Source organism: Melozone crissalis, unplaced genomic scaffold (assembly GCF_028551555.1).
Source record: "Melozone crissalis strain CALT ecotype California unplaced genomic scaffold, PUWL_Pcris_2 ptg000003l_1, whole genome shotgun sequence".
NCBI lineage: Eukaryota > Metazoa > Chordata > Aves > Passeriformes > Passerellidae > Melozone > Melozone crissalis.
Window position 1 is genome coordinate 3751853 of NW_026535781.1, and position 71513 is coordinate 3823365.

Here is a 71513-nt window from a genome sequence, read left to right on the forward strand (position 1 = left end):
AATTTAAAATAAATTTCATTTTTAAACATAAGTTAATGTTTGTGTATTTGTACATTAGTAGTGCGGGTGTAACTATCTGCAATAAATGCAATGTTTCAACTGAAGTAAGTGTAGATTTGTGCTCCCCAAAGCCATGGGCAGATGTAAATGCTGGAGGATTCTGGCCATGCAGATCTCCGGCCATGCCCAGCACATGCCCCACCTGCACTCAGGCTGGGCAGGGGAAGCGCAGATTTGGGCTGGCAGCAGAGCCCCACGTTGGCTCAGAACTCACTGCAGAGGCTGCTGAGAAAACTCCGGGGCTCCATGAGCACAGAATCCAAGCAGGAGCCACCCAGGAGGACAAATCCCTCATCCCACGGGCAGCTCTTTAGAAAAGTGCTCCAAGTGTCCCCCTGAAGCTCATCCCAGAGAGCAGAAGCCAGCAGGGATCCTGAGCCAGCTCTGCTGCCTTTGGCAGCACTTTGGCAAATGAGCTGCAGCAAGGGGGAGGCAGCAGTGACTGTGATTGCTGCAGGCTGGGGATGAAGGAAGGTCCATGGACACAAGCCCCAAAATCCAGAAGGAGGCTGGAGAGTTGGGAATCAACTTGGCATTTCAGTGCCAAGCTCTCACAGGCACTGAAATGATGGAATCCCTGTGTGTGAAGTTACCTGGAAGAACTGACAGGGAGTTGCTGCTAGGATCAGCAGCAGCAGAAAGCAAAAATGTACAAACACTAGGAGATCATCTAATATCCCCCACAAGCAATGGCTTCAAAAATGATCTCATATATTCATCATATTATATTATATTATATTATATTATATTATATTATATTATATTACATTACATTACATTATATTATATTATATTAATAAAAATATTTAATACATAATATGCATGAAATTTATGCACATGTACTTTTGGACAATTTTATTTTTTGATATATATTTTCATTTAAGATACATATTTGAAATAGCCTTTCAGCTTGGGAGAGTGAAGATTTACAACAGTGCAAAACCATCTGCCCACAGAGCAGTCAGCCCCCGGGTGCGTGCATGCACACCCACCCATTGTGCCTGCCCTTCTCAGCATCTTGGGGCTGCTGTTTGCACAGAACTGGGATGAATTTAACTCGACAGACCCACGAGTGGGGTGTCCAGCTTGTCATGAACACTCATGTGGCATTGAACAACACAGAGCTCTCAAACCACATTATCACAGGTCATTTCATTCCTGCTGGGCACTGTGGAACTCTAAAAATGACACAGAAAAGGGGTGGAAAACATTGGCATCATGCTACTGCTGGTATCCTCCTGGAGGAAAATCTGTTGGGTTTCTTAAGGTGGTAGCTTTCCAAAACCTAGGAAAACTGCTGAGCACTGGTAGCCCAATTGTGAATGGTTTTCTTGGCTTGGCAAAGGCTGGGGTGTTAACAATGGACTCCGTCCTTAGTTCAAATCACCTGCCCTCACCTGCAGAGAAAAGTACTATCACCACCACCAGCAGCAGCTACATCAGTCAATTTTCTCAAAAAGCTGTGTTAAACTTGGGAGAGGAAAGGAAAACACATCAGACACTGTGGATTATTGACAAGACTCTGAGGAGCAGTTCCAAAGCAAAGGGCAGCAGCTTCTCTCTGGGGCACTCCTTGTGCCCCAAGGCAGCCGGGCTGCCCTGGCTGCCCAGGACCCTGCGCCCCGCGGGCTCTGCAGAGCTGCACAGCGGAGAGGCAGCTTCGGGCACCTCAGCCCCTGGGCAGGAGGGGCTGCTTGCTCTGCAGGGCTGCCTGTGGGCAAAAGCAGGGTGCTGGCCTTCTGCTCTTGGCCCTAGCGCGGCCTTGCAGGGCTAATCCTGTTCCCTGTCTCAAATGTGCTAATGATAGACCTGGTTGTTTGCAGCTCTGCACAGGCATGATTTGCACCACAAAATACTGAAGGACCAAGGCCTGAACAACAGACCCTGACTGAAGCCTCAACAACAGGACCTGAGCCAAAGCTGCCCTCTAGATGACCTTCCCAACCCAATGTTCTATGTACCTGCTCCTTAACCAAGTGTTATTATCAAAAGGATTGTTGCATCCATTCACTGGTGAAACACGTCTTCACCTTTCTGCATGAGGAAAGTGGACAAGGTCACACATGGCCTTGGTTCCTCCTTGAGCCCTGGGCAGGCTCGGGGAGAAAACCAAGAGGAGAATGACACCAGCTGTGCCACCAGCAGAAGCTCTGGCACATTGCTCGCCCAGCACTATCGGAGCCGGGCTACTCTCACAGCGCTCTTGGGAGCCTCGTGGCCGCCAAAGGTGGAGGCACCGCAGGATTTCCCGGTTCCCGGCCGTGGCTCTGCAGGGCTGGGCTGGGACAGCTTCCCCCAGCTGATGTGCAGCTCTGGATGAAGGGGAAACCATTGGGCTACCTGGTGATGGATCTTCCTGAATCACCAGAGGCACCCTTTTGTAATAATGCTGAGGTGCATTGCTTAGCTTATCCTTTCCTGACTCTTTTTTACACTTTTGCATTACAGTAAATCACACTGTTCGTTCAGCTGGTGTGTCTGCATCTCTGACCCTCCCCACCATCAAAACAAACACACAGCCAGTTTAGCACAAGACCTGCCTCTCTGCCAGCCCATCTCTTGGCAAACACCCCTGATGGCCATCTCCACAAATGAAATTCCCACTTTGCAACTTCCTTTTCTGCAGGCAGGTGAGAAAAGGAGCCACTCCCAGCTCTGGACACCTCCAGAAACCACCTGCTTTCAGCAGTCACAACCCTGAAATATCAACCTCCTTCCTTAACCTGCCATTGGGAGCTCCCACCAAGAGGCCTTTTGTCCAAGGATACCCACAGAAGAGCTGGAGAAGGGAGCAGTTTGAAACACAACTGCTTCAGAGTTTAAACCTACCTTTATCAAATGAGCACACACCAATCTGTCCCAAAGGGAAAGCAGGCAGGAATGAGAAGCTCCTCTCCCACAACCACAAACTCTCTGCTTCCTTCTGTTCCAGCTGGAGAGTGGAGGCCATGGGCTGCACCTCACTTTGGGAAGGAGCCCTGGGAATTGGCCTGGTCTGGGAGGGCAACAAAAAGAATTCCATAAAAAGTAGGAAAAGATTCTCTTGCAGGAATAGATGATGACAATATTTCTGCAGAAAAGCAAAAAAAGAATAATTGAAGCATTTCAAGAAGTGCCCAGACTGAAATTTGTTTGCCAATACGACAACCCCAAAGTCTCTGTGGTGTGTCAGCAAGCTCAGGAATGAACCTGCAAGGCTTGGATAAACACCACTGGTGTCCGCCCCCCAGAGCACAAGCAGCTCCCCAACAAGACTTCAAGACTAAGGGACAAAGCTTCCCCCTTCAGCTCTCCACAGCAGCTCTAGGGAGTCTCTCCCCACTGCAAGATCTCCTTTGTCAGTCTACAGTGACAGGAGTCGGCTGTAGGGGACATTTGCATGGGAACTCTCCCCAGATTGGGGGGAAGAAAAAGAAGAGGTGATTCCTGAGGAAAGAAAAAGGCAACGCTGCTTGGGAAGACACCAGTGTGAGTTTGCTACAACTCTAGGCCCAAAATCCCCTGAAGAAAGCACCATCCATCCATGGGGCAGCACTTTGGCTTTGATATCAATGCTGACAAAATTGCTTCCCATTCCTGCTGCCGTAGCTGACTCCAATTCATGAGCAATGTGCCAACTCTGCCAAAGACAGGCAGACATGGTGAGATAAAACCAGCTAGTCTGCTGAAAAGGAGTCCAAATTCATGTTTTCTAACTCCCCCTTTTCATCCTTTCCGCAGCCAAGACAGAGCAATGTCCTTCCTCTCTGTCCCCGATGGTTACCCAGGCATGGGATGCAGCGTGGGGACAGAGCCTGTCACTGCTCCCAGTGCCCTGCCCTGCCCTTCCATGCCTGCCTTGCCCTTCCCTGTCCTGCTGGATCCTGCTGTGCTGTGCCGTGCCGAGCTGAGCCCGGTCAGCGGTCACGCATTTCGGGAATGACCCTCCCCTGTGCCGGCCGCCGGCGTAAAGAACACACCACTTTTTAACTTTGACTAGTTAGAGAGTCTTTGTCCCTGATTTTCAGTTTTAACCATTCAGGGAGCTTTTGTTTTCCCTGACAGTACAGTTGCTGCCAAGGGAAACACACCCAAAGACCAATAGTGACCCAGCCTTCCCTTTGCTTCCCGTTTCCTTCCCTCACTGCTACACAGCGCTCTCATACCAGGACCTCAGTGCTGCCTCACCTGAGCATTTAGAGCTGCCTCCAGGCCCTTCCAGGCTAAGTGCAGGTGCTCAGGGCTCTGAGGGTTCCTAGCTGCTTGGGAGAAGGTGTTTGCTTCATCTGGACTTCTTGGGGTTTCATTGGAGAGCCACGAACAGGCAAATTTCATCTCCACTGTGAGCTCTTCATTCTGCTTGTTCCCATGAAGCTTAAATGCCAACCTGAGCTCATCGTTCCTCTGGTTCCCGTAGACCATCACAGCCCTTCCATGGCCTCTCCAGAGAGTGGCAGCTGCACATCTTCAGAGCAGCAGTTGCCAGCCCGCATCCTATCAGGGAGGGAAAGAGTTTCTGCCCTTGCTTTCCAAGCAGGTCCTGGTTAATGACCCTTTAAAGTGTTTTCCTGCAGTGCTCTATCATGGGTAGATCTCAAGTGAGAATCAGGTAGAAAGGGTCAAGTCACCTAGGAAGGGGGACCTTGAAAACAGAAAGATTCTCTGCCTGATTTTCCTGTACTTGCTGCAGATTTGGATGGGGTTCTGGGCATTGTGCAGACAGCCTCTCTGTAGGGGTACAAGGGCAAGGTGGAAGATATTGCATAACAAGTGGTCAGTGTAAGGTGCACTCTCCTCTTTCTTTGAATGAAGCCAAACTAGGACTCTGATAGGATATTGCAGATGTTTAAGACTGTCTGCCCTGCAAATCAAGCCATGCCATTTGACACTGGCAGGGGGCTGTGTAGAAATCACGAATGGGCCGGGACTGCTGAGGAACGCGCCTCGAGCTGTTTGTTTTCCAGCATCAGTCTCATTACATGGTTATGACAATGGGAAGATGCCAGCAGCTCACATCCCAGGCAGCAGACAAAGAACTTAATGTTACAACTTACTTTATAAATTTTTTGACCAATCACACAAAGGAAAAGCTTATTGACAGTAGTTCTATCCAATCACTATAAGCACATGTTCCATTGGTTAAAACAATGCTTGCTTATTTCGAATACAATACCTACGTGTAAGCCTTAAAACACAACGCACTGAGCTCCATTATTAAGCTTCAACCTTCCTAATATCTTGCTAGATAAACTTTTCTGTAGCTTAGAGAGTTATTCTAGACCAGCGTTAATGCACAGACCATTGTTCTAGTCTTTGCTTTTCTGCAGTTTAAATAATTTTTCTGCTGACCTATCTCATGGCTGCTGCTTGGCTCTAATCACAGTTCTACTGTATCCGAGACCTGCCTTTTGCAGCTTTCCCAAAACCCTCTAATTTTGTGGATTCCCTCAGAGGACTCAGTGTCAGAGCCTCTGGAGAAGCGTGGAGGGCAGGGCTCAGGCAGGTTCTGCCAGTGCAGGATTTGAACTAAAGGCACCAGGAAGCACCAAGCCTGCAGAGAGGAACTCAACCCTTCTCATCTCCCTCACTGCCAGAGGCAGGCTCAGAGCAGCCATCTCACCCCTCTCTAAACCAGTGGGGGCTCTGTCCTTACCAGGCTCCTCGGGCTCCTGGGAATTGTTCCCTCAGCTCTCAGGGCCAGGCAAAGCTCCCTCTGCTGCAGCTCAGTCCACAGGCTCCCCTCCTGAGGACTCAGGGGCAACATTAATATTCCCCTTGAAAGAGAAACAGAAAGGAAGAAACCCTTCTCGCCACTTACACAAAACACCTGGTCCAACAACTCCATGGCTCACACACTTAATCCCTTGTTCCTAACAAGAACTCTGGGCCCCAAAGCCCTTCAACAGTCAGAAAAATTTGACTTCTCAAACACAGTCCAAAAGCTGTCAAAGCTGACAGTGACAGTGTTGAACATGTGGGTGACACTGAACACATGGAATGGCTGCTAAGGAAATCAATTGCTGCTCTGTTCTGTAAGGTTGCATGTCTGACAGCACTAACATCAGTCATCATGTCACTAATTGCAATGGAAGTAGCACTGTCTTCTTTCTTCAGCCAACACCCCAATCGGTATAATGGTTTCAATGCCTCGCCCGAGGCAAGTTGATGTAGAAATAAATTCGATGTACCTAATTTTGCAGGGCCCTAGGGTCTGACATTGCTATTACAGTTTTCTTTATAATGATGGGCAAATCTTTTTTCTCTGTGTTTTCTCTTGATGGCTTTTTTAACAATAGGTGCTATCACAGTGAGGTACATGATGCTACATGGGCCACCTTTAATTTTTGAGGGAATGTCCTGCCAGGCTCTATCTCCAGAAATGAGCCAATATTTTCTTGCTAATTGTCATGGGGACTCATCTAGGTCATCTACTCGTCAGCAGTTTCACCCTTAGGGGGCACTGGGGTAGTACAATTGCACCACAAACTTGAGTGTCTGTCCTCAGGATGATGGGGAGTAACATTTTACTGTGGACCTCCCTGGTACTGAAACTCATCACAAAATTCCATCACCAATGAACCAAGAATTCCAATTCTTGAGGTTCAGAAGGTGCTTTAAGAAGATCCGGGGCCCAGTGATGCCAGCTGGTTATGGGATTGGTCTCGTTGGCAGCCTCACACCAATATATGTCACGATTGGGTATTGGCTACTCCTTGGCTGGCACAGGCACACCGACCAAAAGGGTTGCAAAGGATTTATCTGGGCTCAAATTGGTCAAACACATGGTGTCTGAGCCTGCTGACTTGGCTAAAGCAAGGCAAACATACATTTTTGGTTGATCTACAGGCATGTATGCATGCAAAAGCAAGCAAGCAAAACCAACAAGCGCCTGTATATCATTTGATCAAGCTCCATGTTCCTGCTCAGCTGTTTTTTGGCAAAAGCTTCCCCATCTATTTCAGTTCTCAAGCAAATCTTTTAGCACTTGTTCAGGGACTGGCCAACTATAGGGCACTAAACTGTCCCTCTAACCTTCAATTTTTACAAATTTGGATATCGTAGAATTCTTTTGAACACAATGGACACCACGCTTTTGCTGAAAGAGCTCTATGATACAAACCATTTTCACAGTCCAAAAATCAACATCAAACTCAAGATTTGTAGCTTTCACAGGTTGAACAGGGAACAGGTGGCATGCACCGTCGCTTCTCCATGCGGCTCACGTCTGCATGCTCATTTCCCTGCTGGTGGAATTGTCGCTGCGCTCTTGTGTATGAGACGGTTTCACATCCTTCACAGGGACCATCTTAGGTCCGGCACCTGTGCAAATGCAACATACCCTTTGCCCCAAGTGATTAGCGGAAATGGTCCTTCAATTTGTCCTAACTCAAGGTTTCTGATCAAAACCGAAGGATTTTCTTTCAATTTTTCCTGTGTGCTGTTTGAAAAGTGCCTAAAAATTGGAGGATTAGGTCCTGCAAACGAGCTATTCAAAATATAAAAACATATAAAGCTTTGCTCAACCTCATCTGGGTGGTTGCTTGAGCCACTCCCCCTTTTGTTGATCTAGAATGAGGTTTAGAGTTTGGTGCGTCCTTTAAACAATTGCCTGACCTGTGTGGGAATAGGGAATTCCAAAATGTGGCGAACACCCCAGTCCATCAAAAATGTGGCCAATTTTTGAGCTGTGTATGTGGCGCCATTTGTCAGTTTTCATCTCGTGGGGGGTCAGTTTGGCGAGCTCTGGGCCCAGTGACACTGACAAGGACAAAAGCAAAAGACGAGAGGTGCTCTCTCTTCCTGGGACCAAAGTCCCACAGCTTTAATGGAGAACAACTCCAGGAGAGAAAGGGAGTGTCCAGGAGAGGAAAGAAGATGTCCAGAGGAGGATAGAGAGCGTCCACCTCATGGCAGGGGATTTTAAACCCTGGGGGAGGAGGGTGGGTAGAAAGGAACTACCATAATTCAACAAATTAAATCACCACACTGAAGTTTTCTGCATAAATTACTGCACTTGTTGCAAACAAAATCCTAAAATCTCCCCAAACACAACCGTGCAGTCCCAAATGACCACAATGTGGGAGAAAAACTACTCAACCCTCCTGTATACCCAAGCACCAGGTGTCACAGAGGCACCAACCCCTGCAACTAGAAAGTCCACATACACAGGCTCACTGGGAAAGGAGTATATCTTTATGAGGGGACAGAGTGCTCACTTTTCTCAACACAACACACACCATCCACCACATCAGCATCCACCCACATCACCTTCCTCAAACATTCACACACTGAAAACACAACCACAATTACAAAACACAGGAAAAACAGCAGCAATGAAACAGGATTTGCTCAATTCACCCCCAGAATTGCTAGCAGGTCCTGATTAACACAGCAAATCCTTTCTGCCAGCAGCCAGACCCAAACCCAAACTGCACAGGTGTACGTTGTGCACAGGACATCTCTGTGAGACTTGTGAACAGCCCTTCCCCTGCATACCCCTTAGGGGTTACTTTATACAGAGTTAAACATCCCCTTTCTCCACAGTCCCAGCAGTCTTGTCTGTCCCCCATGAGGAACAGCCAAGAGCGGAGGTGCCTCCAGGAAAGGAATGTCCTGGCAGCGCCCAGAGACGTCCAGAGCCCGGTTGTTCTCGCTGGAGCAGAGAAGCGTTCCTGCCGCGGTCACCAAATGAGGTGTGGAATAGAACTCGCCACAGTTAAAGGTAGAAGGTGGTGTGTTTATTGCTGCCAGGCACAGGAGGAGTTGTCTCCTAAAGACATGTGTGAAGAATCACTGCCGCTCTACTTATCTAAAAAAGTCCTACATATTCATATAATTCCCAAAACGACTAATACATATTAATTAGGTAACCCCACCTACCCCCTTTGTATTAAAATGTATTATAATTGAGTCCAAAGTTCCCTCATATTTGCGAGTTCTTTCACATCACATGGGTGGGTGGGTTTTAAAGCAGGGAATGGTCTCCTTCTGAAGAAGCCAAGACGTCTTCCTCAATTTGACCTCTTTCCTTATGACCTGTTGGCAGGCTTTCGCACCCCTTGGCTAAAGCTGAAATTTCGGGGCCCAGGTGCAGGCTACGGTCCTCTTCTTTGTCACAAAGAAATCCGCATCCCATCCCGCTTCTTTAAACATAGTAAAGAGAGGCAAGTGATATATTACCCTAGCCTTAACTACCTTATCTGCTAGAAATTAACTATTCCTTATTATTTCTACTCTTCTTGCTATACTCTTTCTGCCTAACTAAATCTTGCTAAAATTTTAACTCTTCCAGTTCTTTTAAATCCTGGATTCATTGGTCTCATCTCACACACCAGCCATGTGTGAGCGGATGCTGTAACTGGGAAATTCTACTCCTGAGCAGGAGATACAAGGCCTGGTTCTGAGCTGGAAGAGTGAGAAGGATGACATGCACAGCGTTTTGATCCAGGGGATGTCCTGAAAGTGCACTGCCTACCTGCCCCTGCTGCCGAGTACCACGCTCCACCTCCTTCTCCTGCTCAGCGGATTTTTAGGAATCCAGGGGTTGCTGTGTATTATTTGCTATTGAAACTAATAGCATGAATTTGCTTTGCAATCCCCGTTTTGTCCTTGGTTATTTTGTGCATGGGTCTCCTCTTGAACCTGTGACAAAGGCCAGCAGGAACCTACAGGACACTCCTATACTCATGTCAGTAAATGCTGAGAAGTGCTTTAAGGATCAATAAGTCAAAAGTATCAATGAGTAAATCAAATAATTTGGCGGACTATTTAGTCTGTGAGTTTCAGCAAAGTATTGAATATGTCTTAGATCCAAGGATACAAACTAGTAAGTGAGATTGCTGGGTGTGCACGTATTAGGGAAGTGATTCCCCACACACCCAGTGCTGAGATCAAGTATTGCCTCTCTTCTAACCCTGAGCTGGCAGCAGGGATCAGATCCTCCTTGGTAACACTCATTTTGAAGACTTCTGTTGAGCAGGTAAGAATGGTCAAAATTAAATCTTTTCCAGCTGTTTCCCTTTGGTTTACCTGTTTGTGGCAAGAGAAGGAGCCCGCAGCGCAGTGGGCACCGTGCCCTGCCCAGCCGGGGCTCTCTGGCACAGAGCAGCAGCAGCGCCAGCACCGTTCAACCCACTCCTGCCTTGGCTTCCCCTGGCACACAGAAGCCTCTGGAAATCAGCACGGCCAGTGGCGTTCCCGGCTTGGAGCAGCTGCTGCTGGCAGGCAGATGCTGCCAGTTCGACTGCTGCCAAAGGGGAAGAAAGGCAGAGATGTACCCACACCGGAACCCTGGGCATGTCCAATAAAGGTGCAAATATGTGGGGAGATTTGTTAGGAAGGATTTCAGCTGTGATGCCAACAGTAGCTTCTCTCCTGGTTCTGTGTGTTCTGGATGAGTAATGCAATGGTTGGCTCTGACAATTAAGAAGCAGATGTTATGTGGATGTTCAAATGTGTAGTGATGATACTGTAATATATCCTCCCATAGTCCTCTTTCCCGTCCCCCTTGTAATAGCCTTGGTAGTCAGGGCATTTGGGGAGGGCTGGCTTGTGACCAGGAGGCAGCACACCAACACCTGACCTCCAGTCAAGATGCAAGAAAGTAATCTCCACCAATGGAACATGTGGAGAGGTTAGTTCAAGAATGGCTTAAAGAAAAAGGCCATGAAACATACAATTGAGAGAAAAGTAAGAGGTAAAAGTAAAAGCAGTTTCTAACAGCTCTCAGCCTTCTGATTTGTGTAAACAATTAGACTCTCTCAGGCATCATTCTATAAACAATGGAGTTCTCAGCTTGTCTTCCCATGGCAAGCAGAACACCGTCCTTGGGAAGGCCTGTTATCCTGGGAACAGATGCAGAGGTTTTGGGAACACTAGTTTCTGTTGTAGTTTCGGGTTTCTGTTTTGGTTTCTGCTTATGATAAACAATTGTAGGTATTCTAAAACAAAAGGTGTGGTTACAGTTTTCTCTGTTAGCCTATCATGGAGTTGGATTACAGAATATTCATGAAGTTCGTTAGTATTGTTATATAAGGTGATTGATTGATCAATAAAGTTGAGTTTCGATGCATAACTATGGTCGATTCTCCCTTCTTCTCCAACAAATGGTCGACCCCGGACGTGATAGTCGAATTCGGACGTGCCGAATTACGAGGAGCGCTCTTGGGGATAACGGAATACCACGGGAGGTGAGGAAGGTGTCCAGGTTCCGAGGTGCAGCAGCGGAACGGCAATAAGCACGATAAAAAAACGGACGGAGTCTGCCGACGGAGCGGACGGAGTCTGTCGATTCGTGCCGGCCCTAGGCGACCGTAAAAGACGGGTCCTAGCTTGGTACGTGTGGCCGAGGTCGGGAGGTGCTGCAAAGAGCGCTCAATTTTATTTAGAGATGGACCGACAAGCCGCATATGATCTTTTTATAACTTTTCTGCAAAAGAGGCAGATTAAGGGAATTGATTTACAGAAAGAGTTACCAGGGCTCTTAGCATACGGTGTAGAGAGGGGAATCTTTCTTAATCCTCATACTATCCATGAATTATCTGAGTGGGGTAAATTTGGTGATTTATTGTGGCAGGCTACTTTGGATGATGATAAAACTGCCAGGAGGTTGGGTAAATTATGGCGGGTCATTAACACTGAGCTCTTACAATTTCAAGCTGAAAAAAGGGCTGCCCGCCAGGCTACTGCCGCTCATGATCGTAATGCAGAATACGATCGAGATAGGGAGTTTGATAAGGACTCCCGCACTCCTCTTGGCCCTGCATCGAGGACGGTTTTATTACCAGCCTCGCCGCCTCCTTCTGCGAGCCAAGCTGCGAGCCAGGTTTCGGGCCAGGCTCCGGTGAGTCACGCTTTGCAGAGCGCTGTATTATCTGTTTCGCCGCCTCCTTTAACAAGTCAGCCTCCCCCAATAAGTCAAGCTTCGCAAAACGCTTTATTACCCTTAACGAGCCAAGCTCAGCAGGCTGCTCAGCAGGGTGCTTTATTGCCCGCGTTGCCGCAGGCTACACAGAGCGCCTCTGCCTCTCCTGTGTCTGCTATATCACAGCAGCCGGGGCCACAAATGCATACTCCGTTCCCAAAAAGCAATCAGTCGGTCCCTGGGTCGGAAAACGACTTGGCGGTGACGATTGCTCGGGATAGAAGAGATGCATGGGCAGCCTTGGCCAAAGATGCCATGGACAAGGGAGACCGGGAGTTAATGAGCATGGCTAACGAGTTGGCTTGTCCAGTTGTCTTTACCCCCCAGGCGGGGGGGGGCCTTCAGGCGACGATCAGTGCTCTTGACTGGAAAATGTTATCTCAGTTACGAGCGACTGTCAGCCAGTTTGGTTTTAAAAGTGAGCCAGCTAGGCAAATGCTAGACTATATTTTTGACACTAGCATTCTCCTTGTTAATGATTGCCGTGGTATAGTAAAATTAATTTTTACCCAACATCAACAATTGTTATTTAATGCCCACTGGCAAGGACTCGTAAATGAGTGCGTAGCTGTTCAAAGACAGCCAGGTGACCCTCTGCGTGGTGTCACTGTTGATGAACTTATGGGTCTGGGACGTTTCCTTCGTACTGATGCACAAGCTTTAATAGGTCAAGAAAAGTGCCGGGAAGCAATGAGGTTAGTCAGACTCGCAATAGATAGAGTAAAGGAACCAGGAGGCATACCTGTATATATGGGAATTAAGCAAGGTAGAGACGAATCATTTGGTGCTTTCATAGATAGAGTTGCAGCCGCGATCGAGAGAGCAGGTGTCGCAGAATTTATGCGCGGGGCTCTTCTCAAACAGTGTTCAATTCAAAATTGTAATTCGGCTACTAGAAATGTACTTAATACCTTAGGTGCAAATTGGACTATAGAGGAGGCATTGGAAAGAATGGCACTTATACCAACTGAACAACAGGCTCTTGTAGTAGATGCCATAAAACAGTTAGGAGTAGGTTTACAAGAACAGGCAAAATCCGCTCAGAATCAGGTGTTGGCCGCTCTTGCACCCCTTCAAACATCGGCTGCACTTACAGCATCAAATAAAGAGGACCACTTGCGCCGGGAATGCCAAGCACCTTCAGAAGCCATCACTGCATCATCGGTGCTCTTTCCTGCCCCTAACCCGACACCACAGGGAGCCACCGCGGGCGAAGCTGAACGGCCGCGAAGGGAGTGACCCGCAGCGCAAAGCAGAGATGAATTGGCAAAAGGATTCAGCAGGACTTTGGACTTATAGTTACGGTAAAGGGATTTTCCATATGGTTTACGGATTAACGGAAATGTGTGAATTCGGTGATTTATGGTAGAATTGCGGTGCTGTGCTACTCCAAACTCGGCATGGGCGCACCGGAGGCAGCGGCGGGAAGATCAAAAGCCGCCGCCGCAGGAGCCGCCGCGCGGGAGCGGCTGCGCCGCCCCGAGAGCGGAGCCGCCGCCGCAGAAACCAAGCCGCGCCGCGCCGGAAGTGAACAAAGAGCGCAGCGCGGGGGGGGAGTTTTCGCCCGCTCCGACACGAGCGCCGCAGGACCGGAGCACTTTTTCAAGCGGGAGCGTTTCTCCCTCCGCCCTGCAGCCGACAAAAGCTACAGTTTAAGACTTAACAGTCGTAATAATTGTGAACTTTTGTCAGCAAAAGAAAAGATTCCTATTGCAATTGAAAGACCAGCGAAACTAAACAAACAACACCAAGGACTATTGCTGTCAGGATGTTCTTCACCTAAGTTGGGAAGATCTTTTGTTCTCCCTAGCACACGCTGTGAAACAAAAGCCCAGCACAGACTGTAAAACAGAAATCAGCGTAAATGGATGCAAGAGTCAGATTTCGGCCGGTTTGACTCGGCATTAGTTATGCTGTCTTGGAAACACCTGTATTACCAGAGACTTTGAACATCAGAAGTCTGGATGGCTGGGTTGATGAAACGTCAGACTCTGGGGCTGTGTTTTGAAAACGTTGAAGATGTTAAGATGTGTTAGAATGATTGTATGAGATGTAATGACTGTGTTTTTGTATTCTTTAAGCTTTGTTTAAATGTGATAGAGGTAAAAGCAAGCACTGAATTCAAAAGAATTTTTTCGCAGGTATACCTTGAATAAACTTCTGTTTAAGTGTATTTAAGTATAAAAATGCTATAGCAAATACGTGAAGAAAAGTTATTTTAGCTTAATATTTTAGAATCAGGCCTGTAAGTAAGTTATAGTAAATGCTATATATTATTTCTATAGTAAGTTTTATCTGTTATTAAGTAGTTTGAGTTAAGTTATCTATCAAGTGCCATTAAATGTTAAATACTGTTAAGGTTTAGTTTTGTTAATTATCTCCTGTTAAGTAAGTGATAGATTCTGTTAAGTTTGAATTAAGTGCCGTTAAAAGTTAAATATTATTAAAGTTAAAATTGTTAAGTTTATTTTTGGTCAAGTTCGAGGTCTGCTAAAGCTTAAATTATATATAGATTTAAGTTGTGTGGGATTTGAAGCCAGTTAAGTTCTGTTGAAATTGGTTTCTGTTTAGTTTGAGTGTTATTAAGTCTGGGTAAAGCTAGATTCTGTTTGGATTATATTGGGTTGAGGTGTGTAGAATTTAAAGTCAGGTAAATTTTGTTATAGATAAATTTGAATTAGATTTAAGTGATTTTACATGTTTTGCAAATAAGTCTGCTATAATTAGTCTTGTTAGGCTTCACAGAGGATGAATGAGTAACTGAAATTAATTTTATTTTAATAATTCTGTTTAGTATATTTATTTTAGGCATAATTTCCTCAAAGCAGCTAATTCTGTAAATTACTTTCATATATTCTAAAGTTCTTAGAGCATTAATTTATTGCTGCTTTCTAAGTTTATATCTTCCAGAACACTTTTTTAAAAAAAGGTTAGATCTTGTTATTTAGGCAAGTTATCATTATTCCACCCTAACATATCTGTGCTAATGCAGCTAAGTCATAAGACAAGCAGGGAAAGGCACAGCTTACATAACTTAGACTGTAGTCAAATAGGAGATCCGTTGTTCTGGAGTAAATGTAAACAAGTGATGGTTTCAGCTCTCCTACCATGGGGTGCTGCAAGCAAAGCAATGACTTTAGCAAAACAAATAGGGTGTTGGACTAAGGGTGAATTAAATAAGACATCACAGATATTAGATATGCTAACTGCAGATGTACAAAGTGTTAATCATGCTGTTTTACAAAATAGAGCTGCTATAGATTTTTTACTGCTAGCACAAGGCCATGGTTGTGAAGAGTTTGAAGGGATGTGTTGCATGAACTTATCTGATCATTCTGTATCTATTCATGCTAAGTTAAAAGAGCTACGACTAGGGCTTAACAGCCTTAAGGAAGAAGAAGGATTGGGAATTGATGAATGGCTTAAGAGTTTAGGATTGGGACCATGGTTAAGAAATCATGTAATATATGCTATAGGGATATTAGGTGTACTTCTATTGCTTTTATTTATCTTGCCTTGCTTCTGCAGCTGTATCCAAAATATGATCAGTAGAACTATTGAGAAGACCTGGCAAACTAACCTCTTTTCTCTCGAAGAAAAAAAACGGGGGAGATGTGGAGAGGTTAGTTCAAGAATGGCTTAAAGAAAAAGGCCATGAAACATACAATTGAGAGAAAAGTAAGAGGTAAAAGTAAAAGCAGTTTCTAACAGCTCTCAGCCTTCTGATTTGTGTAAACAATTAGACTCTCTCAGGCATCATTCTATAAACAATGGAGTTCTCAGCTTGTCTTCCCATGGCAAGCAGAACACCGTCCTTGGGAAGGCCTGTTATCCTGGGAACAGATGCAGAGGTTTTGGGAACACTAGTTTCTGTTGTAGTTTCGGGTTTCTGTTTTGGTTTCTGCTTATGATAAACAATTGTAGGTATTCTAAAACAAAAGGTGTGGTTACAGTTTTCTCTGTTAGCCTATCATGGAGTTGGATTACAGAATATTCATGAAGTTCGTTAGTATTGTTATATAAGGTGATTGATTGATCAATAAAGTTGAGTTTCGATGCATAACTATGGTCGATTCTCCCTTCATCTCCAACAGGAACAGCAGAGAAAGAGTTGACTGACAAAACTTTTGGAGGAGCTAGGGGTATAAAAGGCAGAGCATCGTTTTTGTAGATGAGCATATGGCTGCTAGTCACTGAGACTCCAAATGCTGCAATTTTTCCTTATTCAGTCGTTTGTTGAGGTTTACTAAACCTTTAAAATTTTAAAAGTGAGAGTAATTTCTCACATGTGCAATGCTGTGGGCCATTTTCTTGGCCTGGTTTCCTTTGCTTGGGTCCCATCTCAGTGATCAGCTGGGGTACAGGCTGTAGGTGCTTGGGGCACTCTTGGAGTTCCTCTTGGATCCCCTGAACAACAAGGTTTGGCCCATGAGGGGATTTTGGGCTGCTTTGTGACAGAGAAGAACTTCCCAGGCTCTTTTGTGTTTTCTGTAGGGAAGGTTGGTTATTGCTTTGCATAAATTCACAGACCAACATGGAGCGTTTGCTTTGTGATGTCGGTGCATGGTTGCCACCTTGTCGTAGTGGCATCAGAAGGTTGCCTTGGTGCACGGAAGGCCTGAGTGTCAGAGCAGCTCTAGTGCTGGCTCACATCAGGAGAATCCTCCTGGTTGGGTAATTTGTCAGTGGCTAGCTGCCCACTGACAAGAGTCTTGTGTTTTCCAGTGTTATGGTGAACTCCCAAAACACTGCTACCATGTTTCACCATCTAGCCACGGCAGCTTTTGCTGCTTATGGTGTTTGTTTTTCCGCGTATTACGTGACACACTTTGTTTTTAAGTAGAGTTTTCCATTCTTCTTAGGTCTGGTTGCATCCTAACCTGGCTTTTGTATGTCTTCCTGCTCTTTCTTAGTGGCTGAGTTTCTGATTTTGAAAGAGAAAGAGCATTAGGATGCCACTGGTTTGGTAAAGCTCCTGTCAAGAGGTTCAGCTAAAAAGGGGGTGTCTGTAGCCACAGGGGCAGCATTTGCAGGGGAACCTGCAGGGCTTCCGTTCCCTCCACGGGAGAGTCTGTGGCAGCAGAGTCTGTCATTTCCTCAGGTTGCTGGGACAAACAAGACACCTTTGAAAATGTAGACTGGCAGACCTTCTTTAAGGCCTTCCAAAAACTCTGCAGTTGTTCCCAGAATTCAGAGAAAGCTTCTTTCTTCTTAAATTTTATCATGAAAGGATTTGACTGTCTAACTTAATAACCTTTTACTTAGGGCTAAAATAGTTATTCCCTTTGAAAGGAAGTGCAAACTCTAAAGCAGTGAGTGTCTACTTCTGAACCCTAGAGGTGCTGCTGTGCTCTTCCAAAATCAAACTGCCGCTGCTCAGGGGAATTTTGGGAAGCTTTTCTGGGCAACCGTTTCCTGCAAGTTAATGAGAATTAGTGCATGTAACTGATTGGAAAAAATAAAAAAAAGTACCTGAAGGAGAGGATTTCAGAAGCTGTTTTATGTCTTTGGTAGAACAGGAGCATTGAGTGTTAAAGAACAATTTGCATTTTCTTGATCATATTTGTATTCATTTACTGGCTAAACTGGCTGCAGTGTAGGCACAGCCAAGAATATTGTCCATATCCCTTGCTGGCTGTGTGAATGAAATGTGTCTCCTGGAGGGATGTTGTGAAACGGGAAATCATCTCTGTTTGGGTTGACTTGTTCTGTGGGATTCAGCAGCCCAGGCAGTTTCATGAGAGCATCTGGTTCATTTTCCCTTCCCACTACAGGACACCTGAAGTGTGTATTCAGCAGTGCTGAAGATCCTGAGGTGAGTGAGAAAGGAACATTTCATGTTCCTGGTGTTTAAGAATTGTAGAGGAAGATGTGAGCTTGGTCAGTAGCAGTAGACTGTAGAGGGCCAGCTAGGGAGGCTGAAAGAAAATCCATATCCACGCCTGAGACAAAAGTAACAAAGGCAGCAATAGATATTTGTAAATTTCCTTCTCAGAGTTTGAAGAACTAAAAACCTACTTTTGAAAAGAGAACGACGCTTGCTGCAGGCAGATAGGGAAAATTTAAATAACAGCAATTTCCTGTACAGTTGAATTAGATCATTTTAATTTAAACAGAGTGACTTAGACTCCTATTCCTATCAAACCTCACGATATCTACTTGGAACATGAGGTGGTGGAAAAGGAAAGCCATCTTGAAACGGCACATGCAGTACCTGAAGAGCATCGGGCACCTTTGTGGCTGGGGAGCTGCGTGGGCCAAAAGGACGCAGGGCTGGCGGCCGTGAGCAGCTGAAGATGATGCAGCGTGTGGCCAGGGGGCCAAGAAGGCCAAGGGCACGGTGGCTGTGCCAGCAGCAGTGGGGCAGCAGGAGCAGGGCAGTGAGCGTGGCCTGTGCTGGGCAGCGCTGCGGCCACAGCTGGAGTGCTGTGTGCAGCTGTGGGCCCTGGGAAGCAGAAAGTCATGGAGGGGCTGTAGCGAGTGCACAGAAGGACAGGGGAGCTGGGCAAGGGGGTGCAGCACAAGGCCAGGGAGGAGGTGCTGAGGGAGCTTTAGCCTGGACAATAGGGGCTCCTGAGGGACCTTCAGGCAGACTTCCATAGATCCCTGCCTTAGATCCATAGAGCCAATGCTCAGCACAAGGGCTGTTTCCCTGCCAAACTTCACTGCATCCAAGTGCTTAAGACACTGGAGTAGGTAACACTTTCATGTTTTGTTTATTTGTTTGTTTGTTTGCTAGAAGGGGAAGCCTTGTGTAATTTCTCCTTCTCCAGGGAGCAAGGGAGCTTTTTCTCAATCTTTCCTACCCTTTTCCAGCACTGGCAGAAACACATCACTTTCAGGTTAATGACTCCCGTGTCTTTTGGCTGCCCAGAGAATCAGTGTGTATTGTGTTTGGGAATTGAGCAGGAAATCAATGCCCTTGCATTCCAGCTGGTGCTCAGAAATCACAGGAGCTGGGAGGGGCTGGGCTGCATTTCTGATTCCAGCCACTTCAGCACCATCAGTGTGGTCGAGTCCAAGAGAGGAACTTGCCCGAGCACAGATGCACAAAGAGTGCAGTTCCCAGTGCAATGCTCTGGGTGTCTGGTTGCATTCCATAGGGACCCACATGCTCCAGATTCCCCAAGAGTGCGCGTTACTGAAGCAACAGGAGAGCAAGTTCAGGATTGTAGCTGAGTGGGGCACTGGCTACCAAGTTCTGATGAGTGTAGCAACAGAGAGGACAGTAAAGAGAGATTTCAGTAATGAGATCTGTCTGTCTATCAATCTATCAATCTATCTATCTATCTATCTATCTAGCCATCTATCTATCTATTTATCTATCTATGTAACATTTACATAATTGAATCTTCCTAGCTCTGGTCCAAGGAAGTTGGAGGTGCAAAGCTCACCTAAAGCATCCCTTTCAGGAGAGGATTAGAGACATGCTCCCTCGACCAATTCTGAGCAGGTGGAGATGTTTTCCCCTCCAGATATTTTTTTCCCCTCAGAGTTGTTTTCCTCCTCCGGCCTCTTCTGCCCTCAAGTCCCCAGTTAATTCTATAAATTTCTGCATCTCCTAGAGAGGTGCAACAATTCCATGTTTAGGTGGTGTTTGGTGACTCTGGTCACACATGCTTTATGTGACACCTGGTTTCCTTCACTGGCATCCCCAGGGCTGCGTAAGTGCATTCATTCATGGAGCCTTAGGAGAGTCTTCTCCTTCCCTCAGCAGCAGCAGCAGCAGCAGCAGCAGCAGCAGCAGCAGCAGCAGCAGCAGCAGGGAGCGGTGGCAGGGTCACGACGAGGAGGAGGTGGCTGTCCTGGCCCTTTGCTCCCGGGCCCCAGGCCAGGAGGGCTCTGGCTGCAGCAGGGCGCTCTTCGGGCAGCCCCTGGCAGCCTCTGCACGGAGCACGGCACGCTGCCCCGTCCTGCTGGTGCCACTTTTCTTCAGCAATACCCTAGCTCATCTTCACAAGGAAAAAACTCCAGCAATCTAAAAAGAGATCATTCAAGTACAGTTCTACCTGCCTTTGCATTGTAGTTCAGGACATGTATTTTTTGGTCTATAATTTCATGATTTTTATGAAAACATGCATTCATATCTTCACATTTTTGTGGTTTTAATTATTCATATACCTAAACACTGCATTTTAAACTCTTGATTTATTGCAGTTGGTAATTTTCAGGTAGTATATTCTAAAATGTCACAAAACAACACCTTTTGGGTAGTTTTTCTCACTCTTAAAAAAAAAAACCCATAAGCCATTTTAGTCTCTGTCTCTCCAAGTTGGTTCATATCGGCCTATTTTAAATCAGGGCTACAATACTTTTATAGGATTGAGAGAGCTCCAATGAAATGCACACCGGGGATTCCTCTTGTGGAATATCATGGCCCCACCGTAAAGCCTCTATTTACTTTTTTTTTCTCTCATTAGCTCAACTGCAAACACATGTTTAGTTGCAAATTTACACAAGATGAGCAAAATCAAAACGATGTGATTGGCCTTTGGGATCTCCTTGCTGATCCTCCTGCTTCTTCAGCTGAGCAAGGCTCTGATGCAGGCAAAGAGATTGCACTTAGTGCTACACAACCATTTGGCTGGAACTCTGCTGATTTCTAGGAACAGCTGGAGGCCTCTCTCTCCCCAGGATGTTTTGGCTGAGCCAAGCTTTGCTGGGTTTTGGCTGCAAATACCATTGCCCTTGCTTTTCTATATCCACAAGTACCATGGCTGGGCAAAAACTGCCACGTGGGCCATCTTCCAAAGGCACTTTGGTCTGGAGTTTGTGAATGAATGAGAGCATCATCCACTTCCAAACCACATGAAAAAAATCATGAAAGAAAACTTCCCATCCCTAACAAACAACTGACAATTCACAAGTGAATCTAGAGCTTCTTTACGCAATGAAAAGGAAGGCAATCTTCCAATGGAGTTGTGCTTTTGGGAGTTTTTCTTCTGACTCCCACTCCCAGCTGGCACTGGAAAAAGTCATGTCTCTGCAAGTGTCAGTGTCTTCTGTCTGCCATCAGTTGTTTTGCTGCAACAATCAGAACAGGCATCAGGCTGCAGAGAGGCTCAGCTGATGCTAGCAACAGGAGCTGCCCCAAGGAGAAAAAAGACATGAACTTTTACCTCCCAAACCCATCTCCCCAGAGGCTCAAGCAGGATTCCTCTGGTTCCCAGAAATACAAAGAAATAGGGCTGAGAAGACCCTTTGCAGCTATGTGTTCATGCCCAAGACTTGACTGATGCCATTTGGGTTTTGCCTTTTTTCTTTTCTGTCTTTTCTGTATTCCTTGCACATGAATTTAGAGCTCTGTAGGCTACTCGATTAGTGACTACTTTTCCCAGTCCTTTTCCATGGCCTTTGCCTAAGCAGAAAGACAAACTTCCAGAGCTCCAAGCGCCAGGGGGTAGAAGGCCCCAGTGTTATCTTGGTTCTTCCTGGGACAGACCCCTGCAGGGAGCTGGTGGACTCACCATCCCTGCAAGCCTTTGAAAGAAGACTGGATATGGCACTCGGTGCAGTGCTTTAGTTGAGGTATTAGGCCATAGGTTGGACTCGATCATCTTGAAAGTGTCTTCCAAGCCAGGAATTCTGTGATTCTGTGACTGAGGCAGCTTTTCCTGCAGCCCTGGAAAGGCCTACGGGGGCTCTTGGCCGAAGACGGGGATCAGGACTCATGGAAAAGAAGCAAAGGGCTCAAGGCGAAGGCTGACAGAGCAGAGCCGCCCCAGCGCGGCCCAGAGCGAGCCTCATGTCCTCCTCCTCACCCTGCGCCCTCTGCGCTGCCCTTTGCGGCGCCGGCGGCTCCTCTCGCTGCGGGGCTCCAGGGCGTTCTGGGGGCCGGGCCCCTCGTCTTCGGGAAGCGCCGGAGCCTCGGAGGTGAGCGGCTGCTGCTGTGGCCGGCAGGGGAGAACTGCGGCTGCGGCCCTGGGCACAACAAGTTGCCGCTATGGCCGGCTCCTGCCGCGGCTCCTGCCTCTGCTGCGGCCTCTGCTCCTGCCCTGTGCGCACAGACACGGCCGAGGGCTGCCCGGCAGCTCCGTGCCGCTCCGCAGCGGGCCCGGCCGGGCTGCTGCTCTCTGCGGCCTCTGCCCGCCACTGCCGGCCCCGCCGCGCTCCCGCCGCTGCCAGCCCCGCTGCGCTCCCGCCTGCCTCTGCCGCAGCCGGGCCCACACGGGATGCAGCACATTGCGGCCGGCTCGGAAAAGCCCTGCCCGCAAACCGCCCGCCACAGCCTCGGCCTCAGGGCACAGGCTGCCGGCGCCCTCGCAGCTGCGAGCCGGCACGGGCCGCCTGCCGGCCTCGGCCACAGCTCCCGCCTGTGTCTCCATGGCCGCGGCTGCTCAGGACAGCGGGCTGAGCACAGCCAGCGCCAGCAGCAGCTCCTCACGGGCCCAGGCCCTGGGCGCTCCGAGCCCGCCCAACCCCGAATTCCAGCCCTGAGGGGCTTGGCGTCCCAATGCATCCCCTGGGGACAGCAGAGTCGGCCGCTGAGCTCAGCCCATGGTGACACCACCAAGTGACCAATGGAAAATTCACCAAATCCTCATCAGAGACAAGAGAAAACTCCCATGGTGCCTGACAGCCTGAGGCAACTGCCAATTCCAGATCGTTCCATCCATGTAGGAAAAGAGGCTTTTGCATTAAAGCAGAAAAGACTTATCTAAAAGAAAGGCAGGAACAAACAACAAAGTTATTTGGACTCGTGCTTCTTGTGTCTGTTAAAAAGGCCAAGAAAATGCACTCCTTGCTCTTCTGACACAGCTTTCTCTGTTCATGATGTGGGGCAGGGAGTGCCGGTGATGTGCAGGAGCTGATGCAAGGGACAGGGACGAGGATGCAGCAGGCACAGTGCCAAGCTGACAGAGGGATGATCTCTGGCAGTGGCACTGAAGAAGAAGAGTTTGCAGGCAGGACAGAAAATGGCTCTTTGTTTCACCTCTTCTTTCAGTGCTGCTAAGAATGTAGCCTGGAGCAAGCTGAGAACTCCAGAGCCTGGAGCCCTTTCCAGTCAGGGCTGCATCAGACACAAACCAGCAGGGGACTGAGGAGCCCCTGGGGTGGCAGTGAGCAACCTCAGGCTCTGCTCACTGCTGCTGGCATTTTCTATTGAACCATCTCCAAGGACTTCTGTTGTGCTCTGTATTTCTAAGGGTTTCCCCCCTAGTTTTTTTTTGTCGCCTCCTGCACCTTTTTTTCTCCATATTTTCCTTTCCTGTCAGCAGCAGCCCTTGTCCAGAACTGGCTCTAAAATATCAGCAAAGTAGCTAGGAACAACAATGGGTGGAACCTGGCGGCTCAGGAATTCCTATGCCAGAGCCCTGCCTCTGCCTTATGCTTTGTCAGGACCTCCTTCTCAGTGCAAAAACTAGGGATTAGTGGAGTTTTTTTGCCGAAGAGCTCCTGAGAAGCAAATGTTGTGCTAGGTTTCTCAGGAGTGTATCCATTAAGTTCATTGCTGGCAAAGAGAAAGTAAGGCCAGGGTAGCAGAGCAGCTGGGAGCTGGTCACTCCCTGCAAAGCGCTGGTGTATGATGTGGGAACACCACGTTCCAGGAGGGGCGAGCAGGGTCAATGTGCTCAAGGTGCTGCAAATGAGGTTTGGGTTCACTTAGAGAGTAGTCAGGAGTGGTGAGCACTGCAAGATCCAGCTGCAGTCCCCATCCATGTCCCCTTCAGTGATGGCTTTAGGGTGTCTGCAGCCTGGATCCAGAGCGGCCTGGGCGGCTCCTGAGGCTGCCTTTGCACTCAGGGTGAGGATGCCCAGGAGCCCCTGAGGCCGGCAGTGGGGACCAGGGCTGGGGCTTGTGGCCTGGCAGGTGTGGCTCTGGGGCCTTTGACATGCCAGGCCATGGGTCACTGTCACTGCCCTCCACAGCCCTGGCTACCTCTGTGATGCTCCAGAGACAATGGCAAGAGTGGGGAACTGGCTAGGTTGGGGTTTTGCCTGAGCCAGAACCTCTAGCCCAAATGACCAGTAATAGAGACCCCTGGAGGACCGAGTGAAGGAAGCAGAGGAGGCTCTTCTGCGGCATAAAGTGCAGCAAATTCATCAGGAGAGGCGGGGGGAAGGTTCTACAGCTGAGAATTCCCAAAGGGAACAGATGTTGAAAAAACCCCCAACATCCCTGTGACCGGATTTTTAAAATCTTTCAAAACAGAGAGTGGACACCATATAGTAACCAATAAGTGACTCTTGGGTTGTGGTTTTGAGGGCTACAAAAAATCAGAACAAGGGGAAGAGAGAGCGTTGGGATAGGGATTGGATCTTAGGGTGAGGGACAGGGAACTTTCTGGAACAAAGGGTAGGGTTTGGGCTGATGGATGGGGCAAAGGGGCTGGGTTGTCTTGACAGACAGGGAAAAATGTGCTGAGGAGGGAGGGGATTCCTCGAGGGACACTTGGGTAGGAGGGCATAACATAGGGGAGAAGCTGACTGTAATAACTCGGGCAACACTTGAACATACCACTATATAGCAGGACATTTGACTCAATAAACTAACACACTGCAACACAGAAATTCAGGCTTTCCGCAGCTGAGAGGTGGCACTATTAGAACCTGCAGCAGCTGGTGAAAGCCATCTCCGTCCTTCAGGTTCTTGCTGTGTGGGAAGGTGCTGCGAGTTGTGGTGGCTGCACTCCCCCTTTGCTGGGAGGATGATCTGTACCAGGGCAGAGCAGAAAGCTGCCATGGTGAGCAGAACATGCTCAGAGCATTATAGTTCAGAGAATGGCGCTGCCCCTGAAGGGCAAAAAGCTTGAAAGCATAAAATTCTGTGCAGAACCATTGCACAAATTTTCTCTTCTAGAACATGCCTATTTTTGTATGCTGTAGATGAATGCTCTGGGTTTTATAGAATACATGGGGTCTTTTCTTAAGGTTTTTGGGAGAACTCTCAAGTTTATTTCTGTTTGTATTTTATATCTAGCATGCATACAGTTTTTTTTATTATTAGTTTTCTTTAGTAAATACTTAGGGAAAAAATACCTCAGCATTTTTTAATCCTTTGGAATATTGTGATTAATATTCTTAGAAAGAAAACCTTGTTGAACAAGTGTGAAAACACAGAGAGAGGGAAAACAGTATAAAAGTCTTCTAGAACAGGGCGTGTAATAAAGACTGCAGGCCTGCATAATTCCTCCAAGTGCAGAATTAGCAAGATATATTACTGTGATAAATAGATATGATTTGTGCTGATAAAGATTGAAACAGTAATCAATAATCATACAGTAATTAATATTTGAGAATAATAAAATAGTTAAAAGTTGTGATGCCAAGGAGGAGAGGGAGAGGAGGGGCTCCACCTCCCCCAAAATGAGCCTTGCTTGGTCTTATCCTAGGCAAGCTATTACAGCTCCAGAGCTCAGTCTCCAAGGGGACTAGGTGCCAGAAGCCAGCTCGCTCTCAGACCAAGGCCGCGGGACAGCCCTAGCAAGCAGGGAATATTCAGCTCTTAGTGATTAGGCAGCTCTTGTGATTTCAGCATTGCTTGCTAGGTAGCTTTTCCCTTGGCCTAAGGCTCCAGCAGATGGTAGAGAGAGAAGAAGACGCCGGCTGTTCCACAAGTATGGACTTATTGGAGGGGTCCGTGAAGGGTCTCAGCTCTTCTTCTTCCGAGTTAGTAGGGGTACAGTATGCTACTTTTATACCCTTGGCCCGGATCCAATCCTGACCAATGGCAAAGGTGTTAGAGTGACCATAAGTGACCAATAGTAGGGTTAACAACATATTGCCTTACATGGCTTTAGGGATAAGGTACAAGGCGGATGTCCCTGGATTCAGGAAACTTCTTTTCCGCTGTGTCAGCATTCTATTCTCCAAGGGGCCCTGGCTAAAGCTGAGGGGTTTACTACACCCCCCCTTCCCAGCAGATGTTCTCAAGGACCACAGGAAACAAGCTGAAGATACAGTTGCTAAAAATGACCAAGAACCTGGTTGGGTACCAGAAAATGCTAATTATAAGGGATTTATTGCCTTGATATGTAGATGCAGTGATACGTTAGTCTTGGCTTACATTGTACTGGCTTGATGCGCATGTGTAACCCAAAGGTGAATTAAAAGACAAAGAGGAAGAAGAGAGGTCTTCATCCAAAACGACCCCCAAAGACTTGTGTGAACACAAAACCAAGTGGTGGTGCATGCGTGATAAGGGTGGTAATGAGGGTGGAGATAGAGATATGATGAACCAAAAATGAGAAGAGATGGTATTGACACAGGACATATAAGGGGTGATTTTCACTTGGCAAGCTTGTAGGTGAGGTGGCAAGGATCCCAGAATTCTGCCCTCCGTACCCCGTGGTTATCGTTTGCTTATGCGCTATTATTGGAACCAAATTATCTCTTATTATAATCAAATTATATTGTATCCAATTTTAGTTTTTTTTTTATTTTAACTATTCAATTAAAATTGCTACTACTTTTGATATTATTGGGTTTTTTTATGATGAGAAAATTGGACAAACATAACACTTTCCATTTTCATTTCACCTGTGGAAAGCTGTTTCACTTCCCCAGGAATCTTCTCCACACTCCTGTCTGCCCTTTTCAAGAACCTTTCCTGGAGAACAAGGTGCAGCTTCTGTCACAAGACGTGCCCCCAACTGCAGCTTCTCTTGGCTTTCCACACCGTGAGCAGCACGACTTCTGCAGCAAAGCAAGACAAATGTTTGGATTCCTTGACAACTTGTCCTTTCTTTTCCTTGTGGGCTGGGCAGTTGTGCCATTGCTGAGTTTTTCATTGTGCCTGTTCTAACCCAAGAAAACAGGAGGTTTTGTTGGGGACTTGCTGGGGAATGCAAGCCTGATCGAATGCAGAAAGAATCTCCAGGACACTCTGGGAGCTCCCTGGGCTGGGCTCAGGTTCCCACTGGGACCCTGCAGAGGGCAGGGCTCCAACTGGGATCAGCAGCAGTGCAAAATACCTCTGGGCATCTCCATTTTCTGCTGCTCCGAGGAAGCAATGAAGCCAGCCAACTTCAGTATTTTCGTTCTCCTGGTGGATTTTTTCATTTGATTTGCCACTCCAGAGGCAATTTCTGTGATGGTCTCTGTAGATTGATTCTATTTCAACAGCACCAGCAGCAGGGCTGTGTTTGAGTGCTGCAAAAGTGGTCTGTGATGCTTTCATTCGCCTCGACTTGGTGCTCAAGGACTTGTGAGCATTTCAGTCTCTGCTAATCATGATGCCTGTGACAAAAACACTGAGTTCACCATCACAAAAGCACAGTGGGCAGCAGTGATTGAAAGAGGCAAGTGCAGTTGTACTGATAAAATTCAGGTGGCAAGCAGAAGAGGGCCAAGAGCAGCCATGATCTCCAATTGCCAAGGCAAAGGGCACCAGCAGCCTCCTGCTGTCAGCTCAGGGTGAGTAAAAGAGAGTTGAAAACAGCGCTGGAGCCCGATCCTTTCTTCCTCTGAGGGCTGGCTCAGGGCAGCACAGGCGGGCCCTGAGCAGTCAGGGCTGTGTGTGGGTGCTGGCTGCTGTGCTCCAGAATTGAGCTGTTAAAAGCCCTTGGGAGCCGAGGCAGGAGCAGGCGGGAAGGGGCCGGCGCTGCTGCTGCTCCTGGCCTGGAGCCCCGGCTGGGCCGGGCCGGCGCCCCCTGCGCTGCGGCTGCTGCTGCTGCCAGAGCCGGGCGGGACTCGGGGACAGGGAACGGACACGGGGGGACAGCAAAGGCCTGGCGGCTGCAGGGATGGTGGCGCTGGGGCCAGCGCCAGCACAGAGCTTCAGCCCGCAATTAACCCCGAGGGAAATGCTGGGGAAACGCTCCATTTCAGCTTTCTTTGCTTGTTGCTGTAATGAAGGGACTGAAATGAAAGGGGAACAAGCAGGGCCCGACCCCTCCTCTGGGAGGAGCCCCAGGACTGGGCCTGTGAGGGGCCGTGAGGGGCCGTGAGGGGCTGTGAGAGTGTTATGAATCAGAAGCTTGACTAGTCCAATATTCAAGCAGCAATCAATTTATTATTTAATGTGATAAAGTATGAGCAATACAGCGCCAGGTACAGTGGGGGAAGTTTTCCCTCCAACTGCATACCGATAATTGATGGTTACAGGTATTTACAGGGGTACCCATCAGTTTTTTTCAGCAGTTTCTATTTCCTATCTTTTACTCATCAGCAATTTTTATTCCAAATTATTACATCACAATTCTATAAACTATTGTGATTTTAATTTCTCAGGATCTATCTCAAAGGAGAATTCCCAGATGGTGACGGTCCAGTTTCCAAAAGAAGAAAGATTAATTCCATCTGGTGGAGTCCAGCTCCCCAGATATGGGTCCACCTTTTAATTGCAGAGACTCTAAATCTCATAACAGTGATGTCCAGCTTCCCTTTGGTCGAAACCATAAACCCTTGAGGTGATGTTCATCTTCCTTTTTCAAGCTGTTTTTCTCTGCTTCAATAAGGCGTGAGATAAGCATATTTCCTTTATATATATTCCAAAGCTACAGTTTCAATAATACAAGTAATATTCTAAAATTATGCTTCAAAAGGTTATTATTGCAGAACTCTTTATGGATTAAATGCAAACAAAAAGCAACATCTATAACACTTTAATTCAAATGCTCCTAAATCAACTAGGGTTAATTTGCAAACAAAAGATAGGTTCAAAAGTCTTTTTCCATGCTTTATTTTCCTCAGTTATTACTAGAATTCACAACTATCCCATTGTCGGTATCCACACATTTCTCATTCACAAGTACACACGTTGCCTGTTTGTACCTGACACGAAACACAGCTTTGCATCTCACAAGGGGTTGTGAGGGGCCGTGAGGGGCTGTGAGGGGCCATGTGGGGCTGTGAGGGACCATGAGCAGCTGTGAGGGGCCCTTGCCCCTCTATGGAGAACTGTCATTCCTGTCCAGGAGCCCATGGCTGAAATGGAATTCCACCCCAAAACTCCCCATATATCCAAGGTTTGCTTTCAGACAAAAGCTGCAAGGACAGACAGGTCTGGCTTGCCTTGGCCTCTGGGGACTGCTTCTCATGTGCCTTCAAAACCCTGGAGTTCTGTGATTTCCTTCCTATAGGAAAGAACTGTCCCCATTGTCCAGATGCTCCTGGCCTCAAGCACTTGACCACTATACAGGGATGCAGTTTGACAAGAAAGTCTAACAGATATGTATGCTTGGCTGAAAGATTTTTGAATGTAATGTCTGAAGACGAATATAAATGAAAGCAAGTTTTGATATAAAAGAAAAGAATTGATGAGCCAGTCTTTTTGGATAGCTAAGAAGGCAAAGTGTATGTTAGTTAGAAGGGGTTTTTATGACTTAGAGCAAAGGATAAGCCCACCTCAAACAAGAAGATTTTACCAAGCAGAAAGATAGCACAGGCAAACAAGTCAGCAAATTTTGCAAGTAGAAAAAAGGTCTCAGAATTTTCCACTGCAAGAAAACTGGAAAACAACTTTTAGCTTAAACTGTAATGTACTAACTTTTAGTGATTGGAGAATAGTAACATGAATATGGTAATGATAGTAGTTATGATTGGCTATAGGTAAAAGTTAAGGTATAGATTGGTTCTATTGTGTGAAGATGCTCAGCAAAGAAAAGTATATCATGCATTTGTAACCTAAACTAAGGGTCTCCAGGCCTGCAGCTGGAGCTGACAGCTGTAGCACAGCTCTGTCACCCATGACTCTGGACTGCTGTATCACCTTGGATACAATAAACTGCACTTTGAAGAGCCGCCTGGCGTCCCACATCCCTCATTTCGGCTCTCACAAACTGGTGTTGCCCGGAACTGCCAGTGCCCAGATCCAGAAATTTCCTGGTGCTGGTGCAGCCCAAGTGCAGCAATTTGCAGACAAAAACCCCCAAAATCTGGCAATTTTCCACTGCTGGCTCTGTTGCTGCCCAGACCTGGAGTTTCCCAGCACTGCCATTGCCCAGATGCAGAAATTTCCCAGTGCTGGCAAAGCCCAAGTGCAGCAATTTGCTGGCACAGAAATACAAAACCTGGCAAATACCTGGGGCCGGCACCACCCAGATCTGGTGTTTTCCAGCACTGCCAGTGTCCAAACATGGCATGGCAATTTCCTGGTGCTGGCACAGCCCAATTCCAGCAATTTGCTGGCAATGAAAGCCTAAATCAAGCAAATACCTGGATTTAAAAGGTATTTAAAGCAACCCAATCTCATGTTTGCTGACACCGCCAGTGCCCAGATCCGGAATTTTTCAGATGCCTGCACAGCATAATTCCAGCAATTTGCTGGCAGAGAAGGTTCGCATTTGGCAATTTCCCGGTGCCAGCACATTCCCCACCCAGATCTGGTGTGCACTGGCACTGCCAGTGCCCACATCTGGCAATTTCCCGATGCCAGCAAAACCCAAAGGCAGCAATTTTCTGGCAAAGAAAGCCCAAACTTGGCAGCGCCCAGATCTGCTGTGTTTGGGTTGGTTTAAAAGAAGGAGACCTCGGCTTAAGGCTGTGGGAAAACCCTCTTTAGGGTGAGCAGGAGCTCCCACCCATAATCCTCTTGTTCAGTTATGCAGATTGTTACTAGAAAGTTCTGAGTTCTCTTTGCTACCATTGGTTACTTTTTGCCGCAAAATTGTGATATTCCTAATCATTCCTTCCTCTTGGATCCTTCCCTCAGATCCCACCTTAACCCTTCCCCATAAATAAATGTATAAATATCCCTGCTAGATCCTGGACCCAGGCTTTTTTCTGCTTCGCTCTCTGTACTGTGCACGCCATCCTGTTTGTTGTGTTTGCCTTCAGTAAAGTTCTGTTTCCACACAACCAGATGAAAGCAGTCTCTGTCTGTAAAGTGGCCAGAGCTGGTTCTCAGGGAAACCACTGGTCAACGGACCGGACAAGGACCAGAAGGTTTCACTGGTGTTTGCTGGCACTGCCAGTGCCCCGATCTGGAAATTTCCCTGTTCCAGCACCACCCATGTCCAGCAATTTGCTGGCACAGAAAGCTAAAACCTGTGGCAGCTTCCTGCTGCTGGGTCTGGCACCACCCACATCTTGCGTTTGCTGCACCAGTGCCCAGACTTGGAAATTTCCCGGTGCCAGCAGAGCCCAAATCTGGCAGATTTCTGTCACTGGCAATGACACCACGCAGATCTGGTGTTTGCTGGCAGCGCCAGCACCCAGATCTGAAAACTTCCTGGTGCTGGCACAGAAAGCCAAAGTTTGGATATTTCCAGGTTCTGGCACCAGCATCATCCAGATCTGGTGTTTGCTGGGACCGCCAGTGCCCAGACTTGGAAATTTCCTGATGCCTTCACAGCCCAGGTCTAGCAATTTGGTTTTAGCTAGCTGGGGCAGAGAAGTTCCTCGGACTGTGACTTTCCTTTTTCTTGGAATTGTTTAAACCCGCTCTGGAGGGAAGTCTTTTCCTCAGCTAGTAGGGGGAGGGGCCGCTGGAACTTGCTTTCTAGACTGACCCCTTTTGGAGGTTTCCTCCCAAAATTTGCCTGAAACCAGCACAAACAGTCACAATGAAAACTTCACCAGTGGCACAACTCCCCAGCCCAGCAGGAAAAGAACGGACATGTAAAGTTCTCCTAACATTTGTCCTGCTTTGCTGCAAAAGTCCTGCTGCACACACTGTGCACTGTGGAAAGCTCAGAGAAGCTGCAGCTGGTGGCAAATCTTGTGACAGAGGCTCAACCTTGTTCTCCATGAGAGATTCTTGAGAAGAGCAGACAGCAGATGATTCCTGGAAAACTGAAACAGCTTTCCAGAAGGGAAATGAAAATGAAAGAAACAATCCAAGATGTTTTCCTCTATTTATTTCTATGCTCCTCTTTTCCATGTTGCACTGCTTCTCCATCCCATTCATTCCAAATGCACCTCACCTCTAAAATCTGTGACTTGGCAAGTTTTAGATACTCTAAAATACCATGAGCTACACACAGTTTTCCTTTCCACACAGGAAAGCAACACTGGAGGTGTAAGGGCAGTGCTTGGGTCAGGTAGGAATCCTACACCAAGGGAAGGTGCCCCGACAGTGTTTGACCCTCAGCAAGGACAATGCTCAGCAGCAAGCGAGGGGATCGCTGTGCCAGTGCGCAGGAGTCAGGGCTCTGCATCTGGGCTCAGCGCTGCAAAGTTCCCGTGTTTGGGCAGACGGAGGGGCTGTCCCCGGGGCGCGCGGGGCTCGAACGTGGGGCTCGTGGGGCGAGCGGGGAACGGACATGGGGACGAACGGCCCCGGTGCTTCAGTTGCAGCAGCGGCGGCAGCAGTAGCGGCGGCAGCAGCAAAACAGATAGTTTTGAATAGTCTTTCTCTCTCTCTCTCTCTTTCTCTTTCTCTCCCTTTCCCGCTGTCGGGCACCCTTCTCTCGGGGTCCCTTGCCCAGCGTCCCTCTTCTCTCCCCGCCTCCCTCTCCCCTGCCGGGCCGGGCCATGCCCCTGGCCCGCCCCCGGCCCCGGGCGGGGCTGCCCCGTGCCCAGCCCCGGCCGTCCCGCCGCGGTCTCGCCTCCGCTTGGCTCTGGCCGTACTGGCGGTGGCGCTGCTGGGCGGGCATCAGTGCCTGGGGCGGGGGCGGCATCGCCGCCCTTTGCCTCCGCCTGGCGCGAGCCCGGCCCCGGACCCGACGCAGGGTCCAGTCCCGGCCCCGGCCCCAGCCCCGGCCCCAGCCCCAGCCCCGTCCCCGGCCCCGGCCCCGGCCCCGGCCCCGGCCCCGGCCCCGGCTCCTCCCGGGGCCCGCAGAGGACACAGGCGGCGCGGCCGCTCCCGCCGCCTCCGCTGCGGCTTCCCCGGCCCGAACTCCGCCGCTCGGCAGCGCGGCCGCCAGCCCCGAGCCTCCCGTGCCGCGTTCCGAAGATGGAACGCCTGGGCATGGCCGGCCCGGGGCGGGTGAGGGGCGCTCGGGGGCCATTGCTGGCCCCGGGCCGAGCGCTGACAGCCGCGTCCCGCCCGCAGGGACGGCGCAGGAGGCCCTGCAGGAGCGGTACCGGCTGGGATCGCTGCTGGGGCGCGGCGGCTTCGGCAGCGTCTTCGCGGCCACGCGGCTCTCGGACGGCGCCCCGGTGAGCGGCGGGGCCGGCGGCGGGCGCAGGAGGAGGGGATGGAGGAGGAGGAGGGCGGAGGGCGGAGGATGGGGCTCGCAGTGCGGGCGGCGAGCTCACCCCGCTGCTGCCCTTGACTTGCAGGTGGCCATCAAAAGGGTGCCACGGAACCGCGTCCGGCACTGGGGCGAGCTGGTGAGTGAGCGGGGCCAGCAGCCGGGGCTGCCGGCCGGGGATGAGCTGGCGCCCGGCACGGTGGGAGCCGCCAGGACGCCCCGAGGGAGAGCGGGCGTGGGGCCAGAGCAGGGCGCAGAGCATCCCGGCCTGGCTGAGGGCTTCCCCAGGCCTGGCACGGCATCGGCCCCACTGACGGCATCGTGCTCCTCCCGCAGCCCGACGGCACCAGCGCCCCGCTGGAGATCGTGCTGCTGGCCAGGGTGTCCACTGGCTTCCCCGGTGTGGTCCAGCTGCTGGAGTGGCTCGAGCTCCCCAACTGCATCGTGATGGTGCTGGAGTGGCCAGAGCAGTGTCAGGACCTGCATCGTTTCATTCGGGCACGGCGGTTCCTGCCTGAGGAGGAGGCACGGGAGCTGTTCTGCCAGGTGCTGGAGGCCGTGCGGCACTGCACCAGCTGCGGGGTCCTGCACAGGGACATCAAACCAGAGAACATCCTGGTTGACCTGGACACCGGGCAGGCCAAACTCATTGACTTTGGCTGTGGCACCTACCTGCAGGACACAGTCTACACTCACTTTGCAGGTGAGCCTGCAGAGGGCTGTGCTCCCGCTGCTGACATCTCATGGCCCAACATCTCCCAGCCCAAGCTGGCTGTGGCAGCGGGGATTCTCCCTTTTGCTGCCAGTCAGGGCACTAAATCTTCAGCTGAGTTGCTTTAGAGCAGGGCTGGGTGGGCAGCCATCTTCCAGCCCTGCTGGCAGCCTTTGCCAGCCACTCTGCCCAGGACTAGGGCTGGGCTGGGGCAGCCAGCCCAACCAAAAGCCCCATGGGTTGGGGAAGCAGAGAGGGAGGGCGGAACCTTTGCCCCAGCCACTTTGGTATGCAGATGACAGGAAGGGCTTGGGCTGCTTCACTCGCCCTGTTTCCCTTGGCTTCAAAATATTTTTGGGGAAATGCAGGCAGGGAGGATAAGGGCATGTTTTTTCCCCAGCATGGAGTGGGTTTTTCCTTTGCATGTCATGGTCGGGCCTAGCCAGGGCTGCCCTCTTCCAACACCAGAGGCTTCTTTTCCAACCCTAACTTTGTGCATAAGTCCCAGATGCTGGCGAGAGGGCAGTGGTCACCCTGAGTGCCCCTGATGCAGCCCCCGCACACCCAGGGATGCTGGGGCCAGGCTCTGGGAGCAGCAGCATCCCCCTGATGAACTCCATCTGTATTCCATAGGAACACTGTCCTACAGCCCCCCGGAATGGAACGACTTTGGCTGGTACCATGGTGAGGCAGCAACAGTCTGGTCCCTGGGCATCCTGCTGCACCAGATGGTCTGCGGGGAGCACCCTTTCAGAAGGGGCCAGAACCTCAGCTGGGGCCAGCTCCTGCTGCCACAAGGGCTCTCTCAAGGTGGATCCTCTTCTCTGGGCATGGGGGGAATCCCAGTGCTGGGAGCCAGCAGCGGGCTAGTGGGCATCCCGCTCTGGCAGCTGCTGAGGAGGTGGCACATGTCCTGCTCTCCTCCAAAACCGGGAATTGATGGGAAGGTTTAGGCCCAGCTCTGAGCACATGCAGCATGGCCTGGGTGTGGGAATAGTGGGGCAAAGCAGACAGGAGCCTTCTCTGGCTGACCGGCAGTTTCTGCTTTCTCTTCCCAGAGTGCAAAGACCTGATCAGGTGGTGTTTATCCGTGAACTCCTTGGACAGACCCGCACTGGAAGACCTGTTCTGTGATCCTTGGATGTGGGATATTCCTCTGCCATAGAAGAAGGGAGAGAGCCACAGGCACACTTTGATCCAGGGCCCTGGTAAGTTCCTGCTCCAGATATGCCTTGGCAATGAGAAGCAAAGGAACCCAGAGCTTTTTGTGCTGCCTGTGTCACTGCACCGGGGTCATGGGATGGGAACACGCAGCCCTTGTGCTGGGGCTGAGCTGCTCTGCTCAGCACTGGTGGCCACCCTCCAAGCTCGTTTTGCTTGTCCTGGTTCCCTGACAGCTGGGGCCCTGGGCAGAGCCCTGAGAGGCTGGTCTGCCCCCAGGGAAGGAGAAGGAGCCCCTGGAGAAGCTGTACCGGGTGGGGATGCTGCTGCTGCTGCTGCTGCTGCTGCTGGAGACAGCGAGGGTGACATCAAGGATGACAAGCTCTTCCTCAGCCTGGCCACTGGAGGCTGAAGGTGATGGACTTTGATTCTGGCACCTTCTTCAAAGCCAAACTCCACAGGGAATTTGCAGATGAGTCCCACCCGGGAAATTCTGCCAGATCTGGGCATGACCCAGCGTGGCGGGGAAGCAAAGGCTCCCCCTTTGCTGGGGCAGATGCAAGTAATTCTTCAGTGGCTGCCCAGCTGCTTTTGGCAGGGCTGGGGCATGGGCTGGGGTGGGTATGAAATGGGAGTGGGCTCCTGGCCCTGCCAACAGCCCCCAGCACCCACCGTGCCCCGGGCTGGGGCTGGGGCTGGGGCAGCCAGCCCGACACAAACAAACCCCTATGGTGGGAGCAGAGGTGGGACTCCAGAACCTGTGCACAGCTGCTTTGCTGTGCAGGCAAGGAAGGGCTTGGGCTGCTCCACTGCCCTTGTTTGCTTTGGGGTCACCGTGATTTTGGGGGGCAGTGCAGAGGGGAAGAGAGAAAGTGTGGGTTTCCCACAGCCATGGCTGGGGTTTTCCCTGGCATGCAGGGGTTGGGCCTTCCTCAAGACCCTGACAGAGATAAGATTTTTTACCAATTTTCTTGTTTTCCCATTTTGTCTCTAAACTCTTTTCAATAATGTGTTGTTTGTTATTCCAGAGGAAGCGTTCCAGGTGGTCCAGTGTGGATGGGGAAGTGCTTGGGAGCAGCTGTGGTGTGGATGGGCCGTGCCCTTGGAGAAGGCTGAGGCCGTGGTTTGGGAGCAGCTTTTCTTGCAGCCGTGGTTGGCGTGAGGTGGGTCCCTGTGTGCTTGGCAGGGTGGGATCAGAGCTTTTGGGAGCTGGCAGCGAGCACAGGAGCATCCTGTTCTGGGCAGCTGCTGACAGCTGGATGTGCCGTGGCTGGCTGCAGGCTGGGCACATGTGCTGCCCTCCTGGTCTGTGCCTTTGGCAGCAGGGATGGGCAGCTCTGGGCACAGCTCTGGGCACAGCCAGCATGGCCTGGGCACCACGGGCCTTGGCACAAGGGCACAGGAGCCCTCAGCTGACGGGCGGTTTCTGCTTTCTCTCCTTGCAGCCGGGCTCTGCGGGTGCTGAGGCTGCTCTGGGCTCTGCCAGGGCTCTGCTGGGCTCAGCCCTGGGCCCAGCTGGGCTGGCTCTGCCCTCACATTGCTCTGACAGCTCTGCATCAGACGAGCCCGTTGCGAGCACAGCACCTGAGCTTTCTGCTTTGGCAGGTGAGTGAGACTCTGCTGCAGGCCCAGAGATTGCAGCTGGGGACACACATCCAATTGGCAAGGACCCAAACTCTCCACAGTCCCAGCTGAACGCCTGCATCTGTACAGAGTGTTTTGTCTGTCCCATTCTTCCTTCTTGATTGGCTGGAATTGTGCAATTGCACTTTCTTCCTCCTCTAGAAGTGCCACGAGTGGGCCAAAGCTGGCGAGTGGGCGATGTTCCTGAGGCAGTGCAGTCTGGAGATGATGGATGGAGAATTGCCCTTTCTGCACTGCCAAACCAGAGCAAAAAGCCGTCAGTGGGACTTCGTGTCTCTAAGAAACGCCTGGCAGTTACAACAGGAATGTGCAGCTCATTTGCAGGGTGAGAAGGAAGGTGATCTTCTAAAGGATTTGGGGTTTGACAGAGTTTCCATTCCCAGTCCTCCTTGGAGCTGGAAGGGCACAAAGCAATTTCCTCTTGCTTCAACCACAATTTCAAATACCAGTGTTGGTAACAAAGCCCAAAATCTTTTAAGAGGCTGCTGAGGTCAGTAAGATGGATGCATGCCATCAGCACATTTACAATGTAAAGAACTGAGTTCTCTTTTGAAAAAGATCATTTACCTCTTAATGCAAAGAAGGTGTCTTTGCATTTATGTTTTGTTTTTTTTCACTAACATTGTGTTATGTTTTTTCACTAACACTTGGATTTTATTCTTATCTTTTACAATTTACCTAGTTTTTTCCTTTTTCCTTTTTCCTTTTTTTCCTTCTAAATAGAAAACATGTCCTACAGAAGAAATGTCCTTTGCTTCTGGTTCCCGTGTGGAGCAGCTCCCTTCCTGCTGGCTGAGCTGCTCAGGCAGAGCGCGGCAGCTCCTGGCCCTGCAGGGCTGAGGCTTTTCCCCGTTGCTGGGCACAGACTGATGGAGCAGCACTGCTGAACACGGGCACACAGAGGGACCAGCAGCAGCTGCCTTTGGCCACCTGAGGCTCCAAGGCCCAAACTCTGAGCAGCCAGGGCTGGAAGAGACTGGCACGATCTGATCCCTGACTCTGGGCCAGGGCTGCACAAATGACCCCACAGCAGCAGCAGCAGCAGCAGCAGCAGATGGAGCTGACTTTGAGCACAGCCCCTGCCCCTCTTCCCTCCCGTGTGCAGCAGTGTCACAGCAGCCTGAGGCACCTGGGAGCCCCCAGTGCCAGCAGGGACTGGAGATGGCAGCCCTGGGCTCCTGGAGGCTGTGCAGGGAACGGAGCTGGGCACTCCCTGTCCATGGGGAGCTTCCAGATGGAAAAGGCAGCTGTGCCCAGGCAGCTGCAAGGGCACAGAAAGGAGGCTCTGGAGCACTGGATCTGTGCCAGTGCCACAGTCCTGGGCAGCAGCCACTGAGCCCTGGGGAAACAGAGGGCACAGCAAGAGGGACAGAACCAGGCAAGGGCAGAGACTGGAGAGAGCCAGGCCTGGGAGCAGGAACAGCTGCTCCATTGCACTCTTGGAGAAAGCTCTTGGCTGGTTCAAAGCACTGAAAGGCGTGAAGGGCAGAGAGGAGGCCACACCAAACAATGCTCCTGTTTGCACAGCCTCCCCTCTCCGTGTCCCAGAAGGAATTGCATGGACTGTGTTCTTCTCTCCGAGGCGTCTCGTTCAGCATGAGCAGGTCAGCACCAGGAGCTGAAGGAGCTGAAGCCTCAGGCCACAGGAGCTGGGCAAGAGGAGACTTTCTGAGCAAAGTAATGCTGCTAAAATAGCCCCAGCTGAATGCAGTGGATATTAGCATGGAGCCACAGAATCCTTTCTGTTGGAAAAGCCCTCTGAGCTCACCCAGTGCAGCCGCTCACCCAGCAGTGCCAAGCCCAGCACTAAACCACGTCCCTGAAGTGCCAAGGTCTGGACACCAGCCCTGAGTGCGGCCTGAACAGCAGGCCCTGAGCCAAAGGTGGCCTCTGGATGAACCTTCCAAGCAAAGGTTATCTTTGTATCTGCTCCCTGATGAAATATGCATGGTCATCAGCCCTGTGATAGATGTAGCCACTCCTTAGTGAGACATGGATTGACCTTTGTGTATTTAGAAGCCAGACAAGGCCATGAAATCTAACATCTGGCCTTGTTTGGGGCTGTATGGTCAAAGTCAGCTCCCTTGGTTCCTCCTTGAGCCCTGGCCAGGCTTTGGGAGGAACCCAAGAGGAGGATGAAACCAGATGTTGCCACACTAGCAGTGCTGTCAGTTTGTTCATTCAGCACTGTCAGAGCTGGGCCCTCTCCCAGCGGGGTTGGAGCCTCACCTGGGGCTGGAGGCACCTGCAGGAATGCCCAGTGCCCAGGAGTGGCTCTGCAGCCCTTGGCTGTGACAGCTTCCCCAGCTGCTGTGTGGGTCTGGGGGATGGTAAAGGCTGAGGGTAAATGCTGCTGGATCTTTCCTAATCACTGCTGCAGTCTTTGGTGGGGATGGTTGGGTGCATTGCTGAGCTCCTCCTCTTGCGATTCTTTGCTGCTCTGAACTGCAGGAAATGACACTGATTCCTTCAGCTGGAGTCTGTGGCTTTGGTGCTGACCCTGCCCACTGGCAAAACAAAACTGGCACAGTCTGGCCAGATGCCAACAAAATGTCACTTGTTCAGGGTAAATGTGAGGAATCAGTGCCATCAGAAATTCCCAGCTGGGAAGCCCTTTCCTGGAGTTCCCTGGCTCTGGAGTGGGCTGAGGTCGGAGCCCCGTGGGTGCAGTGGGGCAGTCGGGTAAAAGAGGCTGTACCCCTGGATGTCTTCAAATGCATCCAAAAATTGCACATGGAAAAGGAAAAGACCTTGTGGGTTTGGGCAGACAAAGATGAATTTGTTGAGAGTACATAGGAAACAGCACCTTCAGAAGGAACAATGATTGTTGGAATGCTCCCACATGGAGCAAGAGAAGAAGGTTTTAATCTTGAACTGATATGCATTTGTGCAAGTGAAATGTCTATATACATAATAATTATATATGTATTTATAGTATAATAAGACCTCAATATATCTATTTATATAAATTTATTTATGTCTGTATCTATCTATATTTCTATATCACTATCTATCTATGAAATTATATAATAACGTGAAATAGTGCTGACAATACTAATTTGGTAGCTTTGGCTGCTCAGGGATGTAACACTAAATACCCTACAGAACAGGACTGGCCAGGACCCTCATGTCAGTGGTCAACTTTTTGAGATTGTATACAATGAAAAAGGGAGAAAGGGAGAAAATTGGCTATTTTTGCAGGGGTTGCTGATACTGTGGTGCAGGGTGCTTTGTCTGTTCCTGTGAAAAATACAGTGATTTTGCCTGCAGGGTTTTTCATGTACCAGATTATGCACAAGCTGCAGGATTGGTTGCACGGGTAAGGGGTTGTTAAAAGAGCAGTTGGAAAAATAAGGAGATGGGAACCTTTGTCCATGGAGAACTCATCTCCCAGATGTGCTCCATGCCCTTCCCAATGGCCCACAGGGGAAATGGAACCCCCTGGCTGTGCACGGCTGCCCCCAATTTGCAAATCCAACCATGGGCAGTGAGACTTGGGCTGCCTGGGAAATTGTTCTGGCTGTGATGGCCCCTGGCAGGGCCAGCCCAGAGGCTGCAGGGCTGGCCCTTCATGCATTGGAATTAATTAGGAGAAATTCAAAGCAAATGAGAGCTATCAATTCTGAAACAGGAATTCAGATTCCTCCAGGACACTTTGCTTTGGTTACTGCTGCCTTGGAGCTTGGCCTTGCAAAGTGTTCCTGTCATGGCAGGAGGAAATGATGCAGAATATCAAGGAGAAATTACAGTAATTCTGTAAACAATAGTGACCAGGATTGGATTAGTCAACCCTGTGACAGGGTAGTACAATTATTGATACTGCATTTTTAGGAATGATTGTGAAAAAAGGAGATCCACCTCCAATCACCACCGTTTGTGGAGATAAAGGGTTTGGGTGCAGCAGTCCTAATAATGGAGCCAGAGTGTAGGTCCCGAGGCCAAGTGGCCCTCCCAAGGCAGCTGAAGGAGCAGCTCCTGGGAAAGACAACTCTGAGTCCTGAAACCTGGGCAGGAACAATGGGAATGTGTCCCTGCATCCAAGGATTCTGTGTGAGAACAAGGAGATCTGCAGGATATGGTTTTACACATCCTGCCAGACCAGATCTCCCTGTTTGCCCCAAGGGCCCCTTTGGGAAATGCTCTGATCCATGTGGCTCCCTGTGAAGGCTGCTGTGACACTGAGGGACTTGCACAGGAATTCCATCCAGGAGCCTGGATGCCCCTCAGGGACTGGGACCCAGCCCCTTCCAGCCAGAGGGGAAAGGGCCCCCCAAGCCTTGTTAGCCACAGACAGCATGGTAAAGCTGAACAGCAAAGGGCCTGGGGGCATTATTCTGGAATTAAAAAGGTGCCAGCTCCATGGACAACAGAATTCTTGTTCCTAACTTGAATGAGATTGAGAAAAAAGAATGAAGAATGGTTTCACTAAAGTACTACTGAAGTCTGTAAGGTGTACCTTGATAGTCAGCCAGAATCTTTGTCTGCCACAAACACCTCTAGTGTTTCACCAAGGGATTGGTCATCAAAATGTAATGATGGCTTATGATGGATTGCTGAGCTTCTTTTGTAATTCTTTGCTAATGATGATGTGCTTTGCTGAGCTTATCCTTTTGTAAATCTTGGCAGCTGTGGATGATATAAATGACACAATTCCTTAAGTTGGTGTCTGTGTCTTTGGTCGTGACCCTGCCCACTGGTGAAACAGGGCTCCCTCTTGCCTGTGTTCCCTGGGAAGGCAAAAGCCTTCACTCCCAAATTCCCCCCTTCCTCCCTGTTCCCCCCTTCATACCCTGAGCATGATGTGCTCTGGTCTGGGTACCCCGGGGTCAGTTGGGGTCCCCTGTCCTGGCTGTGTCCCTGCCCAGCTCCCCCACAGCCCCAGCCCCTCCCCAGCGTGGCTGGACAAGGGGCAGGACAGGCCTTGGCTGTGCTGCAGCTCAGCAAGAACAAAACCATCTCTGCGTGCTCAGCCCTGTGCTCAGCACCCGGCCCAGCAGTGTCTCAGTGCCAGGGGCTGTGCCCTCAGTCCCTGCCAGGGGTTTCCATGGCAACTGCCAGGACAGGTGACCCAGGTGTCCCCCCCAGTGCCAGTTGCCATGGCAACAGTGCCCAGCCCTGCCCCTTTCTGTCTGGCTGAGCTGGCCTTTGTCCCTGGCAGTGCCGTCGGCACAGGGCAGGTGGCCATGGCACAGCCCCCAGCAAGGGATCCCCTCTGGCTCTGGGCACTGACACCAGCCCTGAGCAAGGGCCCAGGGCAGCTTTCCATGGCCACCAACATCACAACGGCTCCAGGCATCGGCTGCTACGGCACCAAACCAAGGAACGGGTCCCCGTGGCCGTTGCCATGGCACCTGGTGGCACCAACAAGTGTCACTGCAATTGTACCTTGAACAGCCCTGGCACCGCTTTGTCCCAGGGTTGCCATGGCAGCCGAGGACAGCAACAGCTCTGCAGGCAAGTGGCCATGGAACCTGGCTTCAAAAATGGCTCCTTGGACTGGTTTCCAAGGAAACCTGAACTGATGGGGGTTGCCATGGCACCCAAACCCAGCAGTGGGGGTCATTGCAGTGTCCATGGCAACAGTCCCTTGCAATGGCACCACTGCATGTTGGGATGATGATCCACCCTCATAGCTGGCCCAGGGCAGGTCTGGAGTCCTCCTGGTGGCAGCTTGGGCTTGGCACACACTTGAGGAGGATGTCTGTTTGCAATGGGGAAACTCAGGAGTTTTAGATTGCTTCAAAAATCAAAGAAGGAAAATCCCTCTTTGGCTGTGTGCAGCCACTTCTCCAAGCAAAGCAGGTTCCAGGTGAGTGAGGAGAGACACAATGGGCTTGGGGAATGTGGAGCAAGGTTGTCTACACTGGCTCAGAGCTCAAGGCACAGCTTCTCTGAGCAGGCCAGGGCTCCTTAGGAGAGTCCCTGGATCAATATCAGTCACTGAATGCTGCAATCATCTCTTGTGTAATAGGAACAGCAATAAAAGACACCCTTTAAAATAGGACTACATATTTCCTGGAAGGTCTTGGAACTATTTCTCCATAACTGTCAAAGGAAAACCTCCTAATGAACTACACTGGAGCAGAGGGAAATCAAGGCAGAGCCAGGGTTTGTCAGGACTTGCTTGATCCTCATGAGCCTCACTGTGCATTTGGAGCTGAGCCCTTGAACCTCAGGGCCTGGGAGGAGATTGCACAAACCTTGCCAGGAGTCAAAGGCAGAGGAAACACCCCAAGTGTCTCCAGGCATTCATGGCTCCCACTGAGGTCCCTCTCCAACACAGGCTCCTCATGCACTCCTTGGAGGACAAAATTGGTGGCCAGGATGGCACAAAAACCTCTCAGACAGTGTGGAAAGGAAAATCCAAAGTACCTTCAACACCTTGAGTCTCAAAGCAATAATGAGCCCCATTTTGTGTCAGTACAAAGCTCTCCAGGGACTAATTAACACAGATAATTGGGGCCATGATTTCACAAACCTCTCCCAGAGTCTGTATCCAAAGGGAAACACCAAGTACCTTGAAAGAACTGAAGTACCTTGAAGCATTAATGTGCCCCACTGAGTGGTGTTACTGAGAAAGCCTCTGCAGGGACTAATTACAACACATAATTGGAGGCCATGACTGCACAAAGCTGTCAGAGACTCCAAGGCAAAAGCAAAACCCAAAGTCCTTTGAAACACCTGCAGTCCCTGCAGGGAGCATTCAGGAGCCCCCAGGGCCATTGCTGAGCAAGGCTCCCCAGGGACTCCTTCCAGCAGATCCTTGAGGCCACTGGGATGTGGGCTAGGGGGGGATGCTGAGGGCAGGACAAGGGGCTGACAGTGACCAGCCTGGCTGGGGCTGTGCCAGGAGGCCCCAGGGCCTCAGGACAAGGTGTCTCCTCACAGCCCTTGGTGGCACAGACCCTGCTGTGCTCCAGGGCACCAAGAACTGGCTTCTCATTGTCCGCAGCTGCCATCAGTGCCTGCAGTTCTCTGCTCTGCCTGGGGCCTGGGGACACTTTCTCAGTCATGTCCCTCAGTGGGATCTCTTCAAAGTACAAGAAACTTCAGTGTTTCAATAGAACTGAGTTCTTAAGGGTTCTGTGACATCACAGAGCTGGCCGTGACATCACAGAGCAGGGTGTGAGGCCATAGAGCAGTGTCTGCCATCATAGAGGTTGGCTCTGAGGCATCAGAGAGTGGGTTGTGACATCACCTGGTGGCTGTGTAACATCATAGAGGAGGCTGTGACATCACAGACCAGATTGTGACATCACAGGGTGACTTTGTGACATCAGTCTTCTGCGATGTCACAGCACTGCTCTATGAAATCACAGGGTGACATAGAGTTGGCTCTGTGACATCACAGGGTCAGTGTGATATCACAGGGTCAGTGTGACTTTAGAGGGGCTGAGTGACATCACAGGTGGCTGTGTGACATCACGGGGGCTGTGTGAGGTCACTGGGGAGGTCACTCTACCCCGGCCCCCCTCACAGCTCCCCCCAGAGCAGTCCAACCCTGCTCGTGCACAGCAGGGTCCCCTGTCCCCCCAGGTCCCCCCGCCCCCGGCCCCGCAGCCTCCCCCAGAGGATGTTCCACGAGATCGACCCCAGAGCCTGACACGGGGCCGGGGGGCTGGGCCCTGGGGGTGGCACAGGGGGACAGGGACCCCCTGGCAGCATCCCCGTGTCCCCTAGGGCCAGAGCCTGGGCCAGGGCTCCTTCACCCTGTTACGAACGAGGGCTTGAGAGCACTGAAAAGTGCTCTCCAGTAAGGGATCGGCAAAAACCAGATTTAATATTAAGGGACAGCAGCACAAAGTTCCTTGGCAAGAGTCACTTTGCTCTTGACTGGGCACTTCAGGCACACCAAGGAAACAAAGCAACAACAAAACCAAACAGAATCCAGGCAATCAAACCAGAAATGAACCTAGAACTGTCCCTCTGTGTGTGTGTGTGACACAAGGACAGCAAGGGCAAGGATAAAAGGAACATGGCCTGAAAGCTTAACAGAGCTCAAACTTAACAGGACTTTACTAATACATTAACCTTAACTGATACTTTCAACCTCACAGTTTAGCAAAAGAGCAGAGTATAACAGCATGTAACCTAACTTAAACCTATGACTACGCAATTTAACAGAGGAATAACACTTAACAATACTGAACTTAACATATAACTTATACTAAAGGTAACAGCTTAGCAAAAGAAAACCTCTCAGCAGCATTTAACTTCATTTAGGCCTTGTGATTTAACCTTCCCTACAGGCCTGACTGACTCAGCTATCCCAAGCACTCCAGCCCCTCAGAGAGTAGCATTTCTGCCACATTTCCCCAGCACAGGCACTCCTGTGTGCACACAGACACCAAGAGTCAGTGCAAGGCACCTGTGAGAAATTCCCCTGAGGGCAGGAAATGCTCCCTGTGGATCCTTTGGCACCTCCCCAGTGGGTGAAGGGTTGAGCCTGGAGGAGTGGGGGGATCGGCCCAGGCTCCATCGTTGTTGGGGATCCCCGAGTGCAGCAAACGGGAGAGTTCCCGGCTGGGAGAGGCCCCACTCAGAGGGAGTCGCTGGCTCAGGAGAGCTCCAAGGGCTCCTTTTGTAGCACTGTTTGTAGGGCCCCAAGAGAGGGGCTTCAGTCCCAGCAATGGTTCATCCTGGCCACACTTGGCATCAACAGCTTTCTTTGGCAGTGTGAGAACAGGGATGTTGTGCCAGTGAGGGAACAAAAACAGCTCCCAGGGCTGCTCCTACAGGAACCAGGAGCTGGCTGGGCAGCAGCAGTGCCTGGAGCAGACAGTGTTTGTGATGAGCTGCAGAGGAGCTGAGCCCAGGGGCTGTTGGCCAAGGCCCAGGCCCAAGGAGCATTTCTCAGCTGGCAGGGCGGCCTGAGAAGGGGGGGGGGATGCAGCAGCACAGGGCCCATGGAACCAAGGGACAACTGTGACACTGTGGGGCCTTGTGAGACCAAGGGACCACTGTGACACTGTGGGACCTCATGCAATCATGGAGACCACTGTGACATTGCTGAGCCTCATGGAACCAAGGGGACTGTCCTGACACTGTGTGGCTCCATGAAATGTAGGGATCATTGTGACACTGAGAGGCGCCATCAAACCAAGGGTGCATTGTGACACTGCCGGGAGTCCTCAAACTGTGGAGACCATTATGACACTTTGGGGAGTCATGGAACCAAGGGGCCATTGTGACACTGCAAGACTCCATGGAGCCAAGGGTCCAAACTGTGACATTGCAGGGCCTCATGGAACCGTGGAGAGACCATTAGGACACTTCACAGCCTCATGGAATGAAGGAGACCATTGTGACACTGAGGGGCACCATGGAATCATGGAGACCATTGTGACATTACGAGGCCCCATGGAATAACCAAAGCATTATGTCACTGTGAGGCCTCATGGAACCAGTGAGACCACTGGGACCCTGGAGGTCCCCACAGAAACCAACAGGACCATTGTGATACTGTAAGGCCTCGTGAAACCAAGAGGCCTTTGTGACATTGCAGGGCTGCCTGGAACCAAAGGTCCAGTGTGACATTGCAGGCCCTCATGTCATCAATGGTCCATTGTGACACTGTGGAGCCAAAGGAGACCATTGTGGCACGGCAAACCCTCAGGGTCCTGAGGTCCATTGTGACATTGCAGACCTCGTGGAACAGAGGAGTCACGTGACATTGTGGGGGCTGGGGAACCATGGAGACCACTGTGACACTGCAAGGCCTCATGGAATCAGTGGGACCATTGTGAGACTTCAGGGCCTTGTGGAGCCGAGGGGACATTGTGACACTGCTGGACCCCATGGAAACAAGACACCAATATGTCACTGATATTTTTTCATAAAAATCCTTTCTTTGGGATTTTTCCTCTTCTGGGAAGCTGAGGCCCCAGAAGAAGAATGTAAACAATTGTTATCTGCTGCTGTGGAATGTAGCAGGTGCACCTATGATTGGCCCATTATCCATGTTTACAATTAAGGGCCAATCAGGACCAAGCTCTCTGGGACAGGTTCACAGAGAGCTCTCTTGTTTATTGCTATTCCTATTCTTTTCTTAGCTTAGCAGCTTCTGAAGTTTTCTCTCTATTCCTTTTAGTATAGTCATAATGTATTATATATAATGAATTAATAAATCCAGCCTTCTGATCATGAAGCCAAGATTCTCATCTATCTCTTTACCCCTGAGGAACCCTTGCAAAGCCATGTAACACCATTATGGCACTGTGGGGCCTTATGGATCCAAGGCACCATTGTGACACTATGGGGCCCCACAAAACCAAGGGAAGATGGAACAGGTCTTGCTGGTTTGGCCTCCCAGGGGCCACCTAACTGGTCCAGCTGACCTTGGAACATTAAGACTCTCTTGTCATCTGCTTCTGAAACACTGGTCCTCTGTGCTTTCCTTCCCAATGGAAAAGAACTGTTCTTTTCCGCCAGGCACCCATGGCCAGAATTGGGATTTCACCTCCAATTTTCCCTATATCCAGAGACTGTTCCAGTAGGAATATTGCCAGGACAAGTCTAGTTGCCAGTGGTTTCATGAGGGTCACTTCCCATCTGTCCCCAAAATACTGGGGAAGGCTCCATGCTTTCCTTCCTGTGGAAAGAACTGTCCTGCTTTTCCAGGTGCCCATGGCCAAGACTGGCCTTCCACCTCCAAAATTCCTTCAGTTCAAAAATGCTCCCAGAAAAAATCTGCCCTTATTGACAAGTCTGCCAGGCCTTGGCCTTGTGAGGCTCTCAGCTGCCTTCCAAACACTGGAGCCCGGTGTTTTCCTTCCTGTGGAATAGAACTGTCCTTCTCCTCCAGGCACCCATGGACAGAATTGGGATTTCACCTCCAACATTCCCTGTTGTGAGAGACTGGAGGAGATTGTTGGCTCAAAACATTTTTGCACAGGGGAGGAAGGGGCAGGTCCAGCCTTGCCCTGCCCTGGAACTCCAATGCTGCTGTGCCCTGGAACTACAATCGCCCCAGAGCCTCTCTCCCAGTCCAGCAGTGTCTGCCAGTCCCTGGCACAGCACAGGCAATGCTCCACAGCCACCTCTGCAGCCCCCAGCCCAGCTCCTGAGGGACCAAATGAGCCCAAGTCCCACCTGGGGGAAGGGCCCAGGGAAACCAAGCTGACCACAAGGCAAGCACACATCTTGACCCTACCTCCACTTGGAATTTCCATCTGAACACTCCTGGAATCCAGGACTTGGTAGCTGTGTGGGTGCTTCTGTACATGTTTTTTGTTTTTCTCTTTCTGTGTATATTTCTTCCATTTCTCTTCTCTTGCAAATCTTGAGTAACTTAAAACTGCACAGGCTTAGAGTTTGTGAAGGTGAGTGGTCCAATTTAAAGCTTTGATAAGTGGGGTTTTTTATTTCATTGAATGTCATATTAAACCATTTGCCAAGTTTCCATAATTTTCTAATATAACTAGTAAAAGCTGTCTTGTTCTTTCGAGCTCCTGATGATCTCTTGTCAGAATTTCTGCACTGCGTCCAACTCAGAGGAAACAAACAATTGTAATTTCTTTTAAATCTCTCATTGAGAAAGTTTTTTAGTGGATGGGAGTCAGGGCTTGTCTGTCCTGCTTGGCACAGCCCAGGCAGGGCTTTCCCAGCCACGTTCCACACTCCATTGCCCAGCTGGAGCCCCTGGTGCCTCTGAGTTGTGCTGCCCCAGCCCCAGGGACGCTCTCCTTGTCTGCCCATTCCCCCACGGTCTCTGGGCAGGGATGGCCTCAGTGGGGGCTGCTGACATCCTCAGCAACTTGGAGGCTGCTGCTGAATTTTCCTGTTCCAGAGGCTTGTTCAGCCTTGAGCTCTTCAGTTCAGGAATTCAGTGTCCCAGGGCTCATTGACATTGAGAACACCTTAACAAGCCAAGCCTCAGGGAATAATTTAATTTAATTGTCCAAATCACTTGTTCAGCCTTCAGCTCTTCAGTTCAGGAATTCAGTGGCCCAGGGCTCATTAACATTCAGAACACCTTAACAAGCCAAGCCTCTGGGAATAATTTGATTTCAGTTTTCAAATCATCTGTGGTTAACTTGACCGATTTCAGTAGTGTGTTCAAACGGAATATATTCTATTTACAAAGATAATGAGAAAACTTTTTTTAGGTCCTTCTTCAGTTTTTTCCTGTTCATAAATCAGTCTGTGCAGTCTCCAATTGACATTGAATCCAAGTACCTCCTCATGCAATTTGAATAAAGATGAAAATCAAGACCCTTCATGGCTGACAATCAATCAGACTCTGTCACTACCCCCACCCCACCATTTCCCCCATCCAAGCCCTGGCACTCAGAGCAGCCTTGTGCAAATCTGAGCTCCCTCCAGCCCAGGCTGCACCTGCAGCTTTCAGCTCCTTGGCTCCAACTCCCACCTGCTTTTCTCGGAGAAGGAGCTGCCTGAGACACAGAGGGATGTTCATTTCTTGTCAGCCAACAAAGCCAAGGGAAGGCACAGCTCCATCAAATGCAAAAGTCGTTCCTCTGCTGGATATTGAATCCACTTTCCACAGCAGACAGTCTCAGAGCAATGGAAAACACCTTCTGTGCACAGCACAGATCTCAACAGATCCTCCCGTGCAAACCCTCCATACTCTGATTCTGCCCAGATTTGCTCTTTGCACACAGCAGTCATACACTGAAGTCAGGAGCTCCCTCCATGACCAGAGGGAGGAACATAGGGAAAGGGGATGAAGAGCTCTCCTGTGCAGAGCCAAGGTCCAAGTGCAGCCCCTGCAGTGGGAACCACAACTCATCAGGTTTGTGTCCTTTGTGGTCAGGGACTGGTGGCATCCAGAGGCACAGAAAGGTTTCTTGCCAACAAACACAAGTTGAACATTTGAACAGTTTAAGAACCATCACAGCTCTTCCCTCAGCTCTCTGGGATGTCCCAGAAGCATCTGACATAGCCCCAATCCCCAAGGGATTTCTGTACAGGAAGAATTCTAAAAAAAGGACATAAGAAAACACAATACTGTGATAAATATAAACAGAAATGAGATGATGTTTAATTATATATTTATTTGAACTTCAGAAATATTGGGCAAATTCTTGCAGATCAAAGTATGAAATCAGTCCTTTGAGAGGTACTTCAATGACCAGAGAGGACCTAGAGGAGTAAATCTGGGGGCAGCAGGAAGTACATAGATCCACCTGCTTTAAAAGAAGAGATGTCCTTAGACATGGCCATTTAACCAGGAGGGCTGGAAACACCTGATGGAAAAGAAAGATTAAATCATAGACTGAATATTGCGGACACAAGCAGAGGGGAAGATCAGTATTTTTTCTCCTTCTGCCATCAATATGCTTCCAGGAAATCCCTGTTTTTGATGGGAAAACTTTGCTATAACTTCAAAGTACTCAGATTACCCAGATAATAAAGATTTGTTTGTATATTAGAAACTAACAAGTATTTACACCTGTGCCCCTATCCAGGCAGACATCAGTTGTGTGCCCATGAACAGGCAGTGCCACTTGTGCCCTGAGGTGCCCAGCTGGGATTGGATCTCTCTGAGAGCACCTGAGAGAGAGTAGGGCACCTTGCAAGCTGCAGGTCCCTGACAGCCCCACAGGGCTCCTGGCCCATCAACATCTGCTCTGCTCCAGTCTGAAACAGGGCCCAGCATGGTGCCAGGATCATCAGAGAGCTGAGGTGTGTGCTGGAATTCAATGCCCTCCCCATCCCTCAGCAGCCCTGCATTTCCCTCCTGCAGCCTTGGCCTCCAGCACAGCCATGGAGGCTCTTTGGGCTCTGCACTGTTCCTGCAGCCCCAAGGGCAGCTGAGCTCCTCCTTTGGCACAGTCAGGCCTGGCCAGCACAGGCCATGCTCAGCAATTGCTTGTGTGTGCCTGGCCTTGCTGTCAGCCCCGGCAGCGGCTGCGTGGCCCCTTTGTGGCCCTGTGCCGGCCCAGCCATGGTGGCCCAGCCCCTGTGCAGGCCCAGCCCAGGCCAGGAGCATTGCGACTGGGAACGGCCCCTGTGCCGTGGTGCCCACAGCAGCCTTGGGGCTCTGTGCCCCATGGCCTCCCTGCTGGGCAGCCTCTGCCAGCTCCTGCAAAGCCCCTGGCACCTGTGAGGCTGCACAGAGAGCCCTGCCCCCGGCTCTGCCAGCCTCTGGGCCAGCAGAGAGGCAGCCAGGGCTGGCCATGGCTGTGAATAGGCCCTGAGCCCCACAGGAGGATGGAGCTGGGCCACAACCAAACTCAGCCCAGGCCAAAGCTGGGCTCAGCAGCCAGGGCTGCCAACACACGGGCACAGAGGCTGGCACTGACAAATGTCCTGGGCCCCCTCCCTGCTCTGTCCATGCCCCCAAGGGCACAGAGCAGCCTCCTCTCGGGGCCACATGCCTGTTTGCAATGCCTTGCACAGGCGCTGGCCCTGCCCCACAAGGCCTGGCCTGAGTCCTGTCCCTGAACGCTCAGCGAGGCTGAGGTGGACACTGATGGTTTCTGGGCCAGGCTGTCTGAGCCCAGCCCAGCTCCCTGCAAGCTCTGCCAGCTGCCCTGAGCTCTGGGCAGCACCAAGGGCCTCTCCCCAGCCCAGCCCAGCCAGCTCTGGCCCCACAGCTCTGCTCAGGCCAGGCTGCTCTGGGCACTGCCCCACGGCCTCAGCCCCTGGCAAGGGCACAGCAGCAGCTGCAGCTGCCACAGGACTCAGCCCCAGCCATGGGGGGAAGGTGCTTGGCCAAGGCCAAAGGAGGCTCCCTGGCTTCCCTGCTCCCCTTGGGCTGAGGTGCTGAGAGCTCTGCAGCCCCTGCTGCCATCCCATCTGTCCAGGGCAGCACAAGAGCCCCAGCCTCGGGGCCCTCAAGAGTTGCTCCTGCTCCAGGCCCAGGGCCCATGCCAAAGCTGGGGCAGCCACAAAGCTGTGCCCATTTCTGTTCATTGTTGCTCTGATGGGGATGGATCTGCTGGCACTTGGAGGTTGCTGATGAATTTTACTACTCCAGAAGCCTCTTCTTTCTTGAGCTCTTCAGTTCAGGAATTCACTGGAAAAGGCTGTTAAACATTTCTTCAAATCACCCAAACAAGACAAGCCCTTGGGAATAATATAAGTTTTCAGTTCTTCTGTGATTAATTACCTACATTTCAGAAATGTATTCAAAGTGAATATACTGTACTGAAAAAAATGCAGAGAGAACTGTTTTGTCCTATTTTTTTCCTGTTTATAGATTGATATCAGCAATGCAGTGTCCAGTTGATATTGACCCCCAGCACCTCCTAATGCAGCATGAATACATATGAAAATCAAGACCCTTTATGGCTGACAATTAATCAATCAATCACAATTTCTCCCCACCATTTCCCTTATCCAACCCCTGGCACTCCTATGGATCAGGAATTGTGTGCCCAGCAGGAGCAGGGCAGTGATTCTTCCCCTGTGCTCAGTACTGGTTGGGCAGCACACTGTTAGGTCACAGGAACTGGCTGCCCAGGGCAGTGGGTGAGTCACTGTCCCTGGAAATGTTTATGGAAAGACTGGATGTGGCACTCAGTGCATGGTCTGGGTGACAAGGTGGTGTTGGGTTCCAGGTTGGACCTGATGCTCTCCAAGGTCTTTTCCAGCCTGGTTGATTCTCTGATGATTGTGACACTGCAGGGCTCTGGGGAAGCAAGGGGCCATTGTGACACTGCGGGGCCTGGTGGCACTAAGAGGACCATGGTGACATTGTGTATGACATGGCAGCACAGAGCCAAGAGGCCATTGTGACACTGTGGGACTGAATGGAAGCAAGGGGTCCATTGTAACAGTCTGGGTCCTGGTGGAACCACAGAGGTCACTGTGACACTGCAGGGCCTTGTGGAACCAAGGGGCCATTGTGCCATTGCAGAACCAAGGAGACCGTTGGGAGAGCATGGGCACAATGGAATCAAGGGGCCATTGCTCCATTGCAAGGACTCTGGGAACTGAGGGAACAATTGTGACCCTGTGGTGCCCCATGGAAGCAAGGGTCCCTGGTGACACTGCAGGATCTTGTGTCACCAGGGCTCCATTGTGACACTGCAGCACCAAGGAATTCATGGTGGCCCTCTGAGGCCTCAGGGAACCAAGAGGCCACTGTGACCCTGCAGGGCCTTGTGGAACCATGCAGGGCATTGTGACAGAGCAGGACCTGGTGTCATGATGGGGCCATTGTGACACTGCAGGGCCCCATGGAACCAAGGGGCCAGTGCTGCTCCTCAGTGTCACATATTTTATGTGGACATATTTTATGAAAAATCATTTTGCTAGGTATTTTTCTCCTGAGAAGCAGAGACGCCTCAGAAATGAAATATAAGCAATAATTATCTGCTGCTTTGGAATGCAAAGGGGGACCTTGATTGGTCTCATGTGGTGGTTTTTAATGTCCAATCACAGTTTGACTTTCTCGGACTCTCTGGTCAGTCACAAGATTTTATTATCATTCCATTCTTTTCTATTGCTTGCTAGCCTTCTGATGAAATCCCTTCTTCTATTCTTTTACAATAGTTTTAGTATATAATTTTATTTTAATATATATAATATATATCATAAATTTATAAATCAGCTTTCTGAAACATGGATTCAAGTTTCTTGTCTCTTCCTTTGTTCTGTGACCCCTGTGAAAACCACCACACCTCAGGGACTCCTGGAATAAAGGAAACATGTTTGACAAGGTGGTGGCCCTTGGGACCAAGAGACCATTGTGACACTGTGGAACCAAGGAGAGCATTGCTGCACTGCCAGACCTCATGGAACCAAGGATACACTGTGACACGGAAGGCCTTGGGGGCCAAGGATCCATTGTGACACTGCAGGGCGCAAGGATCCAAGTGACTTTGTGACATCAAGGGGTCCCTTGAAACCAAAGGGACATTGTGACACTGGGTGGCCTCATGGAATCATGGAGAGCATTGGGACACTCGGGGGCCTCATGGAACTCTGGTGACACCAAGTTGTCTGGGAATGTTGATCTGCTGCAGGGTAGGAGGGCTCTGCACAGGGCCCTGGACAAGCTGGATCCAGGGCCCAAATCCAAGAAGGTGACGTTTCACAAGTCCAAGTACCGGGTCCTGCACTTTGGCCACAACAACCCCTGCAGCACTACAAGCTGGGGACAGAGTGGCTGGAGAGCAGTCAGGCAGAAAGGGACCTGCAGGGACTGATGGAGAGCTGGCTGGGCATGAGGCAGCAGTGTGCCCAAGTGGCCAAGAAGGCCAATGGCTCCTGGCCTGGATCAGGAATGGTGTGGCCAGCAGGAGCAGGGCAGGGATTCTTCCCCTGTGCTCAGCACTGTTTGGGCAGAACCTCAAGTGCTGTTTGCAGTTCTGGGTCCCCCATATTTAGGAAGAACATGGAGGGGCTGGAGCATGTCCAGAGAAGGGTAGCAAGGCTGGGGAGGGAGCACAAGTCCTGTGAGGAGCAGCTGAGGTAGCTGGGGTTGTTTATCCTGGAGAAGTGGAGGCTCAGGGCAGACAAGGCGGTGTCAGGGCACAGGGTGGTTTTCATGTTCTCCATGGCCTGTTCCAGCCTTGCTGATTCTGGGATTCTCTGGAACCACCCTTGGAGCAGTTGCAGGATGAGCCCTGGGCCTCCGCTTCAGGAGCTCCAGCAGCCCAGGTCCCTCAGCTTCTCCTGCCAGCCCCAAAGCCCATCCTGTCAGTCCTGCAGAGCCTCTGCAGCTCCTCCTCCACTGCCCAGAACAGGGAGCCCCAGAGCCAGACACAGCAGCCCAGATGTGCCTCTCTGGCCTGGGGTGCCTCTGGCAAGGGAGCAGCACCAGGCACTGCAGGAGCCTGCAGACAATTCCTGCAGCACTTGTAGGATGATCCTGCTCCCCAAGGGACGTTCCCATGGGGCCAAGTCAGGAACTGCAATGGGGAGTGGGGCCAGAGAGAAAAGGGCAAACAGGGATGGGCTGTTTGCAGGGGAGGGAAGAGGGGTGGGCAATAGGAAGAAATTTGCAGCAGGAAGAGGAAAGAAAGCAAAGGGGAAGCCAAGGAAATGCTCAGGGCAGTTTGGGGGTGGCTGCCAGGCAGCCCTGGCTCTGAGCAACAGCGTCTGCAGTGGGACAGGAAACTCCCAGCTGATGGGAACAAACTTTCTGGCTGACTGCAGAGGCCAGGACAAAGCTGAGTGGTTTCCCTGGTGTCCCCCAGCCCTTGCTGGCCCCAGGGGCTGATGGCATTTGTGCTCCCTCAGGGTCCTGTCCCCACAGCATCAGCATGGGGGTGCTCCCCCTGCTGTGTGCAATGCAAACAGGGGCTGCTGAGCCAGTGCTGCCGTGTCTGTGCCTGCAAGGATGGGGCACCTGTGTGAGCTGGGGGAGAGGCCAGGGCTGCAGAGGGGAGATGTTTTTGGCAGCTCCATGAGGACAGTCTGGGACGCTGCCCTGGGCTGTGCAGCGCACTGGGGATGGATCAGCCCCTGCTCTGCTGCTCCTTCCCATCTGCCCCAGGGCCCTTGCAGAGCCCCAGCCATGCTGTTTGCCCCTAGCCTGCCCACGGCCAGCCTGGGGCTGCTCACGGGGTTTTCTGTGCAGAGCATTGGCCTGGCCGTGTTCTTGAGAGAGCCTGGGCAAGGAGCCTGGAGCCCCCAGGGCCTGGGCTGAGGCGTCAGCGCTGCGCCAGCAGTGCCCATGGCCTGTCCCTGCTGCAGCCCCGGCATTGCCACCCCCAGGACTGTGCCCGGCCCCGAGAGCACTCAGGCCCTGCAGCAACACCAGGGCCACCAGGGCAGCGGGGCAGGGCCATGGCAGCAGCACTGGCAACACCAAGTGCTGCTGCTGCTGGGCACAGCTGCTGGGCCAGCACTGATCTGCCCCCAGCTCTGCACACAGACATTGCTGCTGCACCTCCAGACAAGGCAACAGAAGGGGCATCTGTAGTTAAAACTTTGCTGGGAGAGCCTTTAGTTCATTTACAGCCACTAAAAGCACAGCTCCTCCTTGACAAGTCTGGGGCCACAGGACAATTTAAGAGAAAGAAAATGAGAAATGGAATAAAGAAAAGCCTAGATTTAGAGACAATAATACAAACTAAAACAGAGGGGAAAAAACCCCAAATCAACAGAACTATCCAAGATGACTTTTATTATAGATTATTTGCAGAAACTGGCCAGCCGTTTAATGTTTCTGAAACCATCCAGTTGTCAGTCTCCACACTGTAGCCTTGAGCTCCTGGTTCCTCAGGCTGTAGATGAGGGGGTTCAAAACTGGAGGAACCACCAAGTACAGAACTGAAACCACCAGATCCAGGGATGGGGAGGACATGGAGGGGGGCTTCAAGTAGGCAAAAAAGCCAGTGCTGATGAACAGGGAGACCACAGCCAGGTGAGGGAGGCAGGTGGAAAAGGCTTTGTGTCGTCCCTGCTCAGAGGGGATCCTCAGCACAGCCCTGAAGATCTGCACATAGGAGAAAGCAATGAAAACAAAACAACCAAAAGCTATAGAGATAGAGAAAAGAGAAGCCTCATTTTCCCTGAGGTAGGATTTGGAGAAGGAGAGCTTGAGGACCTGAGGCATTTCACAGAAGAACTGGCCCAGGGCATTGCCATGGCACAGGGGCAGGGAAAATGTATTGGCTGTGTGCATGACAGCACTGAGAAAGGCACTGGCCCAGGCAGCTGCTGCCATGTGGGCACAAGCTCTGCTGCCCAGGAGGGTCCCGTAGTGCAGGGGTTTGCAGATGGACACGTAGCGGTCGTAGCACATGATGGTCAGGAGGAAATACTGTGCTGAGAGGAAGAACATTATGAAAAAGAGCTGTGCAGCACATCCTGAGTAGGAGATGGTGCTGGTGTTCCAGAGGGAATTGTGCATGGCTTTGGGGACAGTGGTGCAGATGGAGCCCAGGTCGCTGAGGGCCAGGTTGAGCAGGAAGAAGAACATGGGCGTGTGCAGGTGGTGGCCGCAGGCTACGGCGCTGATGATGAGGCCGTTGCCCAGGAGGGCAGCCAGGGAGATGCCCAGCGAGAGGCAGAAGTGCAGGAGCTGCAGCTGCCGCGTGTCTGCCAATGCCAGAAGGAGGAAGTGCCTGATGGAGCTGCTGTTGGACATTTTTTCACTCTGGCCATGGTGGACTGTTGAAAGAAGACATTGACAAGCGCTTTGAGTCAATCCTATGAGGTTATTTTAGGAATTCCCTCAAAACTACTTTTCTATCTGTGGGGGAATTTCACTAAGCTTTTTTTATTTTTGATTGGGTTTATGCTTTTGAGTCCCTTCCTCATCTTCAGCATTGCTCTCAGCCTGAACCCCAGGGAAGCCCAAAAGGGAAAACAGGGCTCCCTGTGCCCCAGAACAGTCAGACCTGCTGTTCCCACAAAGGTGCCCTATGCCTATTACATCTCCTCTTATTTCAGGGTGATGAAATTTTAAACATGTTTAAAAACAAAAGTGGAGTTTCTAAAGACTCCAGTTTCAAAGTCAATTTCTCTAAGCCCGTCTCTCTTTCCCAGTGCACCTGAACAGAAAGGGATACCAAGGATGGGTCTGGCTCTCTGCTGCCTGTAACTTTGCCTACTAGGAACTGTTCCTCTCTATCCAAGCCTTGTCCCTGCCAGTGCTGCCAGAGCCCAGCCAAGCCCTGGGGGCTCAGCTGTGCCCTGCAGACACCTCCCAGCACAGGGCACTTCCCAGGGGCATCTCCGTGGCAGCAGGGCCTTAAGGGCAGGCCAGACAGAGATGCTGCAATCCAAGGTGCTGCTGCTGCTCTCTGTAGGGAGAGGAGGCTAAGGAGGCTTTCTGAGGGAGATCTGGGGCCCATCTGCTGATGCCCAGGCTGACAGTGCAGGAGTCTCAGTGACACAGCCAAAGCTGACAGCCCCTTTCCCTTCCCTTCAGGAGAAAGCTGAGAGCAGCCCTGGCCATGCAGCACCATCTCCAGAGCAGGAGGAATCTGCCCTGATGGGGGTGGCTCCTTCCACCTCCAACTTCTCCCCTGCAGCGTCCATGGGCAGCTGCCAGGCAGGCTGGGAGCTGCCCCTGGCAGGTGGCACATGCCCTGGGCTGGCCAAGAGCCATGAGGGCTGCAGGAGCTGCTCTGCAGGACAACCCTGGCTGCACATGCAGTGCATGTTCATGTCCCAGTCATGCTGTGCTATGGCTGCTTTTCAAGTCTGCTTTAAGCCAAATAAATAGGAGCGATAATATCAGGAAGGGGAAATTCTGAGCTGGCCCTGTTGTGCCTTCTCCTCCTGCTGCCTTTGCTGATCCAAGTCTTGGCCAGCCCCCTGGCCTGTTGGCTCAAGATGCTGATCCCCTGGAAAACCTTTTTGTTCCAATGGGCTTCCAACACAGCCAGAGCTCTGAGCCAGGTCCTGGCAGGGCCATGTGCAGGCAGGACCTGGGGGCTGCAGCTGTTTGTTCCATCCCTTACCTGCTTGACTACCTGAGCAGATTTAAGGACAGTGCAAATCTGGAGAAGATCTGGGTATTTCTGAGAGCTGAAAAGTTCTGGATGTGTCCCAGGCATGTCTGGAATCACTCTGTCTCCAGTGGTTTCCTCCTGTGTTAAACACTTGTCTACAGTCAAGGCCAAACTCCCTCTTCCAGACTGAGCTGTGCCAGGAGTTACTGACCTCCTGTGCCAGGCTCTGGAGCTGCTCTCATCATGCCCAGATTTCCCTCTGGGAATGTTTGCCTGGCTTGAAACCACTGGCCTGAGCCAGCCTGCCTGAAGAGACCTGGGAGGTGGCCACAGATCCATTTGGTGAGCAGCAGACCATTGCTTCTTCCCAGGCTCAGCATCCAGCAGACACGCAAAGAGCAGATCGTGTCCCTGCAGCCCAGCGAGCTGTGACACCTCTGGGAATTTACTGGAAAGCCCTACCACCTCTCTAAGGCTCTCAGGAACAACCATGAGGGAAGGAAATAAAAAACAAGCCCTCAGAAAAACACAAAATGCTGTGTGAAGTACCTGAAATGCCCCCAACAGTTTAACTAGAGCATGGAGTAAGCTGAGAAAATGTATGAACAAACGAATTAAACAAGTGAGCACACAGCAGACAAGTTGGCATGTAGGTGTCTACTGAGAAAGCTTAAGCACAGCAAGGGGAGAAAAAGCAAACTCAAACCAAGGCATAATATCCCTCACATTTTGGAGCAGAGCTCTCACACCATGTATCAGCCAAACCACTCCAAATTACCATCTGCCAGAATGTCCTTCAAAGAAAACAGGTCCACAAGTTTGCAAAGCAGCAGTTTAATATTGTCATATCAGATGAGAGGCTCTCTCCAAAGAAGATTTTTGCACTTGAGTAAGAAACACTACACAAAAGTGTGACTCTCGTGGCTACTGCTACACTGTCAGGTACCATGAGACAATGAATTTTTGGAGTCCTGGCCATGTCATGGCAGGTACATCTGGAAAGAAGCTCTTTAGCAGCCCCTGTCATTTCATAAGTTACCTGCAAATGTTTCCAGATCCTCTGCATGATCTTCTCTGTATGCAGAAAGAGTCTACATAAAGAACCTGAGCAAACCACTCTGGTATTGTTTCAGAGACAAAGATACACCAGAATATGAAGAGCAGGTTTTGTTTCTCATGTATCTTCCTGTCATCCCTAAATCAGGCTCTGTTTCAGACTAGAAGCTGGATCCTTCCCTGGTATAAACCTGGGTACCTGCTCCTGTCCATGAGGCCCATCACTCCACACACGCTGAGGCCCAACTGCATTGCATATGAGATTGCCAAGTAAATGCAGGTCTGTGCATGCACCATGTGTTAGACTAGGCCATAAATAATTTATGATGCTGGAGAAGGTGACTGTATTTTTAGGTGTAGAAATATGCAGATAAAACAGTCCTGACATTCAATTTTCACTCTGCACTTCTGATCCTGAATTTGAGTCCATCCAATGCATTTCTAAAGCCTCTGCACCTCTGAATGAGCAACACATCCCCTGCAAAGCCCCAAAACCCATAATTCAAAAAAGGGGCACCAGGAAAACCCATGGAGCCCACAGGATACCTCCTGTAGCCAGCACTACACAGGATGCCCCAGCATGAGGAAGAGCAGGCTCCTTCCCCTGAACCTCAAACATTCTGCAGGTCAGTCTCCTCTGGATTCTGGCTGCTGACCCTTATTCCTGACCCCACATCTAATCAACACGCCTTTGATGTCAGAGGCACGTGTTCATGGGGCCCAAATCTCTCTCTAAAGACCACGGGAGCTGCTCAAATCAGCCCCTTGCCATCCTGAGGCAGCCCAGGAGCAAGGATGAGGAAGGACAAAGGTGCTCACTGGGGTGCTTGTAACTGTACCCTCTGTTACATCTTCCCCCAGAGAGAGCTGTCAGTGGGACAGAAGGAGAATTATTCCTTCCTTGGACTTTGTAGAAACAGGGAGCCCAGGGAAACCAAGAAACAATCATAGATTCGACACCACATTACTTCTGGATGTGTCCAATGAGCAAGATAAGGACACACTGAGGAGAAGGGGAAACAGATGTTGCAAGGGCAAGGAAGGGGACAAGACAGTTTTGTGGTGTGTCACAACACAGCTTTTGGTCTCTGCTATCAGAAATAAACCAAGGGAGGTGGAGAGAGGCACAGAGCCCAGGCGAGGGCAGGTCTCACCTGGACAGGGCAGCTCCCAGGACAAAGGCAGCGTGTTCCTTCAGCGAGGCCTCGCTGCTGTTCAGCCCCTCGATCACCAGCCGGAGCCCACCCATGGACAGGAAATCCTTGGCATTGTCCACCTGGGAGAGAGCAGCTTCCATCAGCACAAAGCCCCAGCCCCTGGAGAACACCTCCCTTCACACCCACAGCATCCCTTCCCTCCTGCTCTGACCAGCAGGGAGTTTTACAAGGGATTAAAAATTCCGAGGGAATGGCTGTGGCTGAGCTTAGCACAGCCCTGCCCACGAGCAGAGATGTCACAGCTGCCCAGGCACAGTGTCCTTGTGGGAGGACATTGTCACACTCAGAAGGCATCACTGGAAACTCAAATACTTTGATTATAGCTATCAAAACTGCTCTTGACATGTACTTTGGCAATTCAGGTGGTGTCAAAAACTCAATATATCTGCTGATGTCAAAAAACTCCAGCTCTTTGCTCTCCCCTGAGCAAGCCTTTACTAGGGATCCAGGGAATTGCATGTTTTGCAAATGAAGTTAATTAATTGATGCTGTAATTGTAGCACCAGGAGTCAGGGATGTTTAGGAGCCTGTCAGCACCAACAGGGTGCAAAGGGGGCATGGGAGCGAGTAGCATGGACAGTTCTGGGAGTTCTCCATGAGTTCCATCAACAACTTCCCATGGACAAGGAAGGAAAAAGCCAGTCCCAGCTTGGAGGGGTCATCCAGGAGCTTCCCCAGGGAGCAGCCCCACAATGACTTTTCTAAGCAAACAATAATGGATTAACTGCCAGTAGGGAAAACTTTGCACATTAGTGGGAATTCATCAGCCTCTGGCTCTAAGTGGATCAGGGGCTAGCCAGGCACAGTCCCAGCGGGCATCTGCTCTTGGAGAGGAGATCAGAAAAGGCTCTGAGTGCTCACAGACAAAATTTAGAGAAACAGCACAAACTACTTCAAGTACAAAATTCAGTCCAAAGTCAAATCAATGCATTTTGGTATTCAATGATTTTTTTTTCAGTTTAAAAGAGGATCTGATGAATGCTCAGAACTGCCTGCACAGAAAAATCAGTTTCTGCCTGCACAGAAAAATCAGGTTTAGAAATTCAACATATCTCTCTGAAAGACAGGGACACAACAGCAATTGTTGACTGATGCAAACAGAATATAAAAATGAGTTATCAGCAGGGCAAGCCGACCCCCTGATGAGGTGGAACAGGACCACAAGCCATGCAGGGCATGTGGGACCCTCTTCTAGTCAATGACTTCATGCTCAGTGTTATTTTTATCTCAACCATTTACCTTCATCAAAATTGGCCCTAAGTCAGATATTTCAGGTACCCAGGAGAAGAAGAAGCTTTGTGTCCTACAGGTCTGTCGTTACCAACCAAAGCAGGACCTGGGGAGCTCCAGCTCATCTCTGCTCCCCAGTGGGACAATACCCACCTGTCCCTCTGCAAAGCTGCTCTCTGCAGGTCTGCTGGGGCTGATTCAGGATTTGCAGCAGCTTTTGTATCCTTTCAGATGCTGTTCTTTTAACTGTCTCTATAAACCAGGCCTGCCAGAGCTCTCACTTTTCTGCAGACCCATCTTTATCTACAACGAAATCTATGCAGCAACCCAATTTCATCTGCCAGTGGGTCCTTTTTTTGCTCAGCCTCTGTAAAAACTGGTTTAGTGCTGGAATCAGACATCAACTTCTGCATGAGAGGGAATATATGGACAGGCAGGAATTTGCATCCAGCAGCTGGAGTGGTAAAACCATCCCCTGCTGTAACCTCAGCAGCACCAGAGTCCTTTGTGCTGCCCCAGCATCAGTGAGACACCACAACAGCAGAATGTAAATTGTGCTGTTGTGCTGTAAAGCTTATTCTGAAGATGTGTTTATCGTTTTTAACCAGAGTCTGTTGTGAGAGCTCCAGTTCTAAAACTAACAAAATCCCCAAACTTAACAACTTGAAGGCATTAACCTCTCTGGGGAGCAGTGTATGCTGCAAGGCAGCAGCTTCTACCTCACTTCAGTCCACTGAAATCACCACAGAAGAAAAACCAAAGATCAAAAGAGCTCTTGAGTAAAGTACACGGGCAAAGCAGGCGAGGGGAGGGATAGGAGAAGAGCAAATATGACAGCAGTTATTCAGGGAGCAGGTTTGAATTGGAGGAGAAAGAAAATAGGGAGGGAAGGTGAGAGAGAAAATATTAGAAAACAAGAGCGAGGGAAAGCAGCATGTCAACTGTACACGATGGAGAGGAAATTAGCAGAGAGAGATGGTGTAGCATGTCAGAGCAGAGGAGAGGGGAAGATAAGCAGAGTAAATAATTGAGAGAAAGAGCCTGCAATGCCTGAGAACGGGTCTTGGCTCCACACACTGCTGTGCAAGCACCGTGAATGATGTTTATGAGTTACGCTCTGCCCTCTTCACATTTGCATTTGGGTTTTATGCGTTACAGATAATCCAGCAAGCCAAACCTTCCTACTCCTTCTCCAAGACGGGCTCCCGAACATGCCAAGCTGAATCATGGCTGAGGAGAAGCAAACCAGAGCTGGCAACCAAAAGCTGAGCAAAGTCAGAGCCCTTGGGCTGACTCTTCAAAGGCAGGAGAGAGCATCTCCCCGGGCTGGGCACCAGCCATGGCTCCCACGGCACGCTCCGAGGCACGAGCTGCCCCGCACCCACTGCTCCAGGGTGACCACGGCACAGAGCAGGGAGCAGCCTTTGCTTGCACGCCCTCCAGGGCATGGCATTTTCCACTCCACAGGGCATCCCGTGTCCCGGAGACAGCAGCAGGATGGACGGGAGCTGGACAGTTCTGAAAAGCCACGGCACGGCATGGTACTGCTCAGATGGAGGCTGGGGAAGGTGGGACTTGCAATGTGGCCCTACACAAGTCCTTGGCCACCCACATCTGCAAGGATCCCCTGCTCCCACAGCAGGGCTGTGACTCGCTGCAGAGGAGTCCTGGCAGTTCAGCCCTTCCAGAGTTATGCGGCACCAGCGTCCTTTGGCTACTGTTCAGTAATTACATTAAGCCACTGCTGCTAAAGTCAGTCCCAAGCAGAGATAATGCTCTGGACGCATTCAACTGACTGGAAGAAGAGGAGGAAAAGCCATGCTGGCTTAGAGACAAGTCATATTTCTTATCAGCTTCCTGCCTGACGAGAAGGTGCTGCCCAGCCATCTGCCCCGACAGCGCGGGCACAGAGCAGCGCTGTGATCGGCGCACAAAGGAGCCCCTGTGCTCCTGCCAGCCTCCTGCCATTCCCCCTCTCTGACCCCTTTGGTGCTGCATGTGCTTCCCTTTGATGCTCCAGTCCCTGCTCCTCTGCCATTCTGAAATTGTTTGCCCCATCCTGTGCTGCAGGGATTTTCTGCTGGAATAGTCCAGATCGCTATGCTGGAATTCAAGGCATGCCAGGGCATTTGGGGGTTGCTTTTTAGCACAATGGCCTGATGCTCTGGCACCCTTAATCAGGCAAGATTAGCCCTGAGTACAAATATGAAGCTCTTTGGGTGCCCATTGTTCACAGTTATTCTCTGAGTCACACAGATGCCATCAGTGACGCAAAAGCAGGGAGAACAAACAGCAAGGAAGCCTCTGCATGCCCACAATGACAATTCAGAGTGGAAATTCAAGACAAAGAGCCCTGGAAATAACACTTGTATCAGCTGGCACATGGACTCTCTCTCTCACAGCAGCAACACTTCAGCTGCCTGCCTCCAAATACCACATTTGGTTCAACAAGTGCTGTTCCAGTGAAAGGGCTTGCACTGGCACCTCCCAAGAGTTGTCCTATTCACCCTCTGAAATGACAAAGTGCCATTGGAAACTCTCGCAGTGCACTCCAGACTCTCGCCAGTCACTGGGGAGGGAGAAGCCAAGTCCCTTCCCACACAGCAGAGCAGAGGCTGGATGCCCAGACACCCTCCCAGGGGTGGCACCAAGGCAGGCACCAAGCCCAGGGGAGCAGAGCTCTGTGCCTGCAGCTGCATCCAAGGGGAGGTAGGAATGTGTGAGCTGAAAGCAGAGCAAGAGAGATCAGAGAGAGGGGGGAAAAGTGTGAGCACAAACCCCAGGAAGCGAGATGCCAGGAAATATGTTCACCCTCACACAGAGCTAATTAGCACAGCGAGGCTCTGCTTGCCACTGCTTACTCACACCAATACAAAATAGGGGGTTTTGGGTGGCTGTCACCTTTCCTGGTACAAAGACGTTCTCTGTGAACTGATATAAAGGCACCTACCATCAACCACGGCAGCTTTCCATGGAAGCAGAGAGAAAATAATTATTTTCTGAGCAACCACCACTCTACTTACCCAAAAATGGCAGCTAAAACGCCATTTTGTAACATTAAGGAGATAAAAAAGGAAAAAGAGAGGATAAGAAAACCAGCCTGAGAACAGACAACAAATCAGGCAACCACCAGGATACTGCTGGCTCCTGGCACAAGCGATGATTAATTCCAACCTGGATATAAAATAAGCCTGCACTAGTCCTCTGCTGTCTGTTATTGTCCCAGGATTATGGTAATTAAGCAATTTGTATTACCTGATACTGATAAGAAAAATAAAGCCCCGTTTATGACACTGTATCCCCTGGATTTTACACGGTAGTTACTGAGGCATTCTTGTTACCTGGTGAACATAATATTCGAGATCATAAAGCGCCGCGACTTTCTCATCCAGCGTGGAGGCAGAGCTGTTGAATTTGCTTATTAATTTAAGCATAATTTCATAATCTGTTTCTATCTTCATGTTCAGCTTTTCAAACTCCTCCTTCAGCTGATCTATGGGCCGGAACTTCTTCCTCACCTCTTCCTCTCGGGCCTTGGAAACAAAAGGAGGAAAAACCAGATGTGAGATAACAAGATAGGAGATGAAGAGAGACAAGACAGACACAGAAAGGAATGCCAGCCCCAGCATTCACAAAGGGTACCTGGCTGTCTGTGCCAATGGATTTATTGCTCTACATCAGAGGTGCAGGGGCAGGGTCCTTCTGAGAAGCCCAGGAACCCAGTTAGCTGTGATATACCCACAATATGAGAGAACAGTAGAGCTCTGTGCACCACTTCTACATCTCTACAGCATTTGTGCACTATTTCTACATCCCATTTCCATCCAATTCAACATCAAGCCCACAGGCAGCAGTACTGCTGTTCTCTGCTTGCCTGCAAGTGGATCTTCTCAAAACCTGGCTGCAAAAAGCCCTGAGGCACCTCCCTGATCTTACAGCTGAACCTCTCTGGAACTGGACATGAGGCTGGAGAGCTCCAGAGGTCCCATCCAGCCCAAAGTGCCCAGTGACTCCAATGAGTTCTCAGACACAGACAAAGATGCTTTTGCCTTTCCAAGCGTTGAGCAAATTCCTGGAAGGGTCTATCTCATAGGGAGAGGTGTGAGGACAGAAGCTGTCAGAAAGGGAGGCAGAAGGAGCAGTGATAAGCTGGGGGCAGCTGACGTGCTGTGCCATGGGGCTTGGCCAGCACACAGCCTGTCCTGAGCTCATCTCCCTCACAGTAACAGCACCCCAAGGGCTGCCCTGAACAGAGCTGACACAAAACATGTGGTGAGGAGGAAAGGCTCTGTCAGAGATCTCAGAGAGCCCCAGAGGTGCAGGAACATCAGCACTGGTGGCACTGGGGACAGAGCCTGCTGCTGCAGGGGACAGAAGCAGCAGAGAGGCCATGCTGGAGCTGGGCTGCTCCAAGGACAGGAGAAAGGCAGAAAGCCCCTTTTGGAAGGCATTTGTCACAAATGCCAAGATGTCTTTGTATGTGGAGTGAGCCTCAGCTGGAGGGCTTGCACTGTCCTGCTCCCCATGAGGGATCAGAGAGGGCTGGAGGAAGAACAAGTGAGCAATGGAGGTGAAAGCTGTGTCAATGGAATGATAAATTACCAGAGGTACCACAACCAACCCATCCCTCCCCGAGCTGCCTCTGCCAGAGCACGGAGAGGCTCGGTGTAACTCCATTTCCTCTGACACTGAGCCTTCAGGGATGGATTTGCTCTCTGCAGGAGTGACCGCAAATGGAATACTTTAGGTTCATTAGGTGTAGCTGCTTTTAGCCTAGTTGCTGGGACAAAAGCTATTTTAACAGGGGGTTTTAAAAGATGGCTTATTTTCACCTAATAGAGTATCACTAATTTTTGCATTTCAATGATCCTCATTTCCAGCAGCCCTTTTTAGCAGCCCTGCAATCAATCAGCAATGCTACTATGGAAATAATCTCCAGCAAATGAAATCATGCCGTGCTGCCATATAAGGGAAGAAAAAGCCTTTCTGTGACACCAGAACTTTAGAGCCTTGACTCCTCTTTCAGTTTTTGTTTGAGTGAGCCAAGACCAAGGCAGCAGGAGGAGCGAGGGTTAAAGAAATACTGCTGAGGGGGAGAAGGGAAAGAGGCTCTGATGTACCTGATGAGTCACACATCTTCCCACCTATTTACTTTGGGTTGTGGGTTGTTTTGTAACTAAATGGACAACTTGGAGCTTGTGTAAGGAAACATCAGCCCCTGCTTCACCATGGCCACTTGGGTTTTGCTATCCAGAGCACAAGGCTGGAAACCCAAAGCAAGGAGAGTAAAGGGAAATACCCTCTGTAAATACCATCAGCTGCAATCCAGTTCCCTTTGGGGTCTGCAGACATTTTTGTGAATTGAGCTGCAGTGAAACAGATAAATTACATTGTTCAGAGCAGCTGTGGCTGCCCCTGGATCCCTGGAAATGTCGAAGGCCAGCTTGAATGGGGCTTGGAGCAACCTGAGATAGTGGAAGGTGTCCCTGCCCATGGCAGGGGTGGGACTGGATCACCTTTAAGGTCGTATCCAACCCAAACCACTCACAGAATCTTCGAGTCGTACAGAAAAGTCAGGGAACAATATCACTAACAGGTTAATAAAGGTATTTCAGGTCCATATTCACTACAAAATTAGTTTGCATAGTGTTTTCCAAGCAATCATTTTAACCATTGTGTTTCAGCAGAGTGTAACAGGGTGTTTTCAGATCCCTGCAATGTGCATTGCTTTAGAAATGGGAAACTCACCTTCCTTTCTGCCTTCTCACTTTCCTTCATTTTAGCCAAGGCCTTTTTAAGCTCCTCAGATGTGAATGAATTTGCATCGAGATCAACCTTGCCCAGCCTTGCAGAAGAAACAAAACAAACAAGAACATGTAATGAGTGAAAAACGGCCTCAATTCTATTTTCACTGTGACATTCTAGCAATGGCTAAGGGCAGGAGGAAAGGAATGAAAAAACCAACCATACTCAAGCAAAGATTAGTCTGAGTGCTGGATTCTGTGTCAGGCTCACAGACACCACCCCCTGGCAATATAGGGCTCTGCTGACCCAAATTCTCAGATCCCACCACAATAAAAACAGCTGATGAATTGATACCTCAGAATTTCGTGTTGCCATTGAGGAACCACACCAGCGCCACTATATAACTGCAGAGGGCCTACAAGCTTCAACTTGCAGATTTCAGCTTATGAACATTGTACAGAGAGTCACAGGAGACATCAGCACCTTTCCAGTGAGGGAAGGGACTACAGAGAAGTGGGAGAGGACTCTTGGTCAGGAACTTTAGTGACGGGACAAGGAGGAATGGGATCAAACTGCAAGAGTTGGAAGAGATTTGATGATGGGAAGAAGTTCTTTACTCTCAGAGTGCTTGTCGCTGACACAGGGATCAGTGCAGAGAGGCTGTGGATGCCCCATCCGCAGCAACATCCAAGGCCAGTTTAGAAGTTCCTTGTAAATATGTTTACTACGTTGGAAGTTTTTTGTAAATACATTTTGAAGATTGTTAGCCCATCAGAACCCATGTCAATATGTTCTGTATGTTTTTGTGGTTGTTGTTATAACAATTGTTATAATGACACATGTTCTGTAAATCCTAGGTTTGCCGATCTTCGGCAAATAAATACTGTTTCTTCTTAAAACCTCACTTCTCTGGGCCATTCCTTTGGGCACAGGCAGCCTTTGCACACTTGTAGGTTCCACTTGTTCCGCCTTCCCGGGGCTGGAGGTCCCTGGGGGTGTTGGAAAAGAAATGAAATTTAGTAAAATGTGTAATTATAGTTTAGTTATGAGTTGTGTGTGAATTGGTTTGTTAAAAGCAGTTTTGCAGTTTTGTAGCCATTGATAGTGTGTGTGTTGGGTTTGTGCGTAACCTAGCAGGTGGTCATAGGAATTTAATAAATAATTAAACTAGTGCAGGAAAGTAAGAATGCTAACCTGTCTGGAGGCAGCATACAATGCTCTTAGAATAAGATAAGCAGAAGATTTATGATCTTGCTTGTGAACTAAGGAATGTATTACAAGGGGACCATGACTAGGCAAGGGGAACTGTTTCTTGGAGACTTTGTTATGAATCGCATGTATAAGAGGGAAGCACCCATATGTGAAATCGGGGGCTCGGGGTTTTTTTGGGATGTGAGTCCCCCCAGCTCCCCGGGCCCTTAATAAAGCACCCACAAAACTTATTCGAGTTTTGTGTCTTTTATCAATCAGGCAACAGGGGTGCTGGCACGGCGACCCCGGGGCTTGGGGTCCCTGTGCACAGGGGCTCCCACTGACACCACTCCTGCCACTGGGCACTGCTGCTCTTCCTAGCCTGGGGCACAGCGCTGTCCCCAAGAGCTCAGCTCTCACCAGCTCTCACACAGGGGGCTCTCCCAGCACTGGCCCCGGCAGCCAGGCCACCAAAGCAGGCAGCAAACCTTCAGCCACCCTTCCTGCTGCAGCCACAGGGACTCCTGGGCCCAGAGCCGCCAGTAGGCCACAGCCATGCAAAATCCACCTGCACGCTCTCAAGGCCACCACAGCCTTGGCAACTGGGCCGCCTGCATTTGGGCTGCTGCAGCGACTGATCTTTAGGCTTTGAAACCTCCAAAGGCTTTGGACTCTGCTTCCCAGCCTGCTCTGCACTGCCCTGAGCCCGCTTTGTTCCAGAGAGAAAAGCCAAGCCAGGGCATCCTCACCCTGCCCGCATTCCTGCTGCTGCCAGCGGCCACTGGCCCCTGGGCCCCACTCGGGTGACAGCTGCAGGGACAGGGCAGCCTGTGCTGGGCAGGGGGAATGGAGCTTTGGGCCAAGGGGATGCTGCTGCTGCTGCTGCTGCTACTGGGGGCCATGGGCCCAAGAGGGCCCCGAGCTCAGCCCCTTCCTGGGCTGCTGCCCCCAAAGCCCCACACTCCCCAAGCATCCCCATCACATCTGCCAGGGGGAAATCCCACGGGCTTCAGGAAAGAAATTCCCCCTAGTGACTAAACCAAGGGGTCCAAGGGGAAAGTCAGCACCAGCTGATGTTTACAGCACCTTGACAATGGTGGCTGCAGGGTAGGTGAGATCTCCAGGGCCTCTGGCAGTGCCTGCTCTGCACATGAGTCTGTGGGGCTACTCCCACTGGGACACAGCACTGGGCTCAGGACAGCCCTCAGCCCCTCACAGCTGATCCCAAGGAGCAGGCTCAGAAAGCAGTTTCAGACCACTGCCTGCAGATATTTCAAAGGACTAAATGTCATTCAAAAACCCAAAATGCCGATTTATTTTTGGTGTCGTGGCATGAGAAGCCATGAAGGTGCGTCTAAATGTGCACTCAGGGCATTTCTACTGCCATCCCAAAGGGATCACAAAGGACAGGCCTGTGCTTTCAGCACTGATGAGTTCCTCACCCAGCAAAGAAATCTCAGGAAGATGCAGGAACAAAGTTCACCAGAGAACCTGGCCTCTAATAAAAGGCATGAATCCCGTTGCCCACCCAAACCAATGCCTTACGTTTTCCTATATTTTCCGTCTTCTCTCATCTCTCGTGTCACTTTCCCCATTTTCTCTGACTGGGAACTTGGCTTCCCTGTCCGGTCTGCAGGTCCAGCCACACGTGTGATCCTGCAGGAACAGCCTGACCCACAGGGAAGTGGAAGAGGACTCTTGGTCAGAAACTGTTGAGACAGGATAAGGGGGAATGGGATCAAACTGCAAGAGGTGGAAGAGATTTGATGATGGGAAGAAGTTCTTTACTCTCAGGGTGATTGCCCCCGACACAGGGACCAGTGCAGAGAGGCTGTGGATGCCCCATCCGCAGCAACATCCGAGGCCAGGTGTGACAGGGGCCGCAGCAACCTGCTGTGCTGGGAGCTTGCTCAGCTTGGAACCAGATCATCTTCAGGGTCCCTTCCAAGCCAAACCATTCAAGGATTTGATCAATCTGACATCCCCATCTCCCACTGAGCAGCAGCCCTGAAACTTCAGTGACATCACAGCTCCCAGAGGGTTCCAGGTGGAACGTCCAGGACCTGGAAACGAGCACAGCAGACACTTCACCAGCTGCCAAGGGTCAGTTGCTGCCCGCCCTGCGCTCTGACCCTCAGCGCTGAGGTGCTGCTGCTGCCTGGGCTTTTCCTGCCACCTTCTCTGGAGCGCTAATCCCAGCAGGATGTGCTCTGCTGTGCCCGTGGAGGTACAGTCCCAAGCCAGGCAGGGGGCACCCAGCCTGGGCAGGCTGCAGCCATGTGGGAATGGATGGTGTGGGACAGAAAGCCCACTGGGAGATTGTGCTGCCCCTTGCAGAATGACAGAGACCCTGTGAAGGAAATGGAAGTGGACCAGGGGCTGGATAAGGAAGAAATGATGGAGGTGGACTCCTCCTCTACTTCCATGTCCAACCTGGTTGAGGACATGGAAGTAGAGGAGCACGACAACATTGACAAGATGGAGGTCGATGAGGAGGATAACATCAAGGACATGGAAGTAGATGAGGAGGATGAAAACGAGCCCATGGTCCTTGGATGAAGATGCAGCCGCACAGGTAAGACAGGCAGATGCTTCCCACGTCCTGCCCACACACACGCTGGGTCCCCTGACGCCAGGCTGGGGCTGGGCTGGATGGTCCCGCTCAGGGACACAGTGCCCGCAGGGGGCCTGGATTGTGCTGCCACAAGCACCAGCCCCGGCCTGCCCTGCGCTTGCCTGGGGCCACGCCAGCCCTGCCAGCCCCGGCCCAGCCCCTGGGGCCCAGCTCCCAGCCCTGCTGGGCCCAGTGCTGCCAGCTGAGTCCAGCTCTGCTGCTTCCTGTCTTCCAAGGCTCATGCACATGATGGCACAGATCCGATGCATATGTAAATACGTTTGAAGTTTAGAAGTTCCTTGTAAATACTACGTTTGAAGTTTTCTGTAAATTTGTTTTGAAGATTGTTAGCCCATCAGAACCCATGTCAATATGTTCTGTACATTGTTGTTGTGGTTGTTATACTGATTGTTATAATGACACATATTCTCTATATCCCAGATCTGCCAATCTTCGGCAAATAAATACTGTTTCTTTTTAAAATCTGACTTCTCTTGGCCATTCCTTTGGGCACAGGCAGCCTTTGCACACTTGTGGGTTCCACTTGTTCTGCGTTCCCAGGGCAGGAGATCCCTGGGGGTGCTGGTACAGCCACCCTGGGGCTGGGGGTCCCTGTGCACAGGGGCTCCCACTGACAC